The sequence below is a fragment of the Anomalospiza imberbis genome, chromosome 1, assembly GCF_031753505.1.
Source record: "Anomalospiza imberbis isolate Cuckoo-Finch-1a 21T00152 chromosome 1, ASM3175350v1, whole genome shotgun sequence".
NCBI lineage: Eukaryota > Metazoa > Chordata > Aves > Passeriformes > Viduidae > Anomalospiza > Anomalospiza imberbis.
The window spans coordinates 85132168-85203798 of NC_089681.1; the positions used below are offsets into that span (position 1 = coordinate 85132168).

At 38.0% G+C, this 71631-nt stretch overlaps 2 protein-coding genes and 2 long non-coding RNA genes across 7 annotated transcripts; 2 read left to right on the forward strand and 2 right to left on the reverse strand.

Moving 5' to 3' along the window:
• Nucleotides 1-1191: 1191 nt before the first annotated feature.
• Nucleotides 1192-9704, reverse strand: LOC137478634 (uncharacterized). Its single transcript, XR_011001707.1, has 4 exons — nucleotides 8454-9704; nucleotides 5524-5597; nucleotides 3171-3271; nucleotides 1192-1864 (listed from the first exon to the last, which is right to left on the reverse strand). It is a non-coding gene; the product is annotated as an uncharacterized lncRNA (long non-coding RNA).
• A 1033-nt stretch (nucleotides 9705-10737) lies between these two features.
• Nucleotides 10738-33185, forward strand: PRP4K (pre-mRNA processing factor kinase PRP4K). 2 transcript variants are annotated; one of them, XM_068198625.1, is made up of 16 exons: nucleotides 10738-10892; nucleotides 14609-15802; nucleotides 18664-18837; nucleotides 19059-19214; nucleotides 19957-20038; nucleotides 21552-21762; nucleotides 24180-24253; nucleotides 25628-25718; nucleotides 26112-26259; nucleotides 27490-27627; nucleotides 28815-28968; nucleotides 29895-30009; nucleotides 30491-30642; nucleotides 31101-31187; nucleotides 31855-32626; nucleotides 33140-33185. In XM_068198625.1, exons 1-15 carry the CDS (start codon nucleotides 10855-10857, stop codon nucleotides 32056-32058), a joined length of 3018 nt encoding a protein of 1005 aa, XP_068054726.1. In that variant the 5' UTR covers nucleotides 10738-10854; the 3' UTR covers nucleotides 32059-32626; nucleotides 33140-33185. The 2 variants fall into 2 exon arrangements, with proteins under 2 accessions (XP_068054726.1, XP_068054734.1); XM_068198633.1 differs by lacking the exon at nucleotides 33140-33185 and having other exon boundaries at nucleotides 31855-32132; nucleotides 32492-32627.
• A 479-nt stretch (nucleotides 33186-33664) lies between these two features.
• Nucleotides 33665-35872, forward strand: LOC137478653 (uncharacterized). Its single transcript, XR_011001709.1, has 3 exons — nucleotides 33665-33793; nucleotides 34615-34660; nucleotides 35690-35872. It is a non-coding gene; the product is annotated as an uncharacterized lncRNA (long non-coding RNA).
• A 7766-nt stretch (nucleotides 35873-43638) lies between these two features.
• On the reverse strand, nucleotides 43639-69302 carry ECI2 (enoyl-CoA delta isomerase 2). Of its 3 annotated transcripts, XM_068198649.1 has the most exons (12): nucleotides 69151-69240; nucleotides 60041-60095; nucleotides 59358-59547; nucleotides 55469-55631; nucleotides 54105-54203; nucleotides 52222-52413; nucleotides 51351-51420; nucleotides 49882-49984; nucleotides 48183-48303; nucleotides 46019-46108; nucleotides 45010-45153; nucleotides 43639-44191 (listed from the first exon to the last, which is right to left on the reverse strand). In XM_068198649.1, exons 4-12 carry the CDS (start codon nucleotides 55574-55576, stop codon nucleotides 44036-44038), a joined length of 1083 nt encoding a protein of 360 aa, XP_068054750.1. In that variant the 5' UTR covers nucleotides 55577-55631; nucleotides 59358-59547; nucleotides 60041-60095; nucleotides 69151-69240; the 3' UTR covers nucleotides 43639-44035. The 3 variants fall into 3 exon arrangements, with proteins under 3 accessions (XP_068054750.1, XP_068054759.1, XP_068054745.1); XM_068198658.1 differs by lacking the exon at nucleotides 60041-60095 and having other exon boundaries at nucleotides 69151-69278; XM_068198644.1 differs by lacking the exons at nucleotides 59358-59547; nucleotides 60041-60095 and having other exon boundaries at nucleotides 69151-69302.
• Nucleotides 69303-71631: the final 2329 nt, after the last annotated feature.

Below are 71631 nucleotides of genomic sequence, written 5' to 3' on the forward strand. Positions count from 1 at the left end.
CCTCTTCCAGTGAGGGCTCCAGAGACCCAGTCCATAAAAGCTCATTTTTCCTTCAAAACAGAGCTGTAGTGCATACATCAGACGTTATATGTCAAACGTAACCTCAGATAAAATTTGGGTTGTCACTCCACAAGTAACTGTTGTAATGATGTAACAATTTAAAGTGCCTAACATTATACTTCTGCTACTTAAAACAGAGATAAGTTTTGTTAACCGACTACTTGATTTTAAAAAAGCCCAGAAGACAGATGCCTATGTGCAAGGTACGTCATCAGCACATTGGTCTGCTCCCTGCTTACTAATAAAAATGATCTAACTCACTTCAAGCAATTAGGCCTTTGACTAGCTGCACCCAAAATTGCATTTTTGCTTTCTTTTTATTATACCAATTTCAGAGAGCTACTAAAACATGTATTTATTTCTTTCCCTGTCAGCAATAACAACTTCAAATGAGGAAAGCCAGATTCAGTATAGACAATTATTTAAGTCCTAGAAAACAGTGGGATAAAGAAGCCTTTGGGGAAAAAGCTTTGATGATTTAATTTATGATAACACAACTGTGAAAGTAAGAAAGTGACCTCTCTAGTTAAACTATTGTAAAAATGTTTTCTGACAATGTAACAGACATGTATGGCCATAAACAACAACAAAAGGAGAAAATATCCCAAGACAAATGTACATACTTAGAAGAAACCTAGAGAAAGAGATGTACTCAAGCTTATCTACCCAAATATTAGAAAAGCTATCAGAATATTTTGTAATGTCAACTCATGGACAGATGGCTGCTAGAGATTATTATCCTCTTTATCAAAGAAAAAGAGATCTTTTCTGAATAACAGGAAAGCATCTCAAAATCTCTTTGGAAGAAAGGATGCACTTGAGGTAAGGCAAAGTCTTGGTGTTAACTCTTACCGGTGCAGATTAGTAGAATTTTACACTAACTGATAAAATTGGTGCTTCAGTTAATATTCCTCTTAAAAATGCAGCCATGCCCCAAAGGAAGCTCTTTTGTCACCTAGTTAACTTGCAGAATTCCAAGAAGTATCACAGCATTTCTCTTGGCTCCTGAAAGAGCCTATTTCAGTGGCTGTAGTTTGTTATTGCCTGTAACAAACTACAGCAGAAAGCCTTAGCCGCACCTTTTGATCAGCACATACTTAATTTATTCCAAAGACTGGTACTATTACAAACCAAGTAGGAGGCAGCTATTCTTATTTTTGTTCAAGTTATCTAAGAGCAACTTTCTTACAAAAATATGTAAGTAAATAAGCAAATAAATAGATGTGCCAGATTACCAACTATTCTGCAATTAAGAAACAAAATAGCAAGTTTTGCTATACTACAGATCATACCTACTGTACACACTGCTTGAATCCTTCTTTCAAGTTCCTTTTGTGTTGAAACGCACAGGATTCTCTTCAGGCTTCTTTCTTCCTCTCTTTCATTTGTGGTTTGTTGTTTTTTCATGATGGGTTTGTTTGTGATGTCCACTCAATGATGTCTGATTTTGAATACCTGATCCCAAAATGAAGACAAAGGACTGGTAGCAGTTCTGTAATTTTCCATATGCTCCTTCAACTCTTCTTTGGATTGCCATTTAAGAAATAAGCGAAGTAAACTAATTCAAAAAGAAACACAAAATACACTATACCAATATTTTATGATACCATCAGTGATGGAAAGACTTAAAAATCTGAGATATGAAACTTTCAGGTGATGAAAGACAATGTTGTAGAGAAAATAAACCTTGCTCCTCATTCTGTGCTACGTTTGTGAAACACACATAAAATAAAGCTTCTCAAGAAAAGTAATTTGAGTTGGTTTTTGTTTGTTCATTTGTTGTGTTGTTTGGGGTTTTTTTAACCTGTAGGGTAAAATTGGATGTAAGTTAAAGATAAGTAATTTTGAAGAAAGGTCTGCTCTGTTTTATTTTTGCGTATGCTGCAAATACAATGAATAGGCAAGTGATTTACAGAAATGTTTAACTGCCATTCACACACATCTTGGAAGTACAGATTATCATTACTGGATGCACACTTGCATTACAAAATTGCTAAAGTGCTGCTCAGCACAACGAAAGAAAAAAAAATTAGGTAAGCACAAATTATAATCATAAAAATGACAGCATTTGAAAAGTTACTACTGTGTTTGACACACTTGCCACAACAATAAATATCCCTTTCTTTTTATAAGTGACAATGCAGGAAGGAGAAACATGATTTTCAGGTTTCTCATTTGACCTGAATCACTTTGTTTTACCAGATTACAATGTATTTATCATATAAAAGCTTTATCCTACAATGCACATTTCTAACATTCCTGTCTTTTCTAAGTTTCCCCGAGTAAACTTCAGTGATCATAATACATGCAGATAAATAACAACCAACCTTTTTACATAATACAGCTACCATGCTACATGGAATTGGTTTTCAATATGATATGAATATTCAAAAATAGTTAAAATAACATAAAATGCTAATTATGTTGTTAAGACTAATACAAAGATCAGTGAGATGTATTAAGAAAAACAATGCTGCATTGCAACACTTTTAAATATATAACATACTTTGTAAAATTAGGGGGAAAAAACCCCATTACATGATTAAGAAGATACCCAGTGTTTGTTTCAGAGTAAATGAAATACTTTCAACCATGCAAGTACCATTTGGAACAGAACAACTTAATCTGACTCAATTTTTTTGGTGTTGACATAGTTTGTATATTACTGCTTTTGTACTAGCAACAAACTACCAAAATACCAAAAATTATCCTTTCACCACCCTCCCAAAACAAACAAGATACAAAAGCTGATGTTAATTGTTATATAAATAAATGAATCTCAAAACAGTAGTACCAACTCTGAAGATAATTTGTAAAAAGCAGAACCTGATCATGTGAGACATTTCAGCAGATTGCTGTTTACAGAAAGAAAAATTTCAAGACTTTTTTCTTCACCCAGCGTCACCAAGCCTTATTTATTAAATTGCCCACTCTTTTTAATGTGATGACACAGCAAGCATCAGATTGCAAATAGTGCTGGATTCTGGAGTCTCTAGTGACTAAGAGAAAAGGGAAGATAAATTGTTTTGTGACCACGTACAGATTAAAAAATATTTAAGAATCTTATTGTTTTTTTCATTTGCTGTATCCAAGCATAAACAAACACTTACCTGACTCTCCAATTCAGTGTGCACCAGCATGGTTCAGTCAAGACACCATTAACACATGTAAGGATGTTGGGATGGAGCTGAAGCCAGTAACTCTGAAGGGTCTGTATGTCACAGGACATAAGGAAGAAATATGTGAACTTTTATATAGCCGCTGTATGGCACATTCATGGGGTATAATAATGTAGAACCTAGTAACTCAGAACATACAGCAGTACGTACTGCTAAAGAAGACAGCATTTCTGGTCATTTATTTTAGTATATTAAGGTAAATTCCCAACATATTTCCCATAACATAAAATAAAAGCTGTATTAAAAAACAAGCAAAGCCTCAACTCATTAAGGTTGCTAAGACAATAAATAAAAATTAGGTATTGCCAAAATTAAAGTTAAATTGCCAAAATCAAAGTTGCCTTGGTAACCTTAGTCTCTTTTTTTTTTTTTTTTTTGTATATCTACTCTGCTCTCTAAAGAATAAAGCAAGGTTAATGAAGCACTTACCCACTCTACACACTGAATTTCAAAAGGATCACTAGGAGCAGAAATTTGCATACAGGCAAATCAGACAATTGAAGAATTTGCAAGTGTACCCACCAACACAGATGAATACTTGGCTTTTTGACCTGTGTTGAGAGGTTTTTTTTTGTTTGTTTGTTTGTTTTTTTTTTTTTTGGTGTGGTTTTATTTTCTTTTCTACACCCGACAAGTTTTAGGTTTCATTTTTGGAATCAAAATACCTAAGAAGTTAAAACATTAATGCCAGGTTTCACAATGGGGAATATATATACATACACACACCAAAACTCTCTGATGCTTGAACTAATTGTCATTTGAGTAATGGCAGCAATAGTAAATAGAAGTGATTGTGCACCCTGTTAATTTAATGCTGGTTCACATGTCTGAGACTAAATGCTTCTGTCCACTTCAGACCAAACTGTGGCCCAAGATATTCTCATTTTCTGAGACTCCCCATTATTTTACTATTTTCCCACTTTGCCGTGACCCATTATCACTTTTTCTAACATGCCAAATTCTGCTTAAGTTCATCTCCTCATCTCGTCCTTATCTCTGGCAACAGCTCACAGGTTTTCCAGCCCCACTGGTGTTCAGTATCCCACATCTTTTATATGCCGCCTTTAAAAGAATTAAAAACCTTTGCAAGCCAGGTGCCAAAGGAAACTGGCAAATTTTCCGAATTCCTGTCCCTGCCTCCCTAAAACGGTCTGTCACAATTAGCTTCCTGCAGTAAGGTATTGTCATTGTTCACTGCATTTTTCAGAGACATTGAAAAGGCCAAATCTCAACAGATTTTTCCATCAGGAATGTGGCCTTTCAACTGTTCTAACAGAAGACGCCTCCTGAAAAATGCTTATATATTTCCTTCAAGCCATGGATTATTTGGGCTGTTTAAATAAAAGGTATCCACAGTCTTGCAGGTTCCACTGGAAAACATTATGAACAGAAATTTTTCCCCATATACCTTCTAGAAAATTGGCTGAATCATTTTGGTTGATTTGCACATTTGACATGATTAAATGTCCAAAAAGAAATCGGAAAGAGATTAAACCCTTGGGTAAAATATTGAATATTGAACTTAGATGGTCATCATGAAAAGTATTACAATTCCGGTGTTATTCCAGTCAATTGACATAAAGCTAAAGCCAGAAAAGCTTCAGACATAAAGCATCCTTCAGCTTTGACATTCTCAGCAGTATAGCATCCCCAACCCCAACAACAAAATGATAAGGTAATAGAGTCTTCCTTGTATGAAGCAAGGATCTCTACCTCTTGCAGATGGAAATAAAGCTTCACTGAGATGAAGCAACATTTGTCAGAGGAAGACAGACTTGCTGCTACTAACTTAACAAGGCAGAATTTCCTTTTAAACTAACAGCTAGTTATCCAACTAACCAATTATCAAATGCCAAAATGAACCCATCAGAAACACAAATCAACCTAAGAAGTATTCAAAAATCAAGCATCTCATCATGTCCTTCCATCCAGATCTCTTGCACTGGATGTTGCCTTCTTTTCTCCTCTGCCTACGTAAAAGCTGCTCCGCTGCAAGCTCAATGCAGCTGCCACACCCCAGCCCACCTACTGCCTTGGAAAGATGGGGATCCTGGTTTACTGCCTTCAAGCAAACTCTAAGAAGTCCCTAATCCTTTCTCCCTGCCCTTCAAACCACTGTTCTAACCTATCTTAATGAAGTTAAAACCTTCTTACATCAATTAAAGCAAATTTACTTGTACCTTCACTTGTATTAAGCGAATATTTAACACTGAAAGAGAAAAAAAAAGAAAAATAACTGCAAGAAAATCTCACATCTTGCATTCAGTACAGTTGGAAACAGTACCTGTGCTTGCAGAGATGCTTGCAGACCTCGATCCATTCCTTAGTTGTATTTAAAGCCATGGTTTGTTAGAGTAGCTTAAAACCAGAGCAGATATGTTAATCTAAAATAGAAGACATTTATCCACATTGAAGTTATTAACATAAACGTTCAAACTTAACTCCTATATAAAGTATTTTGTGGTTACTTAGGCAATATGAGGCCAAATTTGGCTGAGATGCACAGCATTTAAGAAGAAAGAGCAATTATTCATTATGAAGACATAATTTGACCATGGGGACTCTGGCAGCAAATCCAAAAGCTCAGCTCTAAGAATGCTTAGTGCACCCAAAATGTCACAACAGAAAAAAAACCAAAACAAACCAAAACATGATAACAAGCAGCTCAAAGATTTCAAACCACAAATAAAAATGAGTTAGCAAAATAATGCACTTTCAGTGGAGTTATTTTGTTTTGAATTGTGGAGCATATGAAAAATATTGAAGGAACAGGGACTTCAGAATACCCAAGCTCAAAGGATTGTTTTTAGTGGCAGACACAACACACTTTACATTTCTAAGCACATCTGCTGACAGTCTAAATTTGGTCTGGAGAAAGTAGTGGTAGGAGGTTGCAGGTTTTACACAGAGGATTTCTGTTTAAAGGGAAATGCAGTCAAGACCACTAACCCTTTCTTGTAAAGGTTTCAGCATAAAATAACTTCATAGAAACTTCTGAACTCTTTTTTTTAAGATTTAAGATTCAATTTGTACATTGCTTTCCACTAACCAGTTAGGATTTCACATAGGTTAAAAGCTACAACAAGCATATTGTACCAAATAACATTAGCAATTACAGTGAGAACTTGATACTAAATTAAAACACAAGCTTAGTGCTAAGAAGCTGTGTTTAAAACCATTTCAAAAACTATCCCCATAGCCAGCAGGAAGGCTCTCATTCTATTAGCTCCACAAGCACAAGTAATCAGCAGACAACAGTTCCTTATAATTTTACAGTTAAGCTTCCTTTAATGGAATGAAACATCTGAAAAACATTAGCGAGTTGAAATTTCTTCATTTCTTTATTGTTTCTTCTGCACCTCAAAAATGTATAGAAATTAGCATGGTGTTAAATAAATACTTAGAAAGGTTTCCTTTGCTCACATTTATCATAAAAATGTAAGAAATATTCAGAAAAAAATATAAAATAATTACAATTCCACAATACTACCAAGAGCTTTAAAAATTGTGAAGTATTTAACCTATTAAATTTTTCACTAGGAAGCTAAAATTATGTAAACTTTCTGCATGTTAACATAACAATGAATAGTAAGTTATAATCTTCAAAATTCATCGCCCCCAGACATAATGGAAATTGACAAAAGAGCATCTAAGGAAACCCAGTTCCAGGTTTTCTCACTACGGTTGTAAGGAAGATGGATTTTTGATCCCCACACCTCCCACCCAAAAGGAATGAAAATACTCATTCAAGAGAAAATTTATAATTTGTTAATAAAAAGCAGTTCTCCTTTCACTTAAAAACCAAGTTTGTATAAGCACTCATAAATTTTTTCACTGCTATAGTCATCTCTGTTTTGAAATACTGTGAATTTCAATTGTCTTTCCATGTGCTTTCCTTCCTACCCCTTTAGAGAACAAGTTATATTGGACTGCAGCCGTGTTCTTGGCTTACAGTCACAATCAAGGGGATACTGTAAGTCATTGTGAAGCAAATAAAAAAAACCTGTTTTGCTTTTAGTTCTAAAAATTGCCATTTTCTCAATTACTTTTCCTCCAGAAATTCTGCTATAGCATTTTAAAAAATTCTATCTCCTGCCCTGTCAAGCAGTAAAAACCTCTGAACAAGCCCATGTATCCCAAAGACAACAAAGGCATCAAAACTAGACAGCATAACACATAATTCAATCTAAACCTTTCCATCAAAACCCTTCATAATCCAATCTAAACCCTGAATCATGACACAGATGCCTGGCTACAACCACAGGATGCCCTGTCGTTCCACATTCCTAACCTTGCCAGTTTCCTTACCTGACCACTGCCACAAACTCCAGGACACACCCGTGAGGCATCACCTTATTTCACAATCACCTGTTTTTTCACTTGGCCATACTGAGCAATCAGAACCAAAGCAGTAGTTCAACCCACAAAGCAAGAATTTGGTTTATATGCCAGCAGCAGCCAGGGAAACCTTGCTAAAATCAATTAATCACTGCAACCACCTGCAATACTGAATGGTTAAACAGAAAAATGCCCAGACTACCTTTGTGCACTGCCAGTCAAGTTTTAACCTACAGACATGAAGGTGAGCACTAAATACATAGTTTTACAGAGGGCAAAGCACTTGAAATTGCTAACAGAAACATTATTTAAGCAATGAGAAAAAAAATTTAATTGGTACAAAAGTGACATTTGTAGTTAATGCAAAGGGGAACAGAACTAGAATACTGGAACAATGTCCTTTTGTGATTTAGGAGACAGATTATGCTAGTCAAGATCTTTTATTTATAAATGGAGATAATATTTAGCTATTAGAAATGTCACGAAATATAGAGCTAAAAAGCATTCACCTAGATAGAAGTACCTTCACAGTAATGTTAAGAGTCATTAAAAAGCTACTAATATTGAAATTGTTGGAATATGATGGTCAACTAGTCATATAAATATTCATAATCCAAAATATGAAATGAGACAGGATTTTGCAGAATGAATATCATCAAAATGTGAACATTTACAACACATTTTTAGAAATTTTACAGTTCTTATGTTTTCTTTGCTCAAACCAGCATGTAGATGTTTTACAGTAGCTTCTGATGATAGATTTTACAGTTCATAGTGAAAGGCTCCATACATTTTGCATTGACCAAAGTTATTTGCAGCAATAAGTTTAAACTGAGGAGGCAACTGGATGAGAGCAAAAAATAAAACCTGACTTACTGATAAAATCACTGTGTGTGGATGTAACCATATCCTGATAATGCCAAACAAGCTACATGAAGACTGCTTATCTGCTCAGTCTCAGATGATGTGCACTGAGATGAGGTGTCCTCTGATGGCTGTTTCTGTACATTTTCCAGGCACTTTTATAAAGTGATATAAAAGCACTTTCACAGATGGAGCACTGGTAGTTTTCTTTTATTCACATGTGTGTTTTTCAATGATTTTCCATTAAGACCTACTCAGTCATGTGACAATAAACACATTTAAAGCCATGATCTACATCATGACCCTTTAAATGGATTTTCTCAGCATCTTGTGGCTCTAGTGCTACATTCCACACATTCAGAAATGCTGCTTTCTCTCAGAACCCAGCTTTAAGGCACAAGCATCTTCCATAGGGTGAGCTGAGCCTTTAGATCCAGCTTTCAACTGATTTTCCTATGATGTTTACACTTTCATTGAGCCTTAGGGGCTTTTGATTTCCCCAGCAAATGTCTGGGTTCTAACACTGGAAACGTGACAGATGCTAAGAGGCATAGAGTGGGTTTATCTGTCCTTTCTCTTGGAATATGGAAGAGAAGTCAGCACTGCAAGGTTCCTCAAGTTGAAAATAAGCTGCTAGTTCTCCAAACCAGGTGTTCATTTCACAGGAGTGAGATGCATGAGGATTATGCTTGAGCTCATTTCACAACAGCAAGGACTCTTATTTTAAGGCATCTGATACACAGGCAACAACAGAGTAATTTGCTGCAAGATTTTCTTTGTTTTCATTCTTTTCATCTCCAATGCTATATAACTCATTTTTACCTTGGTCCATTTTAGGGCAGCCTGAAATTCAACATGCCATATTAGTTTCACAGATTTGAGACAGGTGTCTCCTGATCTTGTTTTGATCCTGCTTGTGAAATGGCAGAGCTTGCACCTATATATCTGCGCTAGAAATATTTCCACCAGACCAGGCAATCTGGGCTTCAAAATTCTCAAGCAGAGCAGCATACAGCAGGGATATTGTGATGTCTTCATGATGTGTGGGTTCGTTGACAGAACACATTGATATTTGTAGTTAGATTTGTTAATTTTCTGGAGTAGCAGTTGGTTAGAACATGGAGCTGGTAACACCCAGGTGGTGGGTGCAATCCCCATACGGGACATTTACTTAAGAGCTGGAGTCGAGGATCCTTGTGGATCCCTTCCAGCTCAGAATAGTCTGTGAATCTCTAAAAAGACACTAAACAAAAGAGTTAAAATCCACTTCATGATTTCGAGTGTGTCACCAGAGGACACAAGGAAAAATGATGCATCACAGCTCAGGTCACGATGAAGAGACTAATTTATTTCCTCTGACTCCAATCATTTATAGTTCTCAAAAGGTGCCAATGGATTGGAGGGTGAACGTGCCACCTCTCCAACGACACTGGACAAACTACCAGTCTATCAAATTTCTTCGCCTCTATGAAAGAATGCAAAACAATAGGTTGTTTACAGAAAGTTGCGTGAGAAAGTTCTCTACAAGAATGGAAAACTCAGAAGGCTTTAGAAAATCCTAAGAAATCAGGGCGACACGAGTGTCTTATCTGAAGTCTGGGGAGCATCGACATCCAGATTCAGATTCCAGTCATAGGGACGCCTGCAGATTTTATGACTATCTCAAAGAAGTGAGGGTTCTGCATGAGAAAAATGATGCCATGAATGACTGCTCAAATAACCCGTTGAAATTAAAAACGAAATACAGGTTAGCAACGTTTCGGCATGTCTGTGCTAAGTTTAGAACAGCTCCTGTTAGCAGACGGGCAGTAGTGATCTTAAATCTAATACTCATTTTAAAAGGCGAGAACGCTGGGGAGAAACCTGCACCCTTCAGTCCAGGAGGCACCAGAGCGCACCCAGACACAGCCCCGGGCCCCGGCCCCGACCCCTTCCCTGCAGCCCGGCACAGCCAGGCCGAGCCTGGAAAGGCAAACTAAGCGGAGCGACGTCTTTCAACAGGACCACAGAATTACAGAACGGCTTGGGTTGGAAGGGACCTTAAAAATCACCCAGTTCCAACCCCCTGCCATGCGCCGGGATACCCTTCCACTGGACCAGGCTGCTCAGAGCTCCGGAGAAACCAGACTAGAACGCTCCCAAGGACGGGGCATCCACAGCTTCTCTGGGAAACGTGTTCCTCTGTCTCAGGGCCCTCACGGCGAAGAGCTCCCTCCCAGTACCTGATCCAACCCCGCTGACGCCCGGCTGGGCCCATTCCCGCCGCCACCGCCCCCCGGCCGCCCCCAGAGGCGGCGGGGCGGAGCCTCCGTCGCGCTCCCGGCCCCGCGCGCGGGGTTCACTTCCGGCCCCGCGTCTCCCCCCGCCCCCTCCCAGCGGCGGCGGCGGCAGCGAAGGAGTTCGGAAGTTCAAAATGGCCGCCGCGGCCGAGCCCGAGCAGCGACCGCCCGAGTAAGGACCGGCTGGAGCGGGGGAGGCTCCTCGGTCTGGAGCTTTGGGGAGGAGGAGAAGGGAGGTGGAAGGAGAAGCGCGGGCGAGGGGATTGGGGAGGGAGAACACACACACGGGACGGGGACGACAAGAAGCGGCCCGGGTGGAAGTGGTGAGGGAGGAGGAGGAGGAAGGGGGTATGAAGAGGAGGATGGGGGAAGGCGGCCGCTCCGGGGGAGGGGGGTTGCTGTAGGCGCCGCTGGCCCCGCGGCGAGGCGGCCCGGCGGGGCCTGGGGCGCTGGATCGGCCCGTGGATTCGGGAGGGCCGCGCGGGGGGAGGGGGGAAGGGAAGCGGCGGCGGGCGCGTGTCCCCGGGAGTCCCGCGTGCGCCTTCCCGCCCTGGTGGCGCTCCGGCCGCGGGGAACCGGGATTGCGGCCGGCGAACCGGCTTTGCCGCCGGTGCGGGGGCCGTGGGACGGAGGGATGTGCATCTTCCGCGTGGATGCGAGGCCGTTGCCCGCCCGGGCGCGCAGGGCTCGGGCATTCCTGAGGCCGATCCGGGCCGGCGCTCCCGGGGATTCCCCGCGCCACTCAAAACGTACACACACCCCCACGCAGCCTCTCCGAGCGGGGCCGGGGGGCTGCGGGCCAGCGGGTGCCGTGGGGCTGCCCTGGGGCCGCCGAGCCGCTGCCCGCCCTGCGGCGAAGCCTCCCTCCCTCCCTCCTTCCCCCGGGCTCTGGCCGCTCTCGCGGTATAGAAAGTGCCCGTGCTGGTGGAAGCAGAAAGTGATTTGTTGCCGCCAGTCCCTCCTTCCAGCCCTCGAAATGACTGGCAAGTCCCGGCTCCCGTTGGGAAGCGAAGATCGAGCTGCCGCCTCCCTGCCGGAACGGGGCTCCCGGGCGTGCTTTTTCCAGGCACCCCGGTTAGTGCCGTGGGGTTTGGGTTTATCCACACTCAGGAGCTCGTGAACACAATCTTCTGGAAATTCTTCTGGGAATTAACTATATAATGCTTGCTCTATCGCTGCTCTTTACTACGTTAATATTTTAGCCATATAAACTGATTTCTGTGTCTTTTTCTCCTTAAAGAGTTTTGATTTGAGGTTTGATTTTATTGTTTATCCTGGGAGTAGAAAACAGGTGAGGAAAAGCAGTGGGAGTACATGTGAGCTATGTAAAACACATGCATATGAAGAATAGTGTTTGGTATTGTAGAAAGTGAAGTAATAAGGTAGAAGCTGATGATAGGAACCCTGTATGAAGGAAAAAGATAGGTGAAATCACTGCACAGCCTTATGAACTTCCTGTAATTCTTCTTCTTGAATTCAAAAATCGGAAAAAGTAGGGCTATAACAGGTTCATGTCACAGTTTCTCTCTATTTAAAGCCATTATCACCTTCTGAAATATTCTTAAAAAGCTTTTTCATCCATGTCATTATATCTCTGAAGCATTTAATGAAATTTTTGAATTTTTGAACAGTTTAATGAAATTACTTGAAATAAATGTATCCCTGTACAGGAAGAAAACGTGAACTATTTCTTGCATATTAATGAACCTAATGTTGCTGTTGAGTTACAAAGACAGCTGGCAGTTGTGTTGGCAGCCTGTAGTGGCCTGAGCTGCTGCTGTGGTGATGTGTCTCGTCTGGCACCTTAGCTACCAGCTGGCTTTTTCAGAATTTAAGATGAGGTTATTACATAACTCCAAAATACATACAATAGCAAAATAACTTCCTTAAAGATTTTGGTGTCACTTTCTGCTATTAAGAGAAGGAAGACTTTCCTGGAATGGCTTGAACAGACATGATTTGTATTTAATATTTTTATAATGTCTTGAAATACCTTTAATGTGCTAATTGGGGGCTTACACAGGATCCTGGGTCCAACTAAAAGAAATTTGGAGGGGCACATATTTCCCTTAAATTCTCCTTGTCACATTTCCCCACTTATGTCACAGATAGACTTGCTCGGGATGGCAAATCCAAGTTGAAGAAGTTTTGCATTTAATGCTTCTTCTTTTAAAACTTTTTATAATGCTAAGAACAAGATAAAATAAGCTCTTTTTAAGTCGGTTTTTCCTCTTTTGTTCTGATATTCTCTTATCATAATGGTGTGGAGTGTCAGGAGGTAGCAATTAAGAAAAACACCTTTCTGTATGCCTTGAGTAAGCAGAAGTAGTAATAAAAAGCATTCTGAGTTAATTCTCTGAATATTTTATATTCTTAAGTCAAACAGTTTGTTCCTTTCCGAAGTTCATAATTTCATAGCACTGAAGTTTTAACAAATAATTTAACCAATAATTTTAGTGTACTTTGCAGAAAAGTCAGCTTTATTTACTAGTACAAGAATTTGCCTTAACTCAAGCAGGAGGGAGTAAATGTGCACTGCTTGAAGATCCTGTCCTTAATTAGAAAGACACTAATCAAATTCGTAGTGAGGTGTTGTCCTTTAGCTCTGGCTTAGAATATATATCTCTGATACATTTATTGGATCAGATTATTGATCGTATTCTTCAGAAACATCTGAAACCAGTAGAGTTCAGAAGATAATTTCCACATTTCTGTGTACATTCACCCCCTGCTCCTGACTGTCATGTTTGGGGGATTTCTTTTCATCTAATGAGGCTTAGTATACAGCAAAGAGCTATGTTTAAGTTATTAAAGTGGTAACTAGTAAATTTCAAAGCTGTAGTTTAGATGGGGCGAGTTTGTAGAAAGGTGAGCTCTGGCACCTGTAATATTATTTCAAAAGGTAAATGTCTGTATTAATAGACAGTTAATTATTTGATGTTCTGAAGGAGATGGGGAGGTATTTGCTAAACACTGTAAAAACCCCTATTGCTAAGCCAGTTTCAGTGGCTATGGAGGAAATACAAGGAAATGTGTAACATCAGGACTGAATTTTATATTTTTTCAAGTTACTATTTGATGAAATTATAGTTAATTGAAAATATTATTTTTAGAAGAAACACTGTATAATATTATTTTAATAACCTGCTCTACACTTATTTGCAGCTGTTTTGGTCAAGGGCATTTTACTGGTGTCAAGATTACCACATTTTTTTGAAGCCACTAATCTGCTGCATACTATCAAAAAGCTACTCTGAAATTAGACTTCCTTAATTTATCCTGTTCCTCAATAGTGTTCCCTGTATTGCATAAATAATATGAATTATTTTACATTTTTTGGTTTTCTAACAGGTGTGTACATTTAGAGTGCAGCTAAGAGAGTTAGTCAGCTCTGCATGAGATTTTGCAAGAAGGTTTCGTAAGGTGGTCAGCATCATACCTTGAAATAAATTTTGATCTTTGGAGCACAACTGTTTTCTGCCACTTGAAAATGCTTGTTAAAGGTATAGCTTGGGTTAGGCATTGGAGTGGAGCAGAAAGTGACATAGGTGAGGATGTACTGACAAATAAATATTCAGCACTGTTGTATGCTGTTAACAGGTAATTCAGAATTGAATGTAAAGGCGTAAGCATTGATTCCATCCACACATTTGGTTTTGTCAGTGCATTTGCTGTCTGTTCCTTCCATACTATTTCCTTCTGCAGCCGTAGCTGTCTGTTCCTGAGGAAGTGTGTTTGCTGTTATAACTTAAATTAGCGATACATTTTTAATTCTCCCAAAGGTAGGTGAATAAATGCCAGTTAGCTTCTATCATAAAAGGCTGTCTATTTAACATGAAATAAAGGACTACAGTGAGTTGATAGTACTGATCTCTTTATTTTTTGCAGGGTTGAGGATGCTGAGGCATCCGAGAAAAGTGTGAATGAAGAAAATGGGGAAGTGTCAGAGGCAGACCAACCTCAGAACAAGCACAGCAGACACAAAAAAAAGAAACACAAACACCGAAGTAAACACAAGAAACACAAACATTCTTCAGAAGATGACAAGGACAAAAAACATAAACACAGACACAAACATAAGAAACATAAATGGAAAGAGGTGGCTGATACCTCTGACAAAGAAGATGGACCAGCTAAAAGAACTAAAATTGATTTTTTGGCTCCTCTGGAAGACTTAGAAAAACAGAGAGCATTGCTGAAAGCTGAACTTGAAAACGAATTAATGGAAGGAAAAGTCCAGTCTGGGATGGGATTAATATTACAAGGTTATGAGTCAGGATCTGAAGAAGAGGGGGAGATAAATGAAAAAGCACGAAATGGAACAAGACCTACAACAAAGTCAAATACTAAGGGGAAATTAGAACCTGTGGACAATAAAACTAGTTCCAAGAAAGCAAGTAAGAGTGAATCAAAAGAAAGGACTAGGCACAGATCTGACAAAAAGAAAGCCAAGGCAGGAGTTGATGGAGTCAAAGAGAAGACTACTAGAAGCAAGTCAAAAGAAAGGAGGAAATCCAAAAGTCCTTATAAGAGAAGTAAGTCTCAAGATCAGACAAGGAAATCTAGGTCTCCAGTACTTAAGAGGAGATCTCAGGAGAAAAACAGAAAGTCTAAGTCTCCTCCAGAGGATAGAAATAAGGCTGATGATAAAAGTAAATCAAGAGACCGCAGAAAGTCTCCAGTTGTAAATGAAAGCAAAAGCAGAGATCGTGGTAGAAAATCTAAATCTCCAGCAGAACTAAGAAGCAAATCCAAAGATAGAAGATCACGGTCCAAAGATAGAAAACCTAGGAGATCAGAGACTGACAAAGAAAAAAAGCCAATTAAATCTCCTTCTAAAGATGCTTCTTCAGGGAAAGAAAACAGGTCCCCTAGACGACCTGGCCGCAGCCCAAAAGGGAGAAGCTTATCTCCCAAGCAGCGTGAAAAGTCAAGAAGAAGCAGATCCCCTCTCTTTAATGATCGTAGATCTAAACAGAGTAGATCCCCCTCTCGAACCCGCTCTCCAGTTAGAAGAGTGAGGAGCAGATCTGCAGAAAGAAAAAGAAGAGAATCAGAAAGGAGGCGTCTTTCTTCTCCCAGGTAACTTAAAGTTGTCATGAGCCATCACAAAAATGTATTACAGGATGAACTATCTTCTAGTTTAGCGTTATCTCCTCATTTTGTTGGAAAATAGGTGTTAAAAAAAGGTAATCAGATTGTACATTATATCATGAGCTTACTTTGTATGTATTCAGTTTTTTTAAAAGACTATTCTTCCCAGCTGTCAGATATGCAAGTCATCTTGTGGTTGTTAAAGTGCTAAGTTATTTGCTGCTCACATCCTTACTAGGAACAAGTTTTGTAACTGTGTTCTCATTTTTATCACTGGTTGGATTCAGAATTTGGCTTCTATTTTGTTTCTTTGTCAGCAGTTCTGTTGCTTTCCAGAACTTCTGTGGAGTGAGAATCCTCTCCAGTATTGCATATTAGTGTTGCCTAAAAGTGGATAATTAGCCCCTCTTTCGCCTCAAAAAAAGCCCTAATGATAGAGTCAGTATGTGTGAATGTAAGCAGATTTTTATATCAAGGTGTCCTTCTTGGAGTTTTTTTAATTCAAAATATTGTGGATTTTCATTTGCTAGTGAGATGGTAATGTTGCTTTGTTATTGGACTGCTGTATGTAATTATATTTTGCATACAATTAAAGGATAACTAGTTGGTCTTGGCACTTTTTTAAAAAGACAGATTTAGCCTAGGAAAGCTGTTACCTTGCAATTTTAAGGCTAATAATGCCTGGGTGGTGAGTTTCCAAGAAGAGAACAGTATAAGTGTGTGTGGTTTTGGAAGCTAATTCATTAGCTGTAAGAAGTTTAAGAGTCAGAAGAGTTCAGCATTGGATAATAAATAATTTAAAACTTTGTATCAGGGGGTTTACCTTCACCCAGTCTGAGAACTAAGAAGTATGAATTTAAAATTAATTGGAACCACAAAGCTTAATGAATAGACACCTAGAAATGTGAAAGTTTCAGCTGGAGTCACAGAGGGTTACTCTGGTTTCAGGTATGGGGTATCTTTGGGTACTTTGGAGAATGGTCCCAGTGATGCTCACCCGAACAAGCAAGTATTGTAAATGCTACCAGTTTATCTGGCTGCTTTCTGGTAAATCAGGAATGTGTCGGTGCCCAGCCACTGAGTTTTTCTGGCATAGTACTTGGTTTTTCCTCTGCAGTGTTTTGCATCTTTCAGTTTTCATTTTTCTTGACAGCTTGCATTGCAGCCAGCTTGAATTGGTTGTCTAGACACTTTTTTCAAGTGAAGCATGTGTCTAGAATTTTGCTGTCAAATTCATACTTCTGTAACTGCGTGGTGAGCAGCATGTGAGTGGGGGACTACTAAAATATTTTCTGCTGGAGGTGTTTGCAGATCAGCAGGAATAATCTTTCCTTGTAAGACATCTGAATTAATTTCACCTGTGTTCAAGTTTTAATACTTGTAATTACTCAAACTACTGGAGAATTCCAGGAGCTTTAATGAACAGTTTTAACAAAAAAAAAAAAATCCCAGTAATTTCATTTTTCAAGTTTGTTTCCAGTGTTCTAATCTTGTAAGACACTTCTCAGGTCTTTGACTGAAGTTACTCATTATGTGATGTTACTATGAATTCTTAATCAGCTCCCACATTTTACCTCACCCCTGTGATCTCTGAACTAATTTTTTTCTGTAATAGGTATTTTGATTAGGTTTTAGCAGTACAACTACTCTGTTAGTCAGGAAGCCTGGAACTCTTTATCCTGTGCCTTTTTAGGTAATCTTGTTCACAAGAACATAATATAAATTAATTGAGCTAAAGGTATTGGCCTACTTCAGCATTTGAGTACAGTAATTCCTTGTAGAAACTGCCAGTACTCTGCACATGCATACATTTTCCTTTTGTCTCGCTATTTTGCATCAGTTCTGTATGTCTGATCATTGTCTGTAGTTAAGGTAATTGAAACTGATGTAGCAGTCTCAAAACAAATGAAAAAAGTCGCAGAATGGGTGGAATTAGTCTTTCAGACCTAAGATATTTTGTTCATTGATGAGCTATAACACCTGTTATTCCAAGTTGTTCCAACTTGATTTTAAAAAAATCAAAAATAAGGAGCAGGGAAAAAATAGAGTAGCAACATTTCCTTTGAAATAGGGTAAAACTATTTTCCAATTTCTAATGCAGCCTCATTAGAGTAATTGTTAAATTTATAATTTATATTCTTTCCAGTTTTTGACTGACCTCTTGCTGTCATGCAGTTACGCTTTTCAATCCCATCAGGGATATTTTTTTCTTGAATAATTGTGAGTCTGTTTAGGCAAGAATAAACAAATTTTGAATAGTGTATATAGTGTCCGACTTGAATTTTTTAATTTGAGAAGCGATGTTTAGATTTTAGTTAAGAATTTTAGTTTTCATCTGCTGTTTTAGAATGTGTGAAATATTGAAGCCATGCAGTTGTAGTGCCCAAATTGAAACACACATTATTGTCACTACTGTGAAGTAGCATGACCCTAAGCATAAATTTCAATAGCATGGTGGGAAGTTGGTGAAACAATTCTCAAGATATTGGGGTTTATGTATTGTTTCAGTACTGTGTCTGGTAAACATGAAAACAGGCCACTATTTATGTAAGACCTAAACACAAGCTTTGTTTTAAAACCTCTCTTAGCTTCGTGGTAGTAATTAATGAGCTGTTTCCAGACTTGTCCTGAGCTAGATCTTTGTATGGGCACACAGTTCCTAGGGTGGGGAGAGACATGCAGGAAGGGCAGCCAGCTCTGCAGCCTACTTATCCATCCCTCCCTCAGAAGCCCATCTGGTGGTCCCTCACCTGCAGTAAGATTTTTCAAGTGAGTTTTTAGAGGGAATGGATTTTTTTGTTTTCAGCTTGCTCCTGATTTTTACTACCACTCTCTTCCTCTATTTTAAGAACACGGACCAGGGATGACATTTTGTCTAGGCGTGAAAGATCCAAGGATGTCAGCCCACCCAGCAGATGGTCCCCATCCAGAAGAAGATCTCGGTCCCCCATTAGGAGGAGATCTCGAACACCCCTTCGACGTAGCCGATCTCCCAGAAGGCGGAGTAGATCTCCTCGGAGGAGGTAAAGACACCCTGTGTTGTTAAGTGTATTTTTTAAGATATTACAGGCAGAATAAGGATTGCTATCATATGTGTAAAAAGACCGTGCTATTAATTAAATTGCTTTATTACTTGGAATCCTTTAGTGTCTTTATGTTTTCTGAAAATACTTTCCTTCTTTTCTTAAAAAAACCAAAACAACCCCCCAACCCAAAATCCAAATCTCTTGTTCTTATCAAACAGGGATAGAGGCCGGAGAAGTAGATCTCGCCTTCGAAGGAGGTCCAGGTCACGTGGTGGCCATAGACGTCGAAGCAGAAGCAAAGTTAAAGAAGATAAATTTAAAGGTAGTCTTTCTGAGGGCATGAAAGCTGAACAGGAGTCTTCATCAGATGAAAAGTAAGACTATATTTCTAACTTACACTGATTATTTACACCTTGCAGTTCCATTGATACCAAGAATGAACTAACATTTGTCTTGGTGGTGTAGATTTGAGTTGTCACCTAAAACCATAATCATGTCTTTGTACTTGCGGTCTTGTCAAATTAGTGTTGTGAGAACCTGAAAAACTTTGGAATATGCAAAAAATACCAAGACCTGTTGGCTAGTGGGCAGCCTTGTGGGGAGGATGTATCATTAGATTTTTAAATTCAACTTGATCAGTATCTTGTGAAAACTTTTGGTCTGCTTACTAAAGCTTACTGCTTGAGAAAAAGCTTTAATAGCTGAAAGGATTAACTGCTGTCTGCAAATTGTGTTTATATTTCCTGATCATCTGACTATTCAATTGTGCAAGAGTATGCATTCTTAATGAAATTATTAAGGAAAAACGATGCTGCTGTGAAAAAGAACAGGGATTTTTTGTTTGTTTGTTGTCTTTTAGAAGAGGGCTGTTAATTGTTTGCAATTAAAAATAGAATGCAGAAAGTCCCAATGAGATACAAAGAGATACATTTTCTTTGTAAGGAAATGTAAATATATACAGTGGGATACACTGCATTGCTTTCTGAGTCACTTGAACAACTATTATTCAATATATTCTGTGCTTTATATGCCAAGGAACTGCACTTGGTAAAATTCAGTAGATATTTCAGTAGATAATATGTTTATGAAGTTATATTAAAAATAATACTTTTGTAGTCTTGAAGATTTTGATTTGGAAGAAGAGGATGAAGAAGCAGAGATAAGACAAAGGAGATTACAGCGGCAAGCAATTGTTCAGGTATATGGTTACAGGAACTCATTCTGTGTTTTTAGTGTAAAATGTCATGGTAATGGAAGGCTCTTTGCCTGTTGCTACATTACAATAGTAATTCCTATTGCTGTATTTTTCCAGTTAGTGCATTGTAAATGTTAGTCTCTCTTAAACTCTACACTTCTATTGTCACAGCATTTCTTTTAAAACTGAAGTGACTCTTCTGTGAGTCATTTTTTGCTACAGTCAAATATTCTCTGATGACCTTAAGACATGTTAAAAATGTTCTTCAGTTGCCTTCATCTGTAGGTTTTCTCTGTAGCTGTGTCATTGATATAATAACATCAGTATAACAGTAAGTTATGTATTGATTAACCTAACTGGTCAGTTTGTTTCAAGTAGAAGTTGTCCTTGTCAGTTTTGTAAAGCCACTGTCATGGGTTCCTCCCTAAAAGTACATGTGAATTGCATGAACTTCTTACTTCAGTAACAAGGTAACAGTAATCACAGGTGTAATGTGTGAGCCAAACCCCTGAAGGAAGCTGCGGCCAAAGGGGGTGTCATTGTACAGTACGAGTCAGCTATCTCTTTTCAAAGGTGGGACTTGGCACACAATTAGAACAAGCAGGCAAAATGCTGTAGCATATTTATTTAGTATCAGGTACAAAATTACTGGCTTTAATGTAGCGCTTATTTTAAATAGCACTAAAAATACCGTTTACGGTTTGAGTTTTATGTAAAGCCTGTTGTAAAATCTTTCAGAGCTGTGACTGAGCCAAACCATATAAATTCTTTTTAAAGACTGATTACACCTGATGTTGGTGCAGGCTGGAAGCAAATTGGAGAGCTGAATTCCCTAAATGGAAAAACCTCTGCTTGTATTATTGAGTAGTTAAACCTAGACAACTGAGAGGTAGCAGCATTTCTTCATCTTGATTTTTACCTTTTGGGATAGAAAGTGAGATCTGTATAATTTTGTAGTGCCTAAGGGTGACAAAAATTGTAAAGATGATGTTTGAAGTTTTTTAATGCTTTTGAAAATTTTCAACACAAATGAATAAATATGGTTTATAGTTCACATAAAAAAAACCTAAATCTAAAAGCTACTTTTCTGTACCACAACACTAATAAAACTGGGAAATATTCTAGAATGTAGGATATAAAATAAGTAATTTTTCCTCTAAGACTATATTTAAGTGTTTGAGTGCCAGGATGGTTTAGTAATAATTTCGTTTCTGCCGACATTTTGTTGTGCATAACTAAATAGTTAATATTCATTAATAATCTGTTTTTACGGCAATGTAAAGACCTGAAGCACACACATGAATATTTCAGTGTTATGGTCTGGACTGTGGTGCATTGTGACAAATTGAATTTTCAGAAGTTATATCCGATTTTGAAAATAATCTGTTGTCTTTATAGACATAAGTGATTATGAAAGCAAAGATTAATGTTTCAGCTGAAAGCCCAAACCATTGAAAGGGTGGATGTGAAAATGTTTAAATTGTGATAAGCTATTAAAAAGTAAATTTCTTTTCAGAAATACAAAGGCCAGACAGAAGACAGTAACATATCTGTGCCATCTGAACCAAGCAGCCCTCAGAGTAGTACACGCAGTCGCTCAAATTCTCCTGACGACATCCTAGAAAGAGTTGCTGCTGATGTTAAGGAGTATGAACGGGAAAATGTGGACACATTTGAGGCATCAGTGAAAGCCAAGCACAACCTCATGACAGTTGAACAGAACAATGGTAAGATTCTGACATCTCTCTAGTGCAATTTTTGAAAGCTCAGACACTTGGCTTAGTTTACTTACGTAATTAGGAAGTAGATTGACTTTGTGGATGGAATTTGTGAATGGTTTTGCAAATATTATGGTACTTAAAACATAGCATTAAAATAAATCTTCCTTATTAGGAAGGATAATATGAGTGACACATGTTATGTGTATTTCTGGTAACTCTTAACACAGTTTGTGCTTTACATTTGTAAGAGCAAATAACGATGCCTGTCTATATGGTTAAGAGTTACCCTTCCAAATTTTGCTTTTCACTCAGGCAAGTTGTTTTCTTAGAAGCTTATATAGTCCTAGAGTTTATTTTGTGAGGGTTGGAAGTTATGCTCCTTTTATACCTTTTTTTGGTCAAAGCCACTGTGACAGAAGAATATAGGTGGGTCTGTAGTAATTAAGAATGATTAAGATTAATGATTAAGAATTATTTTGGGGTCATTGCTAGTAAGTCCATTTTAGTAGCACAGCTAATTGCTGAAATGGGTATTTTCTTTCTCTTCTCCCCTGTCATGTACTCTATTGTACAGCCATGTTAAAATTAAATAAATTTTGATATAAAACCTGCCTTTTGCCAGCTGCAGCAAAAGGAACATGGAACATCTTGCAACACACCCTGTAGTATTGAAAGTCTGCTGCTTTTCTTGTCTTTTGAAAGTGGATTACTATACATATTCCAAGTAGTGAGAGGTGTGTGCAGTTGCTGTATGGTTGTATTTGAGCTAGTCGAAGCTGCTTTGGTTTCTCTCTACAGTTTAATTGCAATAGCAATGTTTAATGAGGGCTGTGGAGCCTGCCCAACCCCTCTGAGGGAGAGATGCAGTTAGCTTGTATTTCATGTGCTGTGCTACACCTATCTTTGGGGGCTAAATATGCTGTCTCTAGTGGATGCTTCTCTTCAAAGTAATAAAGCTGCATCTCTTCGGGACTGCTGTACTGCTCTATAGTTTATCCTGGCATTCCCTTGAGCCAGCAGCATTAGTGAAAAGAACCATTTTATGCTGTCTTTGCATATCACAAGTTTAGGCTTATTATGTCTAACAGAAAATGTGCTTTTCCTATTTTGTCAAAGCACGTATTGCTCTCTAATTTTGTCTATTAAAGCATATGAAAATGTAAGTCTTAACTGTGTAGGCTTTTTCCACATAGACATGTAAAAATGGTTTTTAAAGTTACATTCACATCTGGGTGGTAGGATCTGGGTTGGAGGTGGCTGTAACAACAGCTGAAACCAGTGGGCTATCTTCCTCTGCAAGAGTAAATTTTCATTTCTATCCTGACCTCTTATAGGGCCAGAGCAGTAAGTTGCTAAGAAACTAGTCAATAACTCATTGTAGCCCAGTACAGGTGACTGGAACTAAAAGGAAAATTTGAGGAAGTTTTTAGAAGGGTCTGTAGCTCAAAACAGTGGTATAAACTGCCTCCCCACAAGTGTCAGGTGACAGGTCTGTGCCTTGAAATAGTGGTATCAGCATGCTGGATGATTTTTTCTGCTTTCAGATTTCAGTCTGGTTATTTGGTATGGAAGGAGTTTGTGCATCACAAGACGTGAAGCCTCTGAGCTAAATTAACCATTTATTTTTAACTCTTGCGTAGTGAAGGGAGGGTTTCCAATTTAGCATGTTCATGGAGGGCTGCCATAATGTGTGCATGAATGAAATAGTTTGAAGTTTGCTTGCTTTTACTAATGTGTACTTCATTTATATTTCTTTGCTTTTTATCTTATCAACCAAGTAAAATGTCTTTGGGATTTAAAGATGATTAAAAGGTGAGAAAGGGATAATCTTCCCATAACAAAAATGTTTCTCTTTAACACATTGTATTTGACAAAAAGCTGCACACTGGGTCCTTCTTAGCAGGATTGGAGAAAACATTTTCCAAAGAAAGAATTTCTGGGCTTTACAACTTTGGCTTTTAGTAAAGTATCTTGTGATTAGCAGAAAAGCATGAAGTTATGTATTGAAAACTGTATTGAATTATGACTGTATTTTTTAATATATACATACAGTAATTTTTTCTTTCTATACATATATATAGTCATTATTTGTAGGGAGAATGTAAGTATGTAGGTTTTTCTTTCTGCTATGCTTACTTGAAAGCTATTGCACGTAGTTTTACAAAGAGATATAAATTTTTGAGTTGTTTGAAGAACTTAAGTAGTCTGAGTTTTATATTCCAGAATGTGAAATGGTATTTGCTAGAAACATTAGTAGAGCTACCTGTTTGCCAATGTACTGATCTTATCTGTTGTAAAGATACCAAGTGCCAAATTATACTGGATCTTATCTGTTGTAAAGATACCAAGTGCCAAATTATACTGGCAACAGAGTTATCATTTGCCATTTTTTTCATGTTGAGTAATTTGAATTTCATTTTAAGGTTCATCTCAGAAGAAGCTCCTAGCTCCCGATATGTTCACAGAATCAGATGATATGTTCGCTGCATATTTTGATGTAGGTAATTCTTAGAGATGAAATGTATGATTTTTTTTCTGCTTGATTTGTGTTAGAGTTCACTGTCACTTGAGGGTTGTGAGAACTTTGATTTGTAAAAGCATGTGCTACTAAGTGACTTGTATGTTCTTAATCTTTTGGTCAGCCAAGGCAGGCAAAGTACTTCTTAATTAGAATTTTAATGAAATGAAACCTGCTGAAATTAGTGGCAGTTTTACCAGAGTTAGTGACTGGGGAATTCACCTGCTGTTTGAATACAATGGCACATGTTAAAAACATGAATCTATTTATAAGTTCAGCTTATTATTGTTACCATGTTGCAATGTTCTAAATATGACATTTTTCCAGAGATTCATGTATGGTTAATTAAAAAATGTGTAAGATACTATAATTGACTAATGATGCTGTGTTGGAGTAATCTCATGGATTGTTTGGAGATTTTTTGGGATGAAGAGGTAAATTTCCTGGTTTTACTTATCACTTTATTAGCTTTTCTCTAAATATGCTGCAGTGACCCTCAGATATTGGCAGTCCAGTGACTACTTTTGAGACTTTACGTGCCATTCTCTATAAATCCGCTGCATTGTTGCTGATGCACGGCACTGAGAAATCACTAAAGACAAGAAATTTCGTCTTAACTTAAACCAAAATTAACTGCAGATTTTTTTGGCAGATACAACACAGGCTGTGGTTTCACTCTAGTAACACTGGTATCCCTCTGACCTGGAAAAAAGATGAATACTTTAAGGGTAGTGTGTGTGTGAAGGTGCATTTCTAAAAGTTCAGAAGTTAAAAGTGGGGATTTATATGGCTTGTAAGTGAGCAGATCCCCTTCCAGAAACTGTTGTTCAATTGAAGATAAACTCTGCTACTCATAATTTTGAATTTATGATTAAAATACTGCCCATTCTGTTAGGAGATGTCAACAGCAGTTATAGAAGTGTTATGGTAGTATGTATAATAGTAAGAAACAAGTGGCATGCAATGAACAGAAATTCAAGGCTTAAACAGTTGTGTTTTCCTTGCAAACTGCTGAACTTTTTTACTATAAACTTACTGTAAATAAGTCGTCTTACTTAGATGGTCCAAAATGTGCATTCTAATGTGACTTATATAAATTCCTTGTGAGTATTAATTGAAACTTTGCCCATTTATGTTTAATAATAATTCTGTTGGTTGATCTCATCCTCTTTCCTTGCATCAGTCTTTAGATACTGGTATGTAAATAACATTAACTTGTTTCTCCTGCAAGATAAGTGTGTTTGTATTGTGGAGAGAACAGTTTTTCAGTAGGGAAAAAGGGCTTTGGGAAGTAAACATCAAAGAAAAATACAGAACACACAAGCAAAGCTGTTAATTTTCTTTTTATTTCAGAGTGCTCGTCTAAGGGCTGCTGGGTTTGGAAAAGACTTCAAAGAAAACCCCAATCTCAGGGATAACTGGACAGATGCAGAAGGCTATTACCGTAAGTTGTGTTTGTTTATCTGCAAGGACAGGTAGAGGGAGGGTGCTGAGTGAAGGTCCTCATGTATAAAAGTATGGAAATGTTGTTCTAATGCAGATGTATCCCATCTGCATTAGAAGAACCCAGAGCCCTCTCTAAGTGTGTAAGGTAATGGATGAAACAAACATGCAGGTTTTAACCTCAGTTTTGAAAGGACTCCAGACTTAGAGAATCACCCTTTGTTCCCCATAATTTCCACAAAGATAGGTGATACAAAACATAGTACAACATGAAATTGAAGGATCTTGCTATTTACCCTCATATTTTGTAATGCTAGAGAATGGTTTATTTTTCTTAAAAAGTTCCATTAGGTTTATACCTCATAACTTGAACTTGCTTGGTTTTATCCCTCAGGTGTTAATATAGGTGAAGTTCTAGATAAGCGTTACAATGTCTATGGTTACACTGGTCAGGGAGTCTTCAGCAACGTAGTGCGAGCCAGGGACATGGCCAGAGCAAACCAAGAAGTAGCGGTGAAAATCATCAGGAACAATGAACTTATGTAAGTAATGGGGTTTTTTGATGGTAATAAAGCATGTGGAACAGTTGGAAGTTTTTCATGGTATGATTTGAATCTCCCTTTGTTTCAAGTGAAGTAGCAGATCACAGCTGTGATTCCTGCCTTTTCTGCTAATAGGAGCAGCCAGATAATGGGAAGCGCTTGAGGACTATGTATCCACACTGCTTTACAGCTATCACAGGAAGAAGGGTATTTGCATTTTAGTCAGGCACTTTCTCATTTGCAAAACTGCAGGGAACAGTGATAGCAAGAAAAAAGGTTACAGCTAATTATGAGCCCTATGTTTCTTGAGATGGGAGATGTGAACTGTAAAAATTTTGTTTCAATGGACCAAATCTGTTTGGCAGGCTGTGGGTTGGATCCCAGTCAATCATCTGCAACTTTCAAAAAGATCTCCATACATTTAATTATTTTTGTTTATTTTCTAAACATTTGCATGTATATAAGATACATAAAAAGAGGTGGTATTCTCACTGTTGAAATACAAAATAAAAAATAGGTCTTTCAGAATGGGTGAACATTAACAAGTAATATCTCTTAAACTATGTCATTTGAGGACTTGACTTGTCTACAATACTTGTTTTTACCATCTGCTGCAGTATTTATACAGTAATTTCTTGTGTCCTCTTCTGTTAATGACAGCTTAAATGAAAATCTTTTCCATGTATTTTACCTTGGAAATTTTAAAAGTTGTCTTACTGTGTGTATAACTGGATTTGTTTTCATTATATGAATAAGTATCTAGAAAAGTTTTAAAGGCAAAAGGGAGGCTGATAAGCTGTTTCAGTTTGGTATGTTGTATAGGTAATAAGCTTGGATGTGTGATTGAATCCATAGTCAGTTCAGTTTAAATCTTTTAATACTGTTGTATGTGGTGAAGCACTTCTTTAAACAAGTAAACTTTTCAAGTGAGTGCTGTTTGAAATTTGTCACGTTACAGGACAAAATCCAGTTTTAGCCTTAGATGCAACTGAGAGTAAGGAAAGGATAAGTAGGTTGCAACGGTACAGTGAATATCCAGGAATTAAATGAACTTACCTACTGACAGCAAACCATTGTTGTGATTTTTGTTTTTTCAGCTGTGGTACATTAAGTATTGACAAGATACTTCTCTTTCCTGGATAATTATAGCCACACAAGTGAATGTTTAGATTTTAAAAGATATTAGAATTTAACTGATTTTGTTTTATAATCATATTTCTCTGTTTTCAGGCAAAAAACTGGCCTAAAAGAACTGGAATTTTTAAAGAAGCTCAATGATGCTGATCCTGATGACAAGTTTCATTGTCTACGGTTGTTTAGGCATTTCTACCACAAACAACATCTCTGTCTGGTATTTGAGCCTCTCAGGTAAGATAACAAATGTTTGGGGTTCTCTGTAAAAGATAAAGTACTACTGTGTATTCTTTACCTATCTGGATTTGGCTGTTGTTTTGATACCTTGTTCTAGTGCCAAGATTCAAGAATGCAAGGAACTTTGAAAAAAAAAATTGCCTGTGGGCACAAATTCACAGATTACTGGACTATTTCTGATTTATTTTTAGCACTGTTGTGAGTTTTCTGCCTGGAAAATATTTGAAACAAGATAATGTATTAACGATAGTTCATCTCTCTAGTACTGGTCTTAATGTTTTTTTGCATGTGTCAGTATTTTAATTAGTTTTCATACTTCTTCATTTTAAGGGTTTGTGTTAAGATGCATTCCCAGAGAGATTCAGGAAATGCTGTATATTCTGTAAAGAGTACACATATAGTAACAGCCTTAGGGAGAATATTGTTACAGTGATTCTTTGTATGCTCACTTTCTGTTCAAGTAATTAAGTTCTTGTGACAGGTTGATCGTAGATACTATTTTATGGTAGATCAGATATATTAATTGCCTTAGTCCCCATTCCTACCTAGAGACATCAGTTGTTCAAATCCTAAGTTTTCTGTCTGTGTCATATTTTAAGTTTTGCCATGTTTGGGGTGAAGATAAGTTATATACTGAAACAATGCAAATTTTGTGAGATTACTATCATATTTCATTAATAAGCTGTAAAACAAATTATTGTCTTGTGCTACACTATCTCTTGATAAGACACTTTTACCTTATTTATGTCCAGTTATGTTTTTGTCCTAGAACGATTGTCCTTTTATCTGCTGTTTGAGTCACCAAAAAAATCTCCTCAGCTTTTATCTTTTGCCTGTTTCCTTTTTCATTTATGTCTGAAAAAAAATGAGTACAAAGGGTTTATGGTTGTTAAGAAAATTCTGTTCAGTTGCAAATAAATCCTCTCGTCTCAATATTGATTAAAAATTTGCTCTGAACTACGTAAGTCCAGTGCAGTAAGTAATTACACAGCATAAGACAGATCTGATTGACCAGCCTTTTTATTTCAATTCTGTTGCTCACAGTGGAATGTTGAATGCTACATTTCTCAAACAATAAGTAAAGCTAACTGGTTTGTTCAAGTTTGTAATAGAATTTAGGAGGCCACTATTGGTTTTTCTGTTAAACTCTTTCAAATTCTTTCTTTCCCCCTTTCCCTTAACAGTATGAATTTACGAGAGGTGTTGAAGAAGTATGGGAAAGATGTTGGACTCCACATTAAAGCTGTGCGTTCCTACAGCCAGCAGTTGTTCTTGGCTTTAAAACTTCTTAAAAGATGCAATATCCTCCATGCAGATATTAAACCAGATAATATTTTGGTAAGTAACAAATAATTTAAAACTTTTTTTTTGCATGGTCTGTAGCGTAAAATAAAGTATTTGTAATTCATATAATTCTTTCAATTTAGATCAAGTCAAATTTACTGAAAATGTTAAGGGTTCACACTTTGATATAAGATGATATTGTGGTGTGAATAGTAAGAAAAAATACAACACACCATCTAAATAAAATCTTTTTCAAACATTCATCCCCTTCTGTCTTTATAGAAAGCAGACTTTCCAAAGTAGGACAGTTTAGGAATATTTCTCTTACAGGAGAAATATTCAAAATTTTTCCATCAGTACTTGAGAGATGTTCTTGATTTCTGCAAAATGGAAGCAGGTTGTTTGAGTCTGAATGGAGATTTTGTTTATGTGAGTGAGATGAGGGGGAAAGGTCCGTAATGCCTCTTTTCCAGTAGGGCATGAGAGCTACATCAGAGGAGTCTTTCCTTTGGTTTTTTTGGACATCATCCCTGTGACAAACTCAGATGTTTACTTTATCTGAAATGTTCTCTTATTACTGTCTCAGGAGTAAAATCTGCTATTCACATCTCTAAGCATGAGATGTGAATGTCTAAGCATGAGATGTGAATAATATGCTGTTTTATAAGTGGTACTCTGGATACTGGAGTTGCAAGTCTAAATTGGTAAAATTTCAATACCTGGCATGAAATCTGGGTCCACAGATATTTTGTTATGGGAAAAGGACATGAAACTGACTTTTGGTATTTTGTAGGGTCTGAAGGCATTACCTCTCATTTTGAGCAAGTTTTATAATTTTTTGAATACTGAGAGGAAGGAACTTCCAAATTTAAGTCTGAACATTTTTCCTCTCTCTGACTTAAATGTGTTGTCACTTTTACAGTTCCGTTCTCAATTCTCTCCACAAATAGTGCTAATAGATATTTATGTTTAATTTGCAGGTGAATGAGTCTAAAACGATACTAAAGCTTTGTGACTTCGGCTCAGCTTCACATGTCGCAGATAATGACATCACACCCTATCTAGTTAGTAGATTTTATCGAGCTCCAGAAATCAGTAAGTACATTTTGGATTAGCTACATCTATCACATACCAGCAAGTGCCAGTATTAGCAGATGAAAATTTGACTTGAATTTATCATCTAGTCTTAGCAAAACATGACTGAATACGATGGCTGTCAAAAATTCAGCCTTTGAAGGCATGTTCGTGCGACTCTTCATGTATGTTGGTGATCAGCTCAGTGAAAAGTCATTCTCAGGGGTTATAATTATGTTTCAATTTAGAGGTATTGTTCTGATCTCTTGGTTTTTGCTAATTTAAAGCTGATCAGTTTAGGCATTCGGTAAAAGCTTCCCTTGCTAAAATAAGGGTACTTCAAAAGCTGAAAGGTTTATGTCCTTCTTTTATGGTAGCTTTTTATTCCTAAGAAGAGCAGCACCAATATAGTTTACAAATCAGAATTATAAAATTTATCTGCTTTTGTGATATTATATCAAAGTCTGCCTGTATGGAATTAACTGGAATTGTTCTGTTTCAGTTATAGGAAAAATCTATGACTATGGTATAGATATGTGGTCTGTAGGCTGCACATTATATGAGCTTTATACAGGAAAAATACTGTTTCCTGGCAAAACCAATAATCATATGTTGAAACTTGCCATGGATCTCAAAGGAAAGATGCCAAACAAGGTAAGAAAAATAAATATTTCGTATTTTAAACTGCTCTAATGAACAGTAGAACTTACAGTCTTTGTTCTCCTGGAATTCTGTTTCTTATCTCTTATATATATATATTCTTAACAGTAAGTACTGGACTTTGCTCTGACTATATAATTTATACTGATTTAAAATCTTATCAAGTGAAAGTATACAGCTTCTTTTTCATAGACTTAAGTATAAAGTGAAAGCAGAAACCTTCTAAGCACTGACCTGAAAAAAAGCGTAAGTCAATGAAAGATACTGTGTCCTTTTTCAAAAGGTTTGAACTGTATCTTTGTATTCAATCTCAACATCTCTTCTTGTCCTTTGGTATTTTTTTGTTAGTATAAAATTACTTATGTTAGTATTATTAGACATTGATGTTAATTGTGAAATGTGTAAGACACAGAGAACTTGCCTGAAACTCTTGCCTCTTCCTCATTTTCCAGATGATTCGAAAAGGTGTGTTCAAAGATCAGCACTTTGATCAAAATCTCAACTTTATGTATATAGAAGTAGATAAAGTGACGGAAAGGGTAAGTCCTCCATGTGTTGACTAATCCATTACTTTTTCCAAGCTTTCTTACTACATGGTCTTTCAAATGTACCTTGTCTTCCTAATTAAAAACAAGATTTTTAAGCTACTAGAAAGTCTTTTGCAGCAGTATGAACAGATTACATAGTTATAAAATGGCCAAAGAGATTTTTTTTCCCTAGGAGGTAGGAACACAATTAAGAAAACGAAATTTAATCTGGTAGATATACAGGGTATCTCCATATAATCTATCCATAATTTATTAATAAAAGAAATTCTGCCTTCGTTTTGCAGAAGGACATTTAGAATGATATGGTTATATTGTATGAGGTCACTATTAATTTTGGTATCATCTTGACATATATTTAAGAAGAATCACAAAATAGTGGTCAGATACGGGAACTTTCCATGTGGACTTCCATGTTCTGAGTTAACTGGGATGTCAGGTTCATGTGTGAACCTGTGTTGGTGGCCTCCCCCTTGACAGTGTTTTTTCCACTCTTTTCTCTGCACATGATGATTTTATGAGGCCTTATGGGGGCAGGGTGTTGCTGCTCAGATACAAGACAAGCCTGCAGTGAAGCTGCTGCTGAGGCTCTGTAAAAGGGATGGATAGGGAGTTTGTGCATTACTTCTGTTCTACAAGGCTACCATTTCTGTGTTTGTAGGAGAAGGTTACTGTTATGAGCACCATTAATCCAACCAAGGACCTTTTAGCAGACTTGATTGGGTGCCAACGACTCCCTGAAGACCAGCGTAAAAAAGTGCACCAGCTTAAGGACTTGTTGGACCAGATTCTAATGCTAGACCCAGCTAAACGGATTAGCATCAACCAGGCTCTGCAGCACGCCTTCATCCAGGAGAAAATTTAAACCAGATGAAGAAGTTCAAAGGGTTTGATTAATTAAGATACAAAGACTGAAGAAATTTCACAGCAGTTATTAATGTATATAAACATAAATATTTCCCCTGCAAAGTTGAGGAAGAAATTATACATTTGAATTAACATCAAGGCTGATATTTCTTTTAGAAATGTTAGAGTAATTCTGTTTTGTGTCTTATGTGAAAATTTTCACTGTAGAACTGTTTTAATTGCCAAGACTGCACAAAACTACAATGCTAATGTATATGGTTGCAGTTCGTATATAATATAAAAAGAAAAAAGCATCTGTTATAAAAAAAAGAAAGAAAAAAAAAAAGAGAGCAGTAATACTGGGTGGTTGATTTGTTTTTAGCAGACTTGGCTTCATTTTTGTCTTTACAAAATGGCCAGCATAAATGCTGTTTATATTCACATTTTCCTAGGTGTGTGTGTGCAGGCCACAGCAGCATGCCCTTGGTGTAGTCAGTGCCGAAGGGGGTCTGTTCCTTCTTGAGCCTGCCCGCAGGGATGGTCTCCTCTTTTAAAGCAGGTTGTGTACAACTTTCAGTACACTGAAGGTAAGCTAACCCATCAACATCACCGGTGTTTAAGCTGTTATTTTACTGGAACAACTGACAAATGAGAGACAATAGCATTGTGGCAGAAGTCCCTGCATGTTTGAGAAATGATCTTGTTTTATTTTCTGGCATTGCAACCGTGGCATAGTTACAACTTCTGTTCTGTTCATCACATTTAAAACTGGGAGAGAGCGCACTTGATGGATAGAGCGCCTTCAGTGTACTGTTTCTTATTAATTTAGTTTTTTTAATCAACTTGCTATAGACTTTGTATACATTTTGTTAAATACAGTTCACTATGACATAGAACCAATACTCACAGAAGAGTTTTCATTTAGTAATTACATATGTTGGGATCTCATTCAAAAGACCTTATACCTAAAGGATAGATAGACAACATAAAGAAATTTTTAACTATTTGTATGTCATTTTGAAAGTGTACTGCTTTATGCTAAAAGTGTTTCATTTGTTCATTGTTTTCATTATTTGTGATCATGTTGTCTTTCAATACAGGCATAAACCTTCCACTCTTGAACAAAGCAGCTGCTTTTTAAAAGCGGTAATTGCTTCTTTACCTTTTATTTCTTTTGTAAATGAAGCTTTTCTTTAAGAAATGTGACTTTAAAGTGTTGTCTCTTGCATAAAACAGTTGACACTTACTTATTGTAAAGTGAAGATTGTTCTGCTGCATGTAAAGTGGACCATGCAGATTTCTGTATGTTTTCAGTATGCATCATTAGATAATAAAGTCTTTTGTGAACAAGGCATTTGTAGCCATTTTTAAAAGAATCTGTCTTCAGTGATGGTAAATCAGGTAATTTGTAAGACCCGCCCCTGCATTTCCTATTAATCATTGAATTAAAGGGATTATTAAATGTTATGATCTTTGGGAGAGCTATAGGCTATATTAATTGGATATATAATTATCACTGCTTAAAAACAAAGCAAAAAAACCCTACAGATACTGTCTGTCTGCTTTCATTGTAATGAAATTATTCCTGTAGGACATGGGATTCAATTCAGGCTTTAACTAATGTTTGTGCTGTTTTTCTCACTTTTCCTTTTTGATGGTGCTGAAAGAGAAAAAAGGAAAGCGAGTCACAGGCCACTCAACGCCTACTCCATGGGTCTGATTTGCTGAGACACCAACTTCAGCTTCCTAACAAGGTTATTTCTGACAGCATGTGTAGATAAACATTTAGCAACAAGTTAAAAGAGTTGAGACAATTGAGTTGGTTATACAGCGTGAGGAAAACAGAAACAACCTTTTCAGGTCCATACTGCTGTTTTAATGTTCTCTTTGACGATGTTAAAAAGTTCATGTTTTCATTTTTTTATTAATATATTCTGACAGGCTGTGGAAACCCCACTGGTTTCACGTACTTTATAATACTTTGAACTAAGAAGGATTTTTGTATCCATCTAGGTACATAATGGCAACAGTCATGCACTCTTAGTGCACTCAAGAATGAGGAAAAATGCCACAAAGCAGGTCATTCTGCTGGTGGGGAATACCCCACCAAGGAGGTGTAATGAACTAACTACGAAAACAAGCAGGAGATGGGTGGTTTTGTATACCTATTTGGAACCTTCAACCTGTCTCTTCTCAATTTATATTGTAAAATCCCTAATAAAAAGCAGTCTCTCCCTATTTCTACATATTGAGGTATCTTTTTCATACAGGAAATGAAAGAGGTTAGCTTTCATGTTTAGTGAAACACTAGTTGCTTGCTAGTTAAATACAGCAAGTGTAACTCGCACTGTTAGAACATAGGCAGCACGTCTGAGGGCACTTTTACACAGATGTAGCAATAGCTTAGTCTTTCTGTTGCTTTGTACCTTATTAAACTAGGAATATGAAACAATGAAATGAGTTGGTGATACAGAAACAAAGCAGTAGAAAAGATGCCCCTTAATGCCTACAGAATTGTTTTAAGCTGCTCTGGAGAAGCATAAAGTTGCTCGTTTACTTGTTCTTTGTGTTGTAGGTGCAGTTCAAAAGAAGATGAAGGCTACCAGAAGATATGAACAAAGGTTTCTGTCCTATAAAAGATATGAAAAATACTCTTCATCTAGTTCTGTCTTAATCTTTTAGTTTCCAGCATTTCAATTTAGATTAACACTGCTGCATTACTGATAATTCCTGAAACATACTTGATGTATTAAAATTTGTTACATGTGTTGTTTTGTTTCTGGTTGAAGAGATTTTTATTGCAATTAAATGCAGGTAAACTAGCATTACCTTTAAATTAAGTATTCTTAAAATGATAGAATAAGCAGTAAAACATCTATTACCTTTAGTAAAGAAAAGGGCCATTATATTTGGTTAAAATAAATGTGTTAACCAGAAAACATTTAAGCAGGTGATGCACTTTTTTCTATAACTTCAGTAGTTTCATTATTTATTTTAATTTTGTGAAACTTATTATCCATACAGAGGATAGCTGTCAGGGGTTATGTTTTTAAAAAGTGGGTTTCAGTCCCCCATCCAGCTGATACTTCTTGTTTACAACAGTAGAAAACTCTTTAGTTCTGGCTTCAAAAACCTCTGGACTTGAGGATTTTTTGACACCATTAAGGCCCCTCTCCAGTTTTGGGCAATGCCTGTCCCAGAGCCTGAGGTCTCTAAGGGGAGTAGCTGTGGCTGCCGTTACAGTCAGCTGAATTCTCACGGTTGTGGCTGGGTGCAAACGGAACAGCTGTGCAACAGTGAACAATTTCTCAGCTCATCTAATAGGGAGGATAACTTACCTTTTCCTCCTGAGCACAAATTTTTAATTTATGTATTTGCTAGAGGTCCTATGTACAGAAGGTTTGGCTAAATCTACTGTGCTGATTTCTATTACCTTCTCCCTTATGGTGACAAGGAGCTTCACATTTAACATACTCAGTTTTCCAAGCCTTCTGAAAAAACAAGATTCCAGCCCTGTGGAGTTAGAATGTGTTTTTATTACCTTGGTGTATACTACTTAGTTTAAAAACTAATTACTGTTCAAGAGTTTTTAATAGAAGATAATGATTCCTTTTAAACCTTTTTTAATAATACTTTATCTCCATACATAGGGGAAGTGGCATTAAACCTCTGAAGAACCTTTATGTGTATATTGACCCCCATACAGAAGGCAGACCAGACTGTGATACTGCTGGAGATAGAAGGATCTACAGCATGTGTAAAATTGTAATGTGGGTGGAGGATGTTGAGAAGTGGCAATTGCTTGAAATTAATAAACTATGCTTAAAACTTGACTTCATCCTGTCTTCTGTTGTGCCTCCATATCCTACTGCAAAGCTGTGAAATGTATGAACAATTTTTTCAATGCACTAGAAATTAAGTGTAGTTCTTTGAATGGGGTTGCCTCCTTAGATATCAGAGGCATTAGAGAATCTCTGGAAAAAGTCTTCCTGAACATGTAAAATGGAGCTTTTGTTAAATTGCTTCTCCTATAGTTTTGGAATCCCCCTCAAAAATTAAAAAACCCTCAAAAAAACGGAAGATTTAATGTGGATTGACTTTTATTTTCACTGTGCCTTTTTTTATCATTTATAGCAAGGTATTAACCTGTACTGAGTCAGGGGATGAAAGAATTGTATTGTATTGCAGTGAAGGGTAGCCATATATTCTTACAGATAAATCTTTATAAGGGGAAAAAATAGGTGAGGAGTAGCAGCATGGTGAATTGGAAGGGAATGTGTTTTCATTTATTAACTTGTAAGTTATGTATCATGTTATTAATTTAAGTATACTTGTGTGTGGGTACAGAAGTGAGATTTACCAGTGTGTTTTGCACTTCTGTGTCTTAGTTTTGTTCATCTAAGAATGTAGATAATTAAAACTTAATTTTAACTTGTGACAGTACTTACTCTAAATGTAAAACCTTGGCCTTCCTTCCATCATACAGCTATTGAATTCTTCACTGTCTTAATTACTTCCTCATAAACATTGATTTTGATGATTGTGGCCCAGGTATCTCTATAAAGTAGGTATGAGGTAATTATAAAATAATGAAAACCCATGAACATTTACAAAGATTCAGTGTTTGGCTTAAGTTACTGAGAAATAATTTTACACTTCTTATGGGAAGGTATAAATTAAAAGGCTCTATCTGATAGAGTAGCTGTTGATGGTTCAGTCTCAGAAGTGACTTTTTAAGTGAGAGAGCAACAAAAGAAACTAGGAGGGGTCCCTGAGGATACCTGAAGTACACCTAGTCTGAAAAATGGGACTGATAGTATCTACCAAGACTAATAAGCAAAGGAAGTCTGTACAGCTTTAAAAAGAAAGGAGTTGATAACAAAAGTTACTGGGCACAAGAAGGCAGAGAAGAAAGCACTCTTGATTGCTGGTAAGTGTTAAAACGAATTCTGTATTGTTAAAGGAAATGGACCTCTTCACAGACTCTTAGTGAAATTCTGACATGTTCAAGTCTTTGAGAGCCAATTTAAACCTGAAGCTACACTTCCTTTTTGAGAGGCAGATCTGTCACAGAATCTGACATAGTATCAGGCACAAGCATAGTTTTAGAGGATGAAGTTGAATTCATTGGTGAAAAGACAGGTAACCACCCTAATCTGTCATAGCATATTCACTTTTCAAACAGCTCTTAACTACTGATAGCAAAACTCCTTGTGTAAAGGGGACAGCTTAGATACTCTACAAATCTTCCTCCTATGTTAAAACAAAGCTCATCCTAAAAATGTTATCCAGATGAGGTACTCCATGTAAAACAACCTGACATTTGGGCTGCAGCTTTTCCATGGGAAGGAAAGAAGTTTTGCTCAACTAAAGCCAAGCTGACCTCCATACCATGGTTACTTGAGTATCTACTAGTCAACTAGGAAGGCAACACACAGAGTTCTGTAAATAATTTCATGAAATTTAGTCTAGATTTAATATCCAGACAGATAGGCCAGCTGGGTTAAACTGGTAAAGGTGTGCTCCTTCCAGCCTCTTGAATGAAGATGCAGCATCATGGCTGAACGTGAGGACTGCCTGCAACCAGTGTTCCTTTGGGTGATCTCCTTCACACAGAATAATGACAATTTGGTCACTGAAAGTTTTTAAGTTAAAACTGAAATGCACAGAATGCCTATCCTTTTAGTCCCTGTGGGAGGCTTAAATAAATCTGACAGAGCAAATTTAGGCATAGAGGTTCCTTCTTTCACAGAGAACATCCATCTCTCTCTGACAGGGTAGGAAATGGCTGGTTTCACAAGTTGACCCAAATTGCTTTGTAGTTCGTTAAAGCTAATATACCATGTCCATTCTTATTTGCAAGTAATTTGCAATCTATTTATGTTAATAAGGCTTTAATACAAAACCTGAGCTGTAAGCTCATGAAAATTCCAAGCACACGTAAGCACATAAAAATCCAAAATAATGCCTACATCAAAACCTTTTTCTTTCTTGAGGGTTTTCTTTAAAAATAATCAAGAAATCCTCATTTCCTGTAGTAAATTACGTAGTAGTTGAATACATGGAATTGAGAGCAATTTGGGACGTCTCACAGACGATCTGCTTCAAAGACTGCAACTAATCCTGTGTAGGATTTGTTCCAGACTCCCACAAGAAGGTGCACACCCACTTTACCTTCTCATGCTGCTAGGGCCAGGGGGAGGCCGAGGACCTTTTCGGTACTGTTCCTACTGGATTCACAACATGGTTTTGATTTTCTAGTACACTGATCACAGAACAAACACATAAACCAAGACATCAAAACAAAAGTAACATCTAGGCTTCCCTCCTGTTTCCCAGCTGGCCCTCAGTGACAGAAATTTGACTGTGGCAAAGCAGAGTCTTGTTCAGAGTACGTGCTGCAATGTTATGAATTAAAAGCTATCCAGATGTCCATAACACAGCTAGATGCCAGGCAAAATAAACAAATAAATCAAAAATCACAAACTGCAGTCTGGTTTTGGTCTAAAAAGTGTTCTAGCTCCAATCTCATTTTTTGCATAACCATGAGCAGTCCAGTGCCCTGTGATGAATACCCAATGATAATACATTGTAAAGAAGAAAGTGTTATCAGGGTCATTATCTGCAATAGGAATTATAAAAGGAAATGAAGCTTGAAAGGCCCAAAGGAAACTGTGGTTTGGTTTAACTGATTTTGAATGCAAGGGACAGGAGTTTAAAAATGTTTAGTGGTTTCTTGGTTTAATATTATCTACCTCTGTCAGAGGTAAAATATTATCTGCCTTTGCTGAGCACTCCTTAAGCCACTGGATTTCCACAGAGCTTTATGGAGTAGGAAAGGAGAGTAGCAGAAGCCCCCATCATGGTTCTCCCAGTTTCTAGTTGACTGAGCAGAGACAGTCACACATAGATCCATTGCTTTCCTGATTTACTATAGAAAGAGAAGGCACAACTGTTACAAGATTGTCCTGTAACAGGAAATGTAACATCACAGACATTCTTCCTAAATCTTTTGAAATACAGAGTTTGCAAAACACTTGCAAAAGCGTATTGAAAAGGAAAAAAAACTTCCAAAACCTGGCCATGTACTCTCTGCTAGCTACAGCACATAATAGCAAAATCTGGGACAATTCCCCTCTCCACCCCATTAGCATCACCTTTCTCTATGTTTTTCCAGCAAGAGCAAAGGGAGAACACATTCTCAGAGAGGAAGAACTATGAGGTAAGGGTAGGGTTTGGGAAAGGGAAATGTTTAATAGAAGAGGGTTTTGAGTTCTTACTTCCTATTGCAGAATTTGTTTGTCCTAGATGGGTAGATTAGCAGGAACTAAATTTGAAACCTATCTACGGTTTGCTAAAAAGTTACTGAAATTGTTCTGAGGTAACAATTTTAGAGCAATTATGTCAATTGTTAGGGTATCTAATTGCTGCATTGCTAGATAATAATTTAATTGTTAGTAGAATCATCAAAAGAAAATACAACAGTGGTAGTATGAGTGGAAAGGTGCTTCTCTTCACTAAAATTCATCTTTTCGATTATGAACAAACCAGGTCATGAGTGTTAAACTTGGTGTTAGCCATGTATTTTATAAAATTATGTTTTCTTCTGACATCTAACTCATTTACAAACACAGTCAACAAAAGCAGTAGCAGTAAATTCTGTGTGCTTTCCCAGGAAAAAGTGCATGTGAAGATACACGCCATTACCACGCTTGGATATTTTAACAGAACCTGTTGTGATATGCAGGGAGTCACGGTTTTAAACTGAAGGGGTGAGCAGGTTTAGACTGGATATTAAGGCCAAAGTCTTTTACAGTCAGGGTGGTGAAACACTGGAACAGGTTGCCCAGAGATGTGGGGGATGCCCTACATCTGGAAAATTCAAGGGGATGTTAGATGGGGCTCTGAGCAACCTGATCTAATCAAAGGTGTCCCTGCTCATTGCAGGGAGGTTGGAATTAGATGACCTATAAAGGTCCTTTCCAGCCCAAACTGTTCTGTAATTCCTGCAGATCCCAGTCTATGCCCTCTCACTTTGATAACCTGATGACTGCTGTTGAGTGTTTCAGCCAATTCTACATCCCTACAACTATGATTTAATTTGGATCCCATTTCCTGGTGTTGTTTATTGCAGCTGCATAGCAGAACAGCACAAAATCCTTACTAAACTTAAATGACATTCACTGCTGACCACTTACACACCAAGCAGGTCACAGTTATGAAGGAAATTATATCAATTTGATACAGTTTGTCCTTGACAAAAATGTTTTGTTCTATTACTGTGGATTCTATTGCTACTTGGAAATTTTCAAGAAATTTCTCCACTGATTTTGTGTACTTACCTGTACCTTCTTTCACTTCTTTTACAATGGCAGAACTTGATAAAAAAATGGCATTCTGTACTTTTATCACAAAAGAACTGTAAAGTCACACATTTTCAAAAGATGAGGACTAATGGAACAATATCAAAATGTCAGAAGTTGGCTTTTGTTGCTCAGCTGCTTTAAAAAGTTTTAAAACGTTCCACAGTCATCACTTTAAATGTCAAAATGAAATAGAACAACATTCAGCAGTGCTATAAGACAGTAAAAACATTCCTTCAATGCAAATTGCAGCAACTTAGAAATTGTTTTGTTATCTTCTTTTAGGTATGTTGCTGCAAACTCCATGGAATTTCTGTAAGTATTTTAATTCCTGTTTTTTTAAGCTATGCAAATATTTTACAGATTTTAAAATTAACATTCATATCAATAAGTAAATAATTCCTTATTTCATATCTGTAAATTAGTTACACTACTTTTATCTAAAAGACAAGGTAAAAATACATTCGCGATAGATATTTTACTCGCTGAAAAACATGAAACTCTACACATCACTAGATATTAATTAAGGTGAATACATTTCATATCCCTAATTATCATGAGGGATATAAATTGGATATATCATTATTTGTGTATACTCTCAGGGAAAACAAGGTAAGTGATTATTCAAAGTTCAGGTAGGAGTTCTCAGTCTGCATAAATGTTTCCTATGAATTAGAATACATGGTGGACAAGAAATGTTTGGAATTAAAGTACTGACGTGGTTCTTGTAGTTCCAGGATTTAACTAAATTGGAAGAGGAAGTCCAGTACCAATAAGAGACAAACAGCCAAGCAAAACCTCCCTTCCTGCTATATCCTACTTCACCAACAAGTAAAACCAACAGTCAGACAGAGAATAACTATCTACTGAAGAAATTATACTAATAATGGGATTAATGAATTGTATATTTAGATATCTACAAGCACCTTTGGGGTGCAACAGACTAACATGCTTGAGAGAAGACTCAAGGCTTTTACTGGAACACACTGGTTTTTACCTCCCAAATGCCCTTCCTTAACTTTAATGACCAAAAAAAATTGACATCAATTAATAAAAACATGTTGAGTGCTCCAATTAGAAAGTACATGAACATAATTACCTGTTGATATTTAATTCCAGAGTGTTAACACATCTTTATGTGCATTGCTCTCCCCTGTTTAGCCTGGCTTGGTGCCCCTGACATGAACTACTCAATTTAACTTGATATAATTATTAAAATATTACTTTACCTGCTCAGAAAAATTTGTCTTCTTCCAGGCATAAAACATTCATTCTTTCTGATATTTTGAGTTAGCTAAAGTAAGGAAAATTTTGTTCAAATATCAGGAATTTGTTCCACAATAAGCACAGGGAATATGAAATAAAACAGGATACCTAATTTATTTGGCCAACAAAGTTCACCTCTGTTATGCTACACTTATGCTCAGATAACCTCAAATTTAGCAAAAGGTCCTCAAGAGTCCTGCAAAAAAAGAAAACCAATTTGAGATATAGTGCTTGTGAAAACACTTCTCAGAAATTATCGACTTGCCTTTTTCCTTTGATCTTTTACTAGAAAACTTTAACATGCTACAAGCATGTAATGTAGTTTCAGTGAGCTGAACTTGGCTTTTAACATACCTCAGGTGTTGGGTCTGCATGAACAAGGTGGGAATTTTAGGAAGGGACAAAGGTTTTGGGCTTGCTTTTTCCTCCCCAGATTTTACATGTTGCATTCTAAACCTATTCCACTTTCTTATGGCTAAAATGTATTGATACCAATTGATATTGACATTACCTATATGTCATAGGCAATACAGAGTGCATTTTAATGTTTACTCGCTTGCAAATCTAAGAAAAATAATCTTTGAAGAAAATATTGCAAGTGGAAACATTTTGCTTGATTTCTACAATATTATATAATGTGCATAATTGTCTGTAAGTACCCAGGAAAGTTTCTAGGTGCAGGAAACCTTTTACTGATGACCATAGTTAAGTTTTCATCATAAATTCTAACCCGTTTGAAAACTTTTATGTCCTTGTTCAGATCAGAGATCTATAGCATTACCTTCATGGAAGTGTTCACATCCAGCTGGAACAAGGGAGAGGCACTTCAACACAGCACAGTCATTATGGATATTCGCTGTAAATTCAATATGAGAAACACAAAAGCAGGCTTCATAATGCAGCCTGAAAATACTGAGTTTATCACTTATAGGCAGAATTTTGTGGGTTCTGACAGACTTTGGATTTCTAATTGTTGATCTCAAATGTGCTTTTAGTCAAACAGGTGTTGTATTAGCAGTAACTATAATGAATATAATCAATGAATGTTGCAGGTCTAATCAATGTAAGCTTAGAACACCTTATTTTCTGAAACTTGGTGTTGGTATCTTGCCTCTGGTATTCATGTGGTCCATTTGATTATTTACCTGTGATTCTATACAAACAGAGAGGCAGATAGTAGGTGTGTGTATAACTGTGCCAAGCAGGACCTGAATCCTGTTGTACATTGCACACCCTTTAGGAAAATGGGCACCATCCAACAGTGATACCTTGGAAGGGATCATTCAGGAACACTTACATAATTCTCACAATCTAATTATAAGAAATATAATTAATAAGTGACTCTATTTCAGAAGAAATTATCCAATTTTGCTGCTTTGTTGTATGGAGTAAATAGAAAGTATCTTAAGAGATTCATCAGACTTCATTGTTCTTAACACCAGAGACCTATACAATTTGTATAAATTACTAAAGATGCTAATTCGAAACAAACATTTTGTGAACATAGAAGTTACAAACTTTCTAAGTGATCTGAGACACTGATTTAACTTTTCCAAAAGTTAACCAAAACCACACAGGAGTTCCATTCCCTAGAGGTAATGCTGATTTACTCTCATTACTCACAGAGAGCAGTGGTTTATCTCCCATTGCTGTAAGAGGTATGCTGGCATCTACTGATCAAGGCATCCTGTTTCTGCTGTTTCATCCATCAACAGGTTATCACAGGCTGCATTTTCCCATGAGGAAAGCAAACACATCACACTTTTCCACAGAAAAGGAGTCATATGAAGCAATTCATGGAAAAATACAGTGGGGATTAGACCCAGAAAGCTCAAAATAAACATCTTTTGAGTTGAACGTGAAGTCAAGCGAATGCTTTTTTGTAGTATTATTACATTAATAGGGCTCCCAGGAACTACTGGCCCTCTCACTCAGGATGTTTCACAGAAAGAATAAGAATCACCACAAAGGTAATTAAATATTTCTATTTATTTTTTTTAATTAATACAGTATCTCCTTCCCCCCAGACAAATAAAAAGAATCATTCATAAGATATTTACCGAAGAGCTATCAAAACAGAGTGCTATAGAATCTCTTGCTTCTTTTGGAAGACAATCTGCTTTAGTATTATTCAGAAACATCACTGATGCCTACAGAATAATAAACCTTTTTCCCCAACCTAAACATCCATAATAGATCCAAGGCACATAACAGTGCATTAATTTTGGGAACCAGGTTTAACCTAGTACTCAGAACAGAGATATACCACATGAAAAGGTATAAGAATTACCACTTGAAGAGGAAGTTTATTAATGATGAGGGCAGATTAGGCTACTGCCAGATGGTGAATTACCCTACTGGTGAAGATCAGAGTTTTGATTTCTTCTGGAAGAAGCTGACAATAGCATTTACACATTCATCAGACAACCACCTCTCTGTCAGCACTTCACACTCTCTACTGTTGACTGCATGGAGCTTCTCCTTTTCCATACTTCGTAACAGCTGCTTGGACACTGCCAAGGACTGGAGGAGAAAGAGAGGAACATTAGGAAGGTAAGTTTTCTTTTCTATACTTTAGTGCTTCAGGAAATAATATAAAACCCACACTGGAATCCTAACCCAACTGCATTAACATCAGATCTCTTAGCTTTTAGTCAACCTTTTTGCTGGAAGTATTTATTGCATTTAATTCCCTAGACTACTAATAAGGTGGAGAAGGCTCATGGGAAGCAAACCAGCAGTCCCCCAAGTGCTCATAATCAGAGTAGATGGGCAAAAGAAACAAAATCCATTCAATTGTCTGCAGCATCAAATGCTACCCACATTATCAGCAGCTGGCACAGCTGTCTCCTCCCATCCAAGGAAGGACAGGACAGGACTTCAGTAGTCTTGCAAATCCTAAACTAGGGAGCAGGAACACTGAGTTCAGCAAAAATTAAAGCCACTCAGTGTCATCTTGAGTACCCAGAGTGCACACACTATAATAATATTGCAGAACCAGTGGTAAGATTCATAAATATAAGCTATTGCCAAAATAAAGACCGAAAAGAAGCCACCTAAGGCACTCACAGAGGCACTGCACAGGTGGATTAATCAGTTAATTTGTAAGGCTTTTCAGCCACTGCATCTCTGTGGACAGTGCACTGTCTTAGATGCAGACAGAGTAGAAGAGAAGGATCTGATTCCCAGTAGCAGAGGGACAGATCTGTGCTTGAAGGAAAATATATTGAGCCTCATTATTTTGAATAAGGATGAAGTGAAACCAAGAGACAGGACAGGTTTGGCAGAAGAATTGGGAATTCTACAGGCTTACAAGGTGGAGAAAAATTAAAAATACTGACATTTTTGGGGAGGCTTGCATAAGCTTCTAATCTTGCCCAAACTTCCTTCTGAAAACTGCTGTCAGGGAAGACTTCAGTCACAAGTCCCTGGGCACAGGCTTCTGCTGCAGTCAGCTTTTTATTGAAAAGCAACATCTCACTTGCCTATATAAAAAAAAAATAAAGTGTGATTAAACAAGACACAAGACTTGAGTTATCTGACAGGGAAGCTGCATGCTTCCACATCATGTTCATTTTACTCTCTTGCTTGTTAATATCTGCCCTCTGAAAAGAACATAGAATAGATGATGATTATTATTACTGTAATTATTAAGGAATCTCCAGATACTTCAAAGGCCTTGCTCGAGCAGAGTACTCAGTCCCATCATCCAGGCCATAAAGAAGAGGTTAAGCAAATTTTATACTCAGAATCAACCCCTGGGCTTCATCACTAGGGACTGGCCTACAGTTCCTACTGTTCATTAGGATTGTACATGTCTTTTTGAGCAGAGCTCCAAGGTTGCAATCTGAAATTGCCCCATCATAAATGTGTTTGTTCACTTTTGCAGTGACTCCAAGATTTCTAGAACATGTACTGGCAGGCTGTGTCTCACTGAACAGACTACTCTTGGTACTTGTATGCCTATGAAGCACTTGTTCAGCTCTTTATAGATTTAAACCCTGCTCAAAAAAATACATTATATTAATGCATGAAATATAAAATAAGTATTTAAAACTACCCAGCTTTTTTCTGTGGGATATCAAAAGAAGCAAAAAGGACTTATGCTGTTCCGAGGAAAAAAAAAAAAGATTCTGCTGTCTCTTCATTTTTCAGATTTTTTCCTTTTTATTTCCTCTTTTTATTTCCTTTTTTTTTTTCCTTTTTTTTTTTACTATAAATTAGTTTCCTTCTTTCTAGAATAGACAGAGAAATTAAGAGTATGGACAGAAGACCACACTTGCTGTCACAGTCAGAGGATACCAACACACAAAGGTCAGATGATCTCACGGGCACTGCACACATTCTTACCTTGGCTAAGCCCATAATTTTTGGAAACAGGTAAGAGGAACATCCTTCTGGGCTCTGCCCAAGTTGACTAAATGGGCTGTGAAATGTAGCCTGGTAAAAGAAAGAGAACAAAAGAAAGGAAACCTTAGATCAGAGCATGGAATTGAAGTACTAGGATTTCATTTTCATTTTAAATCTTCTACTGAGACAGAGTTCACCAAACACATTCGACCTATCACCATAATAGCCTTGAAATACCATCTGGTAACATTGCTTCATTCCCTCAATGCACCCCAGAGCCAACTTTGTATAACTCCATTCCCACATCCAACAACCCTATTGATGAAGTTACAGTAATTGAATACAGCCCTTAGAGAAACTAATGTGTATGTGCAAAATCTTTACAGAAAGGATGTTCATGCACATTTGCCTTAAATGTTATTAAATAAATATTCCAAATAACTTAGGAGGCAAAAAGCATTTTTCCTTTCTGAAGGCAAAGCAAGTTTATTCTTCTGAAAAATTCAAGTCACTGAATCTTTTTTTCACCAAATTTTAAGCAAATATTAAAAGAGCCTGAGCCAGAAATGCAGCAAGGAGTCTTACAAAATAATACCACAATTGCAAGTCAGAAGTGAACAGTGAACAATCTGTCAGAACAAGGATCAATCAACTTTCAGAAGGCTTCAACAATCTTGAAGGTAATAGGAAAATTGTCACAAAGGATAATCTAAGTGAAAGGCTAGGTTAGATCCTATAGAAATCCTCCAAGAACTGTTACCAAGGGTTCAAGCAAAAGTTGTCCCAGTGCAGGTAGGAAGGTACTAGCAGACTCTAAATAATGAGCTTACCATGGACTTTAAACACAAATATGCAGAAAATGAAAACTGTGTCACATAATAAGTATGCAAGTAATATAATCATGCAGAGATTTTAAAAGAATAAAAGGCAAAAAATAAGATGTATTTATCAATGATTACACATAAAAAGTAAAAGGAAGTTCAAGTATAAACTTCAAGCCATTCAAGAAAGAAGGATAATGTTTACAGAACAAAACATTTCATGCATATTTGGATTAAATTTCAATTAAATCTACACTAACTCATGGGTATAAGGAGATGATATGTTAAGGGCAAGTGACTAGACTTCCAAATAGTCTTGATAAAATTGAGAGGTATGAGTAAGAAGATACTACTGATGGACAAGTTAAAGTTTGTTGGGAACAACTTGGTATGTAGCATGTGAGACACAATAGGGAAAACTGTTTTCCTGGCAACTTTGCAGTAAGGGATCCAGGTGTTAGATCAGATCACAAGTATGTAAATCAAATACAGCCTGCAGAATGTGGAAAAGTTCTTCTGCTCCATTTCATGTTTAGTAAGACATGAGTTGGAGTGATGTGTCCAGCTTGTACCACTATGCTTAAAGAGACACAGAGCAAATGGAAGGAGTCCTGAGGAATGTTACTGCAGACCACATGAGGAAAGGCTGAACAAATGGCAGCTGTTCAGCTCAAAAAAAAGGAAAATACTGAGAAGAGAAGGTAAACCTGAGATATATCTAATAGGCTAAGTACACTGATGGCTAAGGTTATTCCAAGGAAGGATGCATATAGACTGTTCTTTAAGCTGAGAAACAAGGAAAAATATGTTCACCCTGTAGCAACAAAAGATCAGATGAGAGGGGTGAAAGAGGTAGAAGCCAACATTTTTCTAGTAAAAAAAGAGATCTATGGGCCATAATTGACTGAATAGATCATACATATTATACAAGCATATGTCAGGAGTGACAGTCATCAGTGATCTGTAATTAATTACTTCAGCCAGTTACTGAACTTCCATTCCATAATAAACTTTTGCTCTCCCTTTCACACCTGAAAGGGGCCTTACAAACATCATTTCACAACATCTTAGAAGAGGGGCTCTTAGAAAATAGCCTCTAAGCTGGAGTCAGTAACTTGATAAGCTTAACTACAGCACGGGAAATTCCATGCATGATAACCACTGGCTGATGCACTCCTGTGCTGGTTATTAATATAGGTAGGTGTTCCTTGATGTGATATACATAGCCTTTAGACTTTTCTGAAGTGCTCTTTTCTTTCTTTCGGATTACCCCAAATCAAATAGTGTTTAATACAGATAGAGGCTTTAAGACTGTATTGGGATAGGTCATGTAATGTACTTACCCTGTCTGAAGCATAGACAAGGTCACACAAAGCAAGGACTGTTACACAGATTCCAATAGCTGGGCCATTTACCACTGCAATCAGTGGTTTGGGAAAATCAATAAAATGACCCACAAACTCTCTAGAGAGAAAGGAAAACAGAAGATGCAAGATGTAAGAGATACACCTCAAGTGTTTTTCAGCCAACATAAACAAATTGCAAAACACGTAATTAGACACTGCATAACAAAACCCACGAGCTAGATGGAAACTATGTAATGTATGGTTTTAGAGCTTTTCAGAAATGAATTATAACAAAATAATAACTATTTGAAACAGCTGCATTTCCTTAGCAACTAAGAATCAAACCTGTACATGTCAGCAGAGCTTTCCTAGTTCCTGTGATCAAGTTATGGAAGTGTTTTCCTCTTCAGCTACAGTAGCTGAATACAGCGCGCTGACAAGAGCCCTCTGCCTACGCATCCATCCCAACTCCACCCATGGGACAGTAATTCCCTTCACAGACTCTGCTCTGCAGTGAAGCCCCAACAGGTACCAACACTGTAATGCTACCTCAACACAGAATTCCCTTGTGCCCTCTGCACACGTTTGAGAAACAGCATTTTGTTTCATCTGACAGCTGCTTCTCCATCCAAGAGGTGCAAAGTGCATTCTCAAAATAAAACATTTTCCAAAAGAGAACAGTGTTGCAAGAACTCCATTTTTCTGGCATCTCTGTACATTGGTTGTAGTGAAGCACTGTGCCTGTGTAACAGTAACAGCCCAACAAACACAGGCTTCCCACAAGAGCAAGGGTAAAGGCCATAAAGCACTGGAACCCTGCATTGTGCTGAACACCCTGCAAAACACCACACCGCAGGCGGGAACCCTTGCCAAGTACCACTGAGTAACATCTTCACAACAGGCTCACACTGCATCATTATCACTTTGAGGGGCAACTGTGATCCACAGACAGCTCACCTAAGTAAAATCTGCAAAACTGAGTACTTCACTTGCAGTTCATCTTTAAAACATAAACCAAACCCACTGATTTTCTGTGTGTTTTAGCTTTTTCACCAACTGCAAGTGCCTAAGGAAACAATCCAATTTGCAAGCATCTCTCAGATGCAATTATCACATACAGAAGTAAATGAGAAGACAGAATCTGCTTAAGTAAGGGGAAAAAAGAAACAAACCCTTATGTGAGATGATATCCCTGATCTACTTGGCCTTAGAAAATCAATTCATTTAACAGGTGAATTAAAATTTAAAGGCAGAACCAAGATCCCAGAATTACTGGGCAATTTTGAACAAGCTTATTATACCTGTCTCCATTCAAAGAAGTCTGCCAGTAGAGGTATTTTGGCATTTCCTTGTTAGTGTAGACACTGCTGGATATCAAAACCCCCACAATTTTTTCATACACAGTTAAAACAGTGTTTTTGTCATTATACCTGTATGTACTTTGGGGACTAAACAAGGAAATCAAGTCTTTCGTATCACTGTGCTTTAAAATACTTCTAATATTAATATATTTATTTAATACAATTAATACCACTTCCTCCCACAGGATCTTTGTGTTTATGCACACGGTGATCCCATAGACATAGTCATCTAAATAGATTAATCTGGGTCTCTGCTGGTGTTTTCTAACAATGCCTGCAAATTATATTTTTCCCATTACAGTAACTTATGTATATATGAAACCAAGATGTTCTACTTGAGTAATACTGCTCCATCTTTTGCCATCTTCTCCATTTCACCAGGCTGGACATTCGTGAAATTACTCAGATCATTTCCACTACTGTAGTAGCCTCCATTTCCTGCAGAGAACACAAAGGAGTAAATGCACCAATAGTTTCTGAGTAGGAAAGAAAAGAGAAGCTTTCATTTATTAGATTTACAAAAGAATTTAATCCCGAGTGTCTAATAACATTAATAAATTAGAGGATTTTCTCAAAATATATACAATATCTTAAAGGACATCTATAGTTTAAAAGTGTTTTGACTGTCAATTTGTTGGAAAAAAAAATCAGTAAAAAGCCAAAGAATGCTAGCTGTGAAATATTTGATGTGGAAAAATAATTTTCTTTTTTTTTCTGTAACTGTCAGATAGAAAAAATATTTTATTTCTTTCCCTGCACACTTCCTTAGGGTTTTTTTTCTGTCAATTTGCAACCATTCAGACAATTAGATGTGAGAAATGGTTTTTTAAACAGGACAATGGAAATGTAAGTTGATGCATCTCCCTTCACCCACATTCAAACTGATGAAGAAATCAAAAGTAGACAGAATAACCTATTTAATATGTGGTAGAGTTTCATATTTTTTATGATCTATTGAGAAAAAGGAACAGCAGTGTAAGGATACGACTGACAGCACTGCATTGACATCACTGTACTGGAAGATGGATTCTTCAGTAAGAAACAGATAAGCTGGTATTCAATGTATAAGTCAATTTGAGGCACCACCAAAAAAAGCAAGAAGCATTTAAAAGCTGATTACTGCATGACTCAATTGCTTAAATCACCCTATATTCCATGAGGACTTTCACAGGATGGGACCTACTTTACACTGCAGTGCTCTTTTTCACTGTGTGAAAAGGAACAGAAAGGTTTTGCAGAGGTGTTTGCTGTTGACTCACAGCTATATAATGTGTTAGACTTTCCAGCTTCAGTTGTGTGACTCGCCTTTCTTATCTTGTAAGGGCTGTGGTGCACAGTCATTGCTACAGAAAGGAAATCCAGCATCCTGGGAATGGGAACCAGGTGTTGGTAAGGCAGACCGTGGAGAAGAATTTGCAAGCAATTACCTTAGAGAAAACATGTCCAAGCCCAAATTCACCTTGAATTCACTCTACTTAGATGTCAGCCAAAACTCAAGTTCTGGCTAATTTCTTAAAAAGACACTTTTCTGCAATGAGGACGGGTCAGACAGGCAGCTATTCAAAAGTAATAAAGCCTTTAGGAGCATTCCATGTCCATCTTCTCAGCTGAGAAAGATGTTTTGATGAAACAGCAAGCTTGCTTAAGAATTTAAAACTCCAGCTTGAATAAACTTTGCCAAAACACTTCAGAAAATCTTTGGTCTATAACAGAGGAAAGGATTTCCTCACTTAATTTTACCTTAGTCTAAACACAGGTAGGTATTTCATGTCAGTACTATACCTTGGTATCACATAAAACATACCAGTAATAACTGCTATGGTAGAATCATTTTTTCCAGCTTCTTCAAGCGCTTTGATAATTTCTCTGTACATCTGCATAAAAGGAAAATCAACAAAGTACAAATGTGATGCTGCAAAAGAACATAAAAATGAGATTGACACTGAAAACAAGGAACTTGAGATAGATTAGCTATGATCCTTTTAACTACTAAAATATTTGTCATGCACAGAAAGTTTGGTATTACATACTTCGGACCATAAAGACACACGCTTGCAATACTGAAAACTTGCAGTGCAAATCTAAAGGACAAAATAAGGTCCTTTGGAAAAACAAGCACTGACGTGAAACAGCTGGTTTCAATACAGCAGTTTAAGTGGATCAAATAACACACTAAAGAATCAGCAGCAGTGGGGTGAAGATCCTCCTCTGGTATCTCTGCAGTTGTGAACCAGGATGATTGTGATGTTTTCAACAAGATGGACTTACTCATGAAGATAACTGTGGGAAACAGAAGATCACCTACACATACATGCAGCAGTACTGAGCGAAAGGCTGCACAAATGCTTTGTTATACTCAACACAGCAGTCAAATCTTGTATCCAAAACACAGGCCAGTCTTCCTGCAGTTTGCTATTTTAATTTAGTCTGACCATAATCCTATATTAAGTTTGAAATAAATCAAGAGACACAGAAAAGCCTAATCTGTAAAATTTTAACTGAATGATTTCATTTTGTACTGGGTATTTATTCCTTAGGTTGTTGTTGGATCCCTCACAAAGGTCAGAACACCATGCTTCAGTCAGTTCTGTTGAACCCATAGTAAGGACCCTTTAAAGATTAAAGTTTCTTCATAAAGAAAAAAAAAATCATTCCTCCCAAGTTCATTTCTTTACCTGATGGTTGATGGCATTTTTCTTATCAGGTCGGTTAAACATTATCTTTGTGATATTGTTTTTGGTAGTAACTATTAATGTTTCATAGCCATCATGCCTGCCCTCTTCTGGAGAAGCCTCTTTCTTCTGGCTAGCAGATTCTGCAGAGACCAGACTTGAGATAAGTTCAGCATATTTCTGTCTGGCATCATCCTGCAATAAAAGAAAAGAAATTTAAAAATCAGGTAGAAAAAAAAGGAAAAAAAAAGAAGAAAAAAATACTTTAAAAAAGTAAGAAGAAAATAACACACACAAGATTATGAAAAGCTACAACTGAAATCAGTTGCAGTACTAATAAAATGGGTACCTTGGTGGAGGGGGAGGGAAAGGTGACTGCTTCAGGACAAAAGAAAATTAAAATCTCCATTATAACATATTCCAATCAGGGGGGAGAGAAAGGGAACATGTATTTGAGCACTGCAGAACATGCTTTAAGTCACCTTAAGGGCAGTAGCAATAGATTCACAAAATGAAAGTGCATAGATGCTGGGATGATGACATTTATTTTGCTGAAAGAGTGATTCCATCCATGATTAAGATTACTAGAGAGACCTTTGTCATATTCCCAGCATTTACACGTTTCTATGGATCCTTTGTTTCTGCTTTCCAGTCAGACATTTCTCCAACAAAAGTTTTTTATTTTAGAATATGTGTTGCTGAAAATAAGATCACTGAAATGGATCTTAGGGCATTTTAAAATTGCTTGAAGACAATAGTTTTCATTTAGCACTAACATGATGCACAGAAGCCTAAAGAATATTGTCTCCCTATTTCTAAAGTAAGCAATGATTTAGAAGAATTTTAAGTACTTGGTTGTTACAACTTATTGGCTTGAAAGGATAGCATACTTTGAACAGTTCTATAATCCATAATGATTAGCACATGTCTATCCACTCTCCACTCTAACTTGAGGAGTCAATTCCTTTCCTTAAGTATTTCTTGACTACTCCTAAAAGCTGCAGGGCCATCTCAAAAATAACCCTAAAACCCCAAACTAAACAAAAGATCAAAATGCACCCCAAAAATCCCAAAGCAGAACAATATCTTATATTCATGAGATTATGCAACCATGTTTTCTTTTAGAAAAAGAAAAATACAAATCCCCTCCTCTATATTAAAGAATCTTTTTGACTGAGCTCAGCAACTACTACTGAGCAGCAGGTCTAATGCAGCACTGACACAGATTATTTGAAAAGCTTGTTTCCTTCATTTAATAGCAGCTGAGATAACCATGGCAGCTCTATGCAGTCAGACTTATTAAAGCCTGCATGAAAAAGGAATGCTAATGTATCTCTGCATCTTTATTCTCCCTGCTTGCTTCACTTGACTTCTCTAAAGGTTATGAAATATACTAAAAATATCAAGATATATTGAGAAAGAAAGAATGAAGAGAGGCTCTCAATACACCAATTTTTCTAGCATTTTAGTCAACAGCATAAGAGACTGACTTTTTAAAATGGCAAAGTTATGAATATGCCGAATTCAGAGATTTGTGTTTTGTTGTAAGAACTGAGAAGCTCACTCCATTTTTCTTAAAGAGAAGAGCAGAATGGACCATAATGCAAAAAACCACTATTTTCATTGGAAGTTATCACATAAGATCACTTACACAGTACAAGCTGGCAGTAATAATGTGGAACTAGGCTTACACACTAAAAAAAAAATCTCCAAACAGTGAAGCAGTGAAGTGATTGAGGAATACAGTAGCAAACATTTTGATGGCTGAAGCAGAGATGCTCAACTAACATGCAATGTTTTTAGTCATCAGCCACTCACTTAAAGACAAGGCACTTCAAGGTGGAGTAATCTACAAAGTAGCTAAGTGAAATTATGAGTTTTGTCACCTGAGACAAATTGCCAAGAGAGTTCCATGCATCCCATTTAGCTTTCTTGACAAAGTCCAGCATACCTGGTTTTGGAGCATTGCAGGGACCTTCAGTAGCCTGAAAAGAGAGAGAAACAGGCTTATTTAAACCTTTGATTAAAGTTCAGATGATTTGGTAGAAAAGATGATGACTGTTCTGAATACTTATCTGATCAGGATACAGAATTCAACTCTGAGAGAGAAGGAATACTGTTTGGACAATATGCTGACAGTTCACATACTGTGAGGTTTTCAGTGTCTGTTACTTTTAATAATGTATTGGGCTTCCAGAAGCACCTGATCAATATGAGAGACTGCTTTCCAAAACACCCATGCATGTTAAGTTCTCCTGCTGCAAAAACTGTGAAAATGTTATACTCATAAAGAATGTTAAATACTTGTGAGCTGTGTGAAGAAACCTTTGAATAGGAACTATTAATCTGGATCTTACTTCAAAGTTGGCCCTGCTATGAGCAAGGGCATTGGACCAGCTGAACTGGAAGAGTCTGAGCTATCCCGAAGTATTCTATGATCAGTTTTCCTGAAGAAAAATAAACTATTGGAAAGAAATGTTTCAAGTGGGAGGAGAAAAGAAAGAAAGAATACATGTATGAGCTCACTATTATTAATCAATAAAGCTACATGGAACCATCAGCTATCTTTAAGGTTTTTTAAAATGAGTTGCTGATTGCCTTCCTCAACATAACAAGCCTGTACTGACCCTGCAGTCAAACCTGACCCACAAATACTTCCTGAAATACCAATACAAGCCCTGCTATGGACATAAAGCTATTTCTACAAAGGTCTCCTTTTATGCTGTGGTAAAGAATAACCTTCACTTGAACTGTGGAGGAACAGTTCTTTGAATTCAAAATAAACAAACAAAAAACCCCAAAACCAACAATGACCATACTAAAATAAAAGAGAGGAAAAATCCCCATAAATCAACTTCCAAATGTCAAAACCATTATATAATAGGCCCAGATGTCTATAGATACAAGAAACTTAAGAGGAAGCCTACTCTTTTTTCCTAGGCATAAGCCATTTCCAAAGCTGAATCAAAATTATTATATGGAAGGTATCACACAATGGATGCAATTTTGCTCTATTTATTTGAATAAAGGTTTCTACTCAAAGCATGAAAAAACAGGTTTGGCTTCCTTCAGAATTTAGGCATTTTAAAGGGCTGACATTTCAGGAACACAATTTTATTTTCATATAAAATGAAGAGCCTGTTAACACACAATACATTTGAACAGCCTGTATTTTAAATAAATTTTACAGGCCTATCCCCTCAGTTTATAAACACTCCTCACCAAAAAAAATAAGTCAAGTCATGCCTACCTGTTTAAACAGGGCATAGAGTTTCAACTTAGTTTCATTCCCAGGATCCTTTTTCAAAAGCTTCAGCTGCTCTTGAGCCTTCTGGAAGTCCTTCTGGCTGACCTGCATGGTGGCTGCAGTCACGTGCAGATGAATCGCTGGAACGCAAACAGCTTGTGTTGGCCTGGGAGTAAGCGGGGAAAAAAAATCCCATTACTTGATTTTTGTGAAAGACTAGAGCAGAAACAAACACACTGCTTTTTAAGACATTTAAAGTAAATGTGAAACATTACATACAACACTAATCAAAACAACAAGATATTAAAAGTCACAAGAAAGTTGCTTTAGAAGTTTGCTATTGCTGTGATATAAGTAACCTTTGGAAATTATTGATTTTTATTAATTATTTAAATCTCATTCCCTTGCACTCAGCACCTTGTATAATACATTCAGTCCTGGGCCCTTCATTACAAGACAGACATTTTGGTGCTGGAATGTGTCCAAAGAAGGGAACAAAGCTGGTGAAGGGTCTGGGACACAAATCCTATGAGGAGCAACTGAGAGAGCTGGAGTATTTCAGCCTCGAGGAAAGGATGCTCAGAGGGACCTTGTCACTCTCTTTAACTGCCTGAAAGGAGGCAGTAGCCGGGTGGGGGTCAGTCTCTTGTCACAAGTAACAACTGACAGGATGAGAGGGAACAGCTTCAAGTTGCACCAGCAGAAGTTTAAATTGGCAAAGAAAATCCTCCTAATATCCAGATGGGTGGTCAGGCATTGGAAAAGGCTGTCCAGGGAAGTGGTGGAGTCACCTTGTCAGGAGGCATTTAAAAGATGTGTCTATGTGGCATCTGGTGACATGGTTTAGTGGTGGTTTTAGCAGTACTGGGTTAATGGTTGGACTTGATGATCTCAGAGGCCCTTTCCAACCTAAATGGTTCTATGATTAGCAGCTTTATACATCCATTAATTAAGATGAGTATGCAGCCTGTCTGCTCTTCGTGATATTTTCAAGTGTGTGTGTGCTTGTAGCTAGAAACATTTGAATTTGAAAGTCTGGTTCTCCTTTCAGGGCAGCACAAATAAAGGCTAATTTCAATATGTACTTTGGAAAAGGACTGTAAGTAAACCAGCTTGTAGACACTTGAGAAAAAGAAATGCAGTCAAAATATTCTGGGAGAACAACTTCTCACCAGAAAAAGGCAGTTCCATCAAAACCTCCCCCAAAAGTAGCAAACCTAACCCAATTCTATAATACTTCATAAAATCAGGTTTACTTCAATAAAGTTTGGACTCAAAAGCCAAGAAGTCTTATAACTTTGATTTACTTCAAGAGGGCAAAAGCATGTTGTCACACTTTTTTTTTTGTTAAATTCCAATAGACATTAAGCATTTTTACTATTTTTAAAATATTTGCAGTTTATGTAAGAATCTTCCTTCTCTATTCTAGTAAAAAGGAAAAAGACCCAACTTTCCCCATTCTAACTTACAGACACACCTGTCATGTTAGAACATCATATATGATAGATTTTATAATCAGTTTCATTTGAAAAATTAATGAGCATCTCAAACAGAGACTGGCAGAATGCTTAATCAATTTAATGTTAATATTTCAGTTACAGGACAATAATTTTAAAATGGAAATGCTGCCTTTTTATACACACCTAATGAGAATTTAAAAGATGTTCTACTGCCTACCTCAAAAATGTCCTCATTTCTCTTATTTCTTAAAAAAAAATTACTTTCTGCTGAAAGCCTAAAAGTTGCAGGCAGCAAGTGTGAAGAATGTGAACTGTTCCCCATTACTTTTATTTGTCTTTAAATTTATGTAGCTAGATGATGTCTTGTGAAAACATTTGTAAGTCCTACTGTTTTTATGTCCTATTATAACCCTTCTTTGTTAATAAAATCAAAGTTCTAATATTTTGGAGATACCAAGTATGAATGACAGACATAGAAAGAATATTTTTTGTTATACACAACATTTCTTTCAAAGTGAAAAGATTTTCAAAATTTGCTTCAAAACCTTGTACCAGAAGCAAGAAACGTATCTGAACAATACAAAATGGAACAGGCTATCAGAAAAGGCTGCAAGAACAGAAAGTCCTTTTACTTAAGCTGATCAGCTGTAAGCCTTTATTAAGATAGCAGTGCACCCAGACAAACAGGGGGTAAACAACTCTCACTGTAACCAACATTCAAGCTGGTGTGTTCAGAAGACTCTGTCAGAGTCTTAAGAAGTTCATCCCTTAAATAGCAAGGAGGTTATTCAGCCAACTTGTGGACTCTGTTTCCAGCATCCAAAAAATACCTTCAACAGGCAAAAGTGCACCTAAATGGATACAGATACAAGATTTTTAACACTGCATCTCTTTCATTAGTCTGTCCTGGAGTCCCAGAACATGACACTTTGAGTTCTTATTCCCAAATGTGTTTTTAAAGTCACATTTACAGGAAGAAGAAATAAGACTGCAGGAAGAGTAGCTGTTTGTTTTGGTTTGGCTTTTTTCTCTTTCCTCCAATTTTGCTATCCATCTTTGGAATTACTGGAATGCTACTGTCCCCAAGATGATCCGTGTATCTGCTAAAAAATTTTCTTGTCAGTCTAGGCAGTGACTGAGGTAGATCCTGTGTTTAAGAATGGAGATTTGGGTTAACACCACGTTTGACAATCTGGATTTCACTCCAGCCTGGCTGTGGTCAGTATCATAAAAAGGCTGTAGGAATCTCTTTTATATACAACTTGATAATGATAATAAATTAACAACATTTGAGGATGCCATAGCAGCTGGTCTGAAGGTATGTACACACATATTTATGGTTAAGGTTGGTTAGGTTTGAGTTTCTTTGCATTTAGCCAGTCACATTTCTCTTCCTTATTAAGGATGCAAAGTAGACAAGTTAGAAGAGGATGATAAAACAATCAAAATGTTTGGCTGGGGAAAAGAAAAGTGGAATGATCTTTCAGTAAGTCCAGGCTCAGAGGAACTTTGCTGTTTGGTTATATTCACTTTTTACTTCTTAGTTAAATGTTTGGGTAAAATTGTTATCTATCCACTTCAAATACTTAATCTTTCGTTCTTTTCCTCCTTACCTACTGATTTGTAATAGGAAATTGTGCAATCTAGGTGTTTATTAAAGTCTGTTTATAAGAAAAGACCTTTTATCTTTCATTCTTCCTTGCTGCTTGTCACTCAGTTCTCTGCAGGACATTGATGATTCACCCCACTCCTTCTGCCTTCTGATCTCTAAAGACATTTCCTACGCATCAGAAATGCTCATCAATTCTCAACATACTAAGGCTAAGCTGATTACTATGATTTTGCTATTAAAATAACAACAAAGAATGAAAACACAAAGGAAAAATTAAATTATTTCACAATTAATTCATCTTGGGCAGGACTTCATTCTTCAGAGGTACATACAAACAGCAGTAAGAAAGCCCCTCGATCCCAAGTAGATCACACAGAGTGAGGAGACGACACCTCTCAGCATGCACAGCAGCACTGCCACCCCTGGCACTGCACAGTGGTGCCATGCCACAGTCCCAAGGACAGAGGAACTGCTGCTGCAGTACAGTGTGCAACAGCTTACTCCCTCCATCTGCTGTTCCCTTGCTGTGACACTGAGTCCTTCCTAGTCATTCACTGAGCAAATCCATGCCCCAGTTCAGCAGCCACACAAGACTTTGTGGAAACCAAGCAAGGCAGGCAGAGAGCCTGGAACCTCACTTACAGGCTTTTAATCCAAGCAGAAAAAGAAGCCTAGGAAAGGCAACCAAAAACCCCTCAGTATTTCTCTTTCTCATCTACTCACTGCAACAAAGTGAAATAATTTCCTTCACAAAGCTTCCTGTTTATTGTCCTGCACCCAATGGCCAATTAGCTGCCACTGCCCCACTGCTACAAATTACCTTTGCTGTAGAGGCACCCAAAGAAGAGTGGTGAGGGCTGGGCAACCTCCCCCAGCTGGGTAAAAAGCCAGCTCCCAACAGAGAGACAGAAGCAAGATGAGTCACAATTTGGCTGTGCAGTCAGAGTCCATGACAAACGCCTGTGCTCTCCTGCAAGACCAGTCACTGGGGACTTCGCAAGGTGTACACTCTGAAAAAAGAAATAAATCCTGGGCATCACTGTCTGAACTTGAATCACGCAGGTTGACAACCATTTTGTATTTATTCCCCTGGTTCAGACATCTCTCTGCTGCCATTCAGTCATTTAGGATACCTTGGAGGCTCATCATTCATCCTATTCACTCAACTTCTTCACTTAAATGTCCCTTATCCCAATAAACATTCAAATGTCTCTTAAATTTAGGACTGCAATTCCACTGAAAGTAATTTCTCACTGTTTATATTATTCAAAAAAAGACTGCAAAGGCTGTTAAAGGCAGGCCTCTCACTTCTGTGTAGCTCTGTCCCTTGCATAAGGACTTTAGAAGAGTTAAAAATGCCAACATTTTGTAAAATACTGACTGCTCACTTTCTAACATTTAAAGCAACTCAGCAATTTCCTCATAAAGATTAAACAGAAGTCAAAAGATCTCTTTGCACAGGAAACATCAGACACACTCAGCAGAAGAAAGGGATGGATATACCTGAAACCTATCTTCCATTTACTTAGTACAAGTTTTCTTTTAACATTAGTAGATCCTGGGGAAATAAAGCACATAGAAAAGCAGTTAAAAATCCTATTAGGATTAAAAGCAGCGGGTGGTGCTAGATACACATGGGTTTAAAACTCCTGACAGAAATGGAAAACACTCATGTTACATTATTTTAAGTAGCTTCAGGGAGACAAGCAAGAAAAAGAACAGGAAGTGTTGTTAGACAGAAGCAAGAAGCACATTAAACTGTCACTTGGATGAATCCTGCAACATCTTTTGTCCATTACATGCAATACTTCAGATCATGTGTACAACATTCCTTCTTTGCCATGATCTCAAGGTGCTGTCATTTTTTCCAATGCTCTTTCCACACACTGTTCATGCAGAACAGCAAAGGGTATGGCAACCACCCCTTGGCATTTCCCACACACAGAGTTTTGCAGCATCATAAAGTAGCACTATTTCTGCTCATGTTCTTTCCATCTTAAGAGAAAACTGCATGAAATACTGGTGTGCTGGTGCTATTTAAAGATTTGTATGGGTCAGTTTTTGTTTTGTTATGACACAAAGCAATCAACTCCCACAAACATCACTGTGCTCAGAGTTTGGTTATAACCTAAAACAAGCTTCTGATTGTTTTAAACACCTAAAAACAAGCATGCCTCTCCTGAATCCCTGCAAAGAAGAGACAGCACATGTTTCCCCAGCCCAACCCACACCTGATTTGCAGGTGCCAGCCAGACCTCCAATTTTTCTACAAGGTTCAGGAGCCTAAAATGTATCTCAAGAGCTTCACCTGCCCCAGCACCAGCAAGTGCTGCTCTTAGAGACTGCTATGAAGTCACACAGGAGGAGAGCAACCAAACCAGACCTCGCTGCTCCCTGTCCTGCTGTGGGGACATATTCATCCACAGCAAGGAACCACATGTGCTCCCTGCCAAAGTCACTGGGGCAGTCCTTGCCTGTTGGTGCCTGGACAGTACCACTCCAACCAGTTTCAGGCTTCATTCCCCTTTTTTCAGCAGCACTTCTTTCACTTTGATCTTCCCTTAAATTATCCTGATTTTTCTCCCTGGAAGGGAAAAGGGATCTGGAGATGGAATAGCAACTTTAGATCATTAGTTCAGCTAGATCAAGGGGTGCAGGAGCAGAGCTGGTGGGAAAGCTTGTCACCACTGGCAATTGTAGCAACTGTTAGGAAATGAGAAGTGTGAGGGGAGCACAAACCTGTATTTAAACTGTAACCATGAGAAAATGAACCATCTGAAAAAAAATTACGTAAGTCTGACCTGACACACCAACTTCTCTCATTTCCCCCCAAAGCCTTCATATCAGAATCTCTAACAAGATTTTAAAAAATAAAGTTTGATTACCAAATAATTATGACAATGAGCAAAGCATTAGCAGTACCACACTTCCTTGGTAACCAGGAAAATAATATTTATAATTTTCCATATTCACTTGCAGTATTTTCTGCAGACAGTAAATTTAGGGTTGTACTTCACTTTATTTTGCTGGCAAGAGGAAGCTATTGTCTATGCTGTTAACATAAAAATTATTAGGAAATTTTAATCTGCAGGTTCCCCAAGTTATCATTCATCATGCCATTGATTATATTCTACTGAAACCAAACAGATAATAATGTAACATTAAGGACTCAAATTTTTTTACATAGCCCGAGCACTTATACAGCAATAAAAGAGCTTTCCCCATACTGCTTAAAGTGGAGAGGGCTAATTTCTGCCATATCTCTCCAGTTATTTTCCCTATACAAGCTACTGAGACCTGAGCTGGGAAAAAGAAGTGGCACCTGAAAATGCTGAAGCAAACTGAGCATCCTGTGGCATGTTTGGAACACTCATTGCTCCTTTGCTGTTGGAAAAATAAAGGAGAGCTACGGAGAATGTAGCTGGTAAATTTACAGATAAATTCTGGGTAGTTTCTTCCGGCTGTAGAAGAAAAGCAAACCTGTCGTTCTTTATGCCATCTTATTACATGCTGTTCCCAAACAAATTCATATCACTTAACTAAACACACTTCTCACCATATACTCTTTTCAGATTGTTTTTGTTTCTTTTCTTGCTACTGAATTACTTTATCATGTGTGCCTATCAAATCAACGGTGCCTGCTGCTGCTGCTGTTAGAACTTTAGCTACAAAGTACTCTTCCTTTAAGTTGCATAGACAGATTTTCTTACAAACAGGACTTGTGTATAATATTAAAAGAAACCTCAGCTTGACAATTTTTACACTAATAAAGGAAAACTGATTCAGGTTTTTATTTCTAGTCTGCCCTTTCAAGTTTCTTCTCTTATACTGGGAAATGTGGAGTACCAGGAGAAGGGAGGTGGTGAGCGAGTGGCTGCATGGTACTCCACTTGGGGTTAAACCACAACGGTCCTTTTTGATTCCCAATGTGGAGCACAAAGGGTTGAGATAACAACAGATCTGAACATAGCATGTTAGAACAAATTTGTTAAAAGCATTTAATAAATTAGCTTAATAGTTTTTGGTTACAATGATGTTCCTTTTGCTCAGAGTTCTTGCATGTGTACTCGCAGTCTTTGTCCATCCATGGGGTCTTATCAGCATCAAAGTAATTCTCTAGAAATCAATGCATTTGGTTCATTCAGGGAAATACCAAGTTTTATTAACCATGGCAACACCATGAAGGAGTTGATGTTTCAGTAGACAAAACTCCATCCTCCCTAAAAAATCCCCAAAATGAAAGGAAACAACTATCCCTTCCTGTTCCACCAGCACAGACCCTGGCAGTACCCCACTATACTACAGCATGGAGTAACTAAATTTATTGCCATTAGGCAATAAGAATGTTGCTAGTGTTCTCATATTTCCAATGTATCTTACTAGTAGAAAACATCAGTTCAAATATTCTATAAACAATTTACTTACTGCTACTATAACAAACAGAAAGAAATTAAAGCCAAATTATTTTCCCCTTTACATTAGAATGTTTCAAGAGTTGTTCTAAACACAAGTTTGGTGTATAAATCCTTATCAGCTTTTACTATTTTACACTCCTACACTGTTTTGACATATAAAAACTAGAGGATAATTATGTGTCTGTTGGCAAATTGAAGTGCTGAATCACTGTTGTTTAGTGCAAGTGGCTCAGCTGTGCTTGGTAGTTTCTTTTTCAATATTAAAGAATAGCTAAGAATGAAGGCTCTAGATTACCATTCACTGAGATATGAAATGATCTGATCTTTGTGCTCTATACAAGCACAGTTTTGTTTTATTTATGCTCTCATCACAGCTGCTGGGAGGGATACTAGGATCATCTCCTGAAATCTCCACAAGAACTCTCTCTTTCCAGCAGTCTTAAGTTGACTGGACATGATGAATAACTAAATCATGAGAAAACTTCCTGTACATGCTCAGTCCATGTAAGACATCTCTAAAAGCAGGAAGATTTACAGACAGAAACACACTTCAAAGTTAAAAATAAGAACATTAGCAGAAAAAATATAGAGCTGCAATACTCATACATGTGACATTTGAGAATCACTCAGTTTATTGCAGCATTTGGAGAGCAGCAAACTCAAATACACTCCTTACACATCGTTATCCAAGGTGACTTAACAAAAAGTTATGAACAAATACTCAAAATCAATGGAGAAAGGAAAGTGGCATTTTGATTCAGCTTGCAGGGACAAACCTTGTTGGCTGTATGGATAGCAAGAAAACATATACTTTAATATCAATAGCTTATAGCCAACACAAGTATGTTTCTTGACAAGGACACAACCAGCTTCTGCAGCTTCCACCTACATCGGAACAGCCACTGACACTCCTCACAGTGCAGCTGAATCAGTGAAAGGAAACAAAAATTTTGTCTGAAGCTTACTTTTTCTCCTGAATCCATCACATCTAGATACAATAAGGGTGGACAAAAAATACTGAACAAAACAGTAACAAAGCAGTATTTGCCAATGGCTTTTCCTGCCCAAATCTAGATCTCTTTCAGACAGCTTAGAATTAAACACTTTAGGTCTAAACACAAAGTAGCACACTGCTCTTGGTTTTGTCAGTATTTCCAGCACCCACAATCAAACGGACCAACAGGTTGTCTTTAAAGACCTGGGGCAATTTATTCAACAAAAATCTGATAATCTGAAATTGAAATTACAAACATACCAAGGGACTTCATGTCATGTCTTACGAAGACTGGTGGTGTGAAGAACCTTTCTGAAAGACTCTGAAAGTTACCTTACAAATGCAAGAGGAAGATGATTTTACCAGTATTTTGCAAAAACTTACTGCAAAAGTCAAATGGCACAAGGTTTCAAGAAAGGAAAGAAGGTAGTTTCTTTAATATATAAAACAACAAAAAAAATTACTACTTGAAAGGTAAGAAAAGTATGATGAGCTCTCTAAACTTCCTCTTGACTTGCACCAAGACAAAAAAGACTAAGCTCAGGGGAAAAATAGGTTTAAAATCAAGGCAGATATATGCTCTGCTTGCTTTTCTGGTGGCCAGGCAAGGGTCGGTGACCCACAAAACTTAGATCACAAACACCAACTATAAGTATAGATCTGACCTACCAAAAGGAAGTTTGCAAAGATAAGCTGGGTTATCATGAGCAGGAGCAGCATAGCAGAGTACCTGAGCACCACAGAAATCAGCACAAGCCAAGGAGAGCTGATAAATGGAAACCTGTCACAGAAAACCTCTCACAGAAAAAGATGTTGGTTGATAGGGAATAGCAAAGAGCTGAGCAAGGCGCACTAGTGCAGACTGAAATACAGCACCAAGAGGCACAACTTCAGAGAGTCAGAAACTAAAATGCAAGAGCCTGTGTAAGACAGCTTCAGGGAGTAAAAAACATACTCCACAGGGCTTTCCTGGTGTAGGATCAGGGTCTATGTTTTGCGGATAGGACACAAGCCTTGTATGTGGACACATTTCCCACGTCAGCGAGCCAGGATGCATTCCCATTCAACTGCTAGTGAGTGGGGAAGTAGGCAGGCAGATGTTCAGGAGGCTGCAGGACATCTGCTGCCTACACCTCACTGAGGTCAGGAGGGAAACAAGACCCCACTCACCTACGTTGGGGGAAAAGTTTCAGGCATAAAAGCAACTTCTACTGTAAGCATCAGAGGTTTTAGTACAGACTCCCAGGAGACACAGGAGTGTTCGCAAAGAGGGTTTTTAAGGATATAGTCTGATTTATTACGTGATAGCAATTCTGAAAACATCCAGTCTTCCTCCTTGTAAAGTGAATTGGTTTAGGGATGTCAGCAGACAGCAGGAAAGAAAAGGAAAGCTGTTGCAATACAAAAATAGAGCCTGGTGGGGGGGAAAGTGGGTGAAGAGGCATGCTTGAGAAGACGCCAGCATAAGAACATCAGAAAAAAGCTCCTAAAATTTGTACGTCCATACACAACCACAACTATCTGAATAGCACTGACAGAAAGGACTAGACATTTCCCACCAGAGATACAAGGCAGACTCTCTCTGAGGCCAATTAGATCCTTATGGCCAAACTTGGAAAAAGGAAACAGAACAAAAAAGGGGATACCACCAGACTTACTGGTCACCTCCAGGATGGCAGCAGCCTCAAAGAGGTTTTCCACAAGGCAAGGCTTACCTGTCCTCTGGGTGTGCTGGCATACACAGTTCTTCTCAAATGCAGGAAACTTTATTGCATGTCTATAGCAGTGGAAAAATGTATTTATGTGCTCCTCACATATTAAAAAGAAGCAAACAAACACTTGTGATCCATCATTAACAGCAATCAAGAAGCCTTTTCAGGGAATGACCTGGAATACTGAACTGTTTCTAAGAAGGAGGCCCCTGAGTGCAGTCATTTGATGAAACAAGAAATAATCTCAGCTGCAAGAGATCAGTTCTTCCTCTTCCCTCAGTGGAGCAACTTCCTTATAAAAGCCCAGTTTAATGGCAAAGCAAAGCCTCTGGGCCCTAAAGACCCAGGACTTTACATCTCACTGGCTTGGTGGGAGGCAAGGCAGAAAAGAGCCATAGCTCTCTTCTGGGGGTCTATAGGTCTGCAGTCAGAGAGAGGTAAAGGAAAAGATGGAAGGGTTATAATGTCCTGTTTTGCCATACATCTATTAAAGGGTGTTTGAGATAATTACCAACAAATGCAACTGCACTACCAAGTAAAAAGTATGCAATTTAGGGTGCAGGATCAATAAACTCCCAGGCAGAAGTACAAAAAGACTGCAGAGACTGAATAAGGACTGTTGTGCATTGTGCTGGAACACCTGAGCTCCTGCCATGTGGGTGGGCTGTAAACATCCAGATGTTTTGTCATGAGATGATAAGCGGATGCCAAGAAGAGATTTGGAATGCTGCTCAGGAGACAGATGGAAGTGAACTTGAACTCTTAAGACTGCTGCCTCCCAAGCTGAAAACCAGATAGTGTAGTGGAGATTTACTGTGAGCAGGAAGTATTCCAGGCACAGGGAGAGACCAACAAGGCTACAGAAGCAAGGAGAAGCCAACAGTGTAAGAGAAAATTAACTGGCTTTCAATTCACTTTACTTAAAGACCAGCATTTAATAGTGCTCCTATGAAAAAGTCTTTTCTGAGAAATAAAAGAATAGCTCATGGGAAATTGGTCTTTGACCTCATTTAAAGTTGCTGAAATACAAAGGAACACACTAGGAAGTTTGGGTGTGACTATGTTACTGTCTCAGTTTGACCAGGAGAGTGCTCTTGGAGTAAACTCTCTGCATTGCTGCCAACTCCACTCTCCCAGGCTGTGCTTGACACATACAAATCCGATCCCTTCTAAACTACATAAAACTGGGAGATGTCCTCCAGCCACTGACAGGCATTCAGTGTTGGGATCGCACTACAGCTAGTCCAAAGGAAACCCCCCAAAAAAGGACAGCACAGATGGAAGTTCCCCAGCAGCAAGCATTCGGTGCCCGCTGGTCTGTCTGACCTGCCCTAAGTGCAGATACAGCTTCACAGCAGTGGTGTTGTGGGGCCCCCAACCTCAAAGACCAGAGTGCAAAGACTGTCAAATGCACATGGCTCCAGTGAGACTCTTCTGAATGGGCACTTGTGTCAGCATCCCCCCCATCTCAGATGAATTTAACCTTGAAATATTATATATTGCAACAGGGCAGGACAAGAAGAGCCTGTGGAACCCACAGTTCCACGTCTGAAAGAATTATGAATGTCCTGCTTAGAAAGACAAACAAACCAAAATAAAATAAGAACAATTCTTGCATATTGCCTTTATATTTGCACAAGTCTTTCTCTTTCAGTGTTCCAAGGATATGACTCCTTTTTCCAAGTTTAGACTGCAAAAAATGCTTCCTAAATTCACTGGCACAGCAATGTTGCCAGTATCTTTGATAAAATTCTGCTTGCATACTGCTAGACAGAAAATAAGGCTCACCTTTCTGGTGCTCCAGTATTAGAAAAATTGCACTATTTGTCTTTATTATATCTGATTAAATACTAAAAACATGAACCCATTATTAATACTGATTTATTAACTGCTGCCTCATATAGAATCTTGCCATTTCAAATACATCTGACTCCACCAGCCTAATGATGATCAGCAGGCCAGTCTTTTACATGTTTTCCCAATTTAAAACTGCTTTCCCTCACTTTCATTGTAACAACCTAGATACAGTAAATTAATATTATTTAGCTGAGAAAGCTTGCCTAGAGAGTTTTTTTTTAAATGAGGACAGAAGTCACACAATTCTCTTTGTTTCTCCCTCTGTCTTAGAATGTTCATGTACTTACTTCAAGTAAGTTCTTACAAAGCTTTGGGTGAAAAATATGACAATTTAATGCATAAATGTCTCACAGTCTTCAGTTAAGATGCGCTCATGCCTAACAGACATACTTGGATACTTGAGTAAAAGCATTTCACTTACGAAAGTGTGCATTCTAACAGTCAAATCTGAATGTTGTTACCAGAGTATCACACATCTCTAAATCTATTGGTATGACGATGTCTGCTTCACTACTCTATTTAGGAACTTGCTTACCAAGTATACTTAACACACCTTACTTTTTCTTGAGTATTAAGCTATTTTTGATTAGAAGAGGAAATTCGATGAATTGGCATACTTTGTGATTCTTATTCATATACAAGCAACTTCACAGTGGAATTTCCAATATAGCCATTTTCAATAAAAATGTATGTCACACAATTCCAAGTATAATTGCAACTCAAGCCATCCCTTCTGCTTTTCACTGCCCAGCTAACTCTGAAGGTGCACAGCTGCTGCAGTGCACGCTCCTGCACATGACACTTTATTTGGAAACAGCTTAAAGGCAATATGTAATAAACAGAGGCACAGAAGATACTGTGTGATTATCTGGAAAGCCAGAACAGCCTTAGCAAGAAGCCGTAATTAGCTGGACACACAATTAAGCTTGGTTTTGTCAAGGCCAGGCTGGTTCTGAGTAACCTGGCCCAGGGGAAGGTGTCCCTGCCCCTGTCAGGAGAGTTGGAATTTGATTAACTTTAAGGTCCCTTATAACCCAAACCATTTATAATTACATGGTCTATGGGACTGATAAAGTAAAATATAAAAAAGAAGAAAAGGCCCAAACACACACACTCTTTTGCACATTTCACTACGGTTTTGGATACCTCACCCCCAGCCTAACCAACAACTTTTCTAGTGGTGAAATACTAGCCTCAGGAAGGCGAAACACAGGTTTCCCACTCCCAAGCTGTGTTCAAACACTTAAAGGTGGTTGGTACGGCCGGAGGGGTCCCCCAGCTTTAGCAGAAAGCGACCTGCCCCGTTTTTGGGATGAGAGCGGTTCCCGGCGCGGGGCACTAACGCCGGGGCCATCCGGGGAACGCCAGCCCGGCTCATCCAGCGGCACGGGCAGGGCACCCGCTCTGCACGCCGAGCCCCGGCGGGAGGCAGCTGGGGCTGCCCAGCCCCCGGCACGGACGCCCCCGGCACGGACACCCCCGGCACGGACACCCCCGGCACGGACACCCCCGGCACGGACACCCCCGGCACGGACACCCCCGGCACGGACACCCCCGGCACGGACACCCCCGGGCCCGCCGCTGCCGGCCCGGCCGGGCCGCCCCGTGAGGGGCCCCGCAGCGCTCGGCACCCACCTTGTCCCGCAGGGCAGCCGCCAGCACGGCTTCCGAACGAAGGTCAGCGCCGGGGCCGCCATAACCACGGGAAAAGAAGGCGGGAGGAGGGAGGAGACGGCAAACCCCGCCCCGAGGATGGATCGCCGCCTCCACGGCCGCGGAGAGGGCGGCCTGAGGGCGGGGCCGGGGCCGGGGCCGGGGCCGGGGCCGGGCTCTGGCTCTGGCTCTGCCCAGTCAGTAATAGCAGGCGGGCAGTGCTGTGGCCGGGAGGCGCAGAATCATAGGTCGGAAAAGACCTCTGAGATCACCGAGTCCAACCTTTGACCCAACGCCACCTTGTCAGCTAAACCATGGCACCAAGTGAACTGGCTGAACTTCGTGCAGTTGTTTCTTGAGTGCCTCCAGGGATGGTGATGCCACCACCTCCCTGGACAGCCCGTTCCAATGTCTTCTTCACTTTTTCTGTGAAGAAATTCTTCGTAATGTCCAGCCTGAAGCTTTCCTGGTGCAGCTTGAGGCTACGTCCTCTCATTCTGTGGCTGGTTGCCTGGGAGAAAAGGCCAATCCCACCTGGCTTCAACCTCCTTTCAGGCAGTTGTAGAGAGTGATAAGGTCACCCTTGAGTCTCCTCCTCTCCAGGCTAAACACTTCTAGCTCCCAAAGTACTGGTAATAAATGATGGAGACCAGCTTAGTGTGCCAGTACCCTTGGGTAAAATCCCATGTGGTCCCTTAAACTTGTGAGTCTGAAGGTCCTATAGGAGCTGCTCAGGACCCTAAACTCGCTCACAGCAAGGGTAACAAGAAGACCAGGCAGTTCCACATGCTGCAAATTCTGCAGGGTCAGAAATGGAACCAGCTGTGGCACAAACCTGGTGGTCGACCAAGGTCACCAGAGCAGTCAATGGAAAATGAAATGACAGGAAACTGGAGACCTTTCATAAGCTTGTCTCAGTCCCTAAAAGCAAATTGTAGTGGGCATTGCATCATTAATTACAGCCACTTACTGTACTAACTTTCTATTTAGGAAGCTCCTAAAATGTTTGCATTCTCGTTTCTACGCACAAATCACCTGGCATGCTGCTGGTTGGCTTGGTGTCTGTACCTCAGTGGCACTGGTACTGTATAAGGGCAGAATAAACACTAGTGTCTGCCCCATCTCCCTTAAAAGATATCACTATTAATTGCTCAGCTTTTGCTCTTCAGCTCCTGAAGGTATATTTAATTTTCCTTTGCTAGTGTGACTTGCTCTGTGAAAGATGTTTCTGTGTTTGCTTAGGTGCTCTGAAGATTCTCACATTTCAGGCACACAACTCAGTTAGTTTCCTTTCAAAAGACATCTAATAAAATCACCTTTTAGTGTGGGGGCCTTCCCCTGCTCCTCCCCAGTTTAAATGTGTTTAATACTCTCCTCGAGGATAAATATTTTGAAGCTGCTAATGACCTGCAGAGTTCTCCTTTCTTAAGTGCTTGATTACAGTTTTCCAAATAGTACGTAACTGTTAGAGACTAGCAATCAGGATGGCACATTTTTTGCCCTCATACTGCGGAGGTCATGACGTGTGACCTGAGTCAAATCACATGTAACTGACACTTTCTAATGTAGCCTTGTGTTTCAAGTATGGATGTTCTTTGAACATCATAGATGACTTTTCCTTATGATTACAGATCCAAAAGCCTTAACATTTCTCAATTTCAGAAACAACTTTTACTGCTTTACAGTTCTAACAGACCTACTTAAAGCAGGTATTTGTGTTTTAGCCTCTCAGTAGCAATTTCCATCTCTGCTACACTAGACTGATGTGAAATTATTTCACATTTGCAGAAGACTTTAAAAGCACTCTCCCAATGTGTAAATACTTCTGTTGATCTATGTCTTTATTTTTCCCTATTCAAGCAAAATTCATGGTTTACAAATATGTAACTTGTTAGAGACAGTATTTTGAACATACAAAGACAAACTGTGGGCTAAGTTTTGCTCTGAGATATAGGATCAAGGCTTATTCTGTGAATAAGAGAAGAATTTGGCTCTAAAATGCTAACATTTGTTTTGTCAAGTTAAAGGAACAGTTTTTTTTTAACTGAAACCTTATGAACACAACAATTTTAGTCATGTTATTTGTAAAGGCCAGAAAAATCACTACAGAAATGTAATGTAATGAATATCAATTGAAAGTTTACTGTAGTAGTATCAGTAGCACTAAAGTTATGAATCTAGAGAGGGGTCCCTGGAGGACTCATTTAGTAGGTTGCCTCAGATTTATTGCTTGACAAACAAGTCCCTCATGGCAGTGCCCTATCTAGCATTTTATTATTAATGGTAAGATGAAATTTTTTTCCTGGCTGCACTTTTATCCTTGGATAAAATTCTCATGTTCTTTCCTTTAGTTTATCTTCACATTTTCTACTACTGCCTAGAAGTTTAATTTTGCTTAATTTCTTTATGCTGAATGTATGTCAGTTTAAATAGGCCAGGCTTTTTAATAAAGTCACACTGGAA

What these genes read in the sequence shown, in the direction of transcription:
- ECI2 (XM_068198644.1), bottom strand. Translation starts at nt 69,212, where the DNA reads ATGGCGGCCCCGGCGCTGACCTTCGTTCGGAAGCCGTGCTGGCGGCTG. An exon ending in CGGCTGCCCTGCGGGACAAG is followed by an intron (nt 55,632 to 69,150) that starts GTGGGTGCCGAG and finishes GCTTACTCCCAG; the next exon opens with GCCAACACAAGCTGTTTGCG. An exon ending in TTGTCTATGCTTCAGACAGG is followed by an intron (nt 46,109 to 48,182) that starts GTAAGTACATTA and finishes TTCTTTTACCAG; the next exon opens with GCTACATTTCACAGCCCATT.
- PRP4K (XM_068198625.1), top strand. Translation starts at nt 10,855, where the DNA reads ATGGCCGCCGCGGCCGAGCCCGAGCAGCGACCGCCCGA. An exon ending in GACAGTTGAACAGAACAATG is followed by an intron (nt 21,763 to 24,179) that starts GTAAGATTCTGA and finishes TTTCATTTTAAG; the next exon opens with GTTCATCTCAGAAGAAGCTC. An exon ending in TTAAACCAGATAATATTTTG is followed by an intron (nt 28,969 to 29,894) that starts GTAAGTAACAAA and finishes TTTAATTTGCAG; the next exon opens with GTGAATGAGTCTAAAACGAT.